The 72089-nt window shown below is 38.7% G+C and overlaps 5 protein-coding genes across 6 annotated transcripts in view; 3 read left to right on the plus strand and 2 right to left on the minus strand.

The window, feature by feature from the left end:
- The first annotated feature begins 14618 nt into the window (after positions 1 to 14618).
- On the plus strand, positions 14619 to 17216 carry LOC141611493 (large ribosomal subunit protein uL5). 2 transcript variants are annotated; one of them, XM_074430042.1, is made up of 5 exons: positions 14619 to 14708; positions 14828 to 14935; positions 15357 to 15399; positions 15913 to 16108; positions 16868 to 17216. In XM_074430042.1, the coding sequence occupies exons 1-5, from the start codon at positions 14706 to 14708 to the stop codon at positions 17064 to 17066; spliced, it is 549 nt and encodes a 182-aa protein (XP_074286143.1). In that variant the 5' UTR covers positions 14619 to 14705; the 3' UTR covers positions 17067 to 17216. The 2 variants fall into 2 exon arrangements, with proteins under 2 accessions (XP_074286143.1, XP_074286142.1); XM_074430041.1 differs by lacking the exon at positions 14619 to 14708 and having other exon boundaries at positions 14822 to 14935.
- An 8383-nt stretch (positions 17217 to 25599) lies between these two features.
- LOC141611495 (putative WRKY transcription factor 65) lies at positions 25600 to 29045 on the plus strand. Its single transcript, XM_074430043.1, has 3 exons — positions 25600 to 25963; positions 26484 to 26630; positions 28242 to 29045. The coding sequence occupies exons 1-3, from the start codon at positions 25671 to 25673 to the stop codon at positions 28807 to 28809; spliced, it is 1008 nt and encodes a 335-aa protein (XP_074286144.1). The 5' UTR covers positions 25600 to 25670; the 3' UTR covers positions 28810 to 29045.
- A 1744-nt stretch (positions 29046 to 30789) lies between these two features.
- On the minus strand, positions 30790 to 35751 carry LOC141611496 (ras-related protein YPT3-like). The gene is made up of 2 exons (XM_074430044.1): positions 35204 to 35751; positions 30790 to 31447 (listed from the first exon to the last, which is right to left on the minus strand). The coding sequence occupies exons 1-2, from the start codon at positions 35422 to 35424 to the stop codon at positions 31015 to 31017; spliced, it is 654 nt and encodes a 217-aa protein (XP_074286145.1). The 5' UTR covers positions 35425 to 35751; the 3' UTR covers positions 30790 to 31014.
- Positions 35752 to 41901: 6150 nt separating this feature from the next.
- Positions 41902 to 42808, plus strand: LOC141614359 (protein PHOSPHATE STARVATION RESPONSE 2-like). Its single transcript, XM_074433110.1, has 3 exons — positions 41902 to 42105; positions 42342 to 42424; positions 42498 to 42808. The coding sequence occupies exons 1-3, from the start codon at positions 41955 to 41957 to the stop codon at positions 42711 to 42713; spliced, it is 450 nt and encodes a 149-aa protein (XP_074289211.1). The 5' UTR covers positions 41902 to 41954; the 3' UTR covers positions 42714 to 42808.
- A 26585-nt stretch (positions 42809 to 69393) lies between these two features.
- The window catches only part of LOC141613202 (uncharacterized), a 3713-nt gene continuing 1017 nt past the window's right edge, over positions 69394 to 72089 (minus strand). The window contains exons 1-2 of the mRNA XM_074431944.1: positions 70395 to 72089; positions 69394 to 69540 (exon numbers count right to left, since the gene is read on the minus strand). The exon at positions 70395 to 72089 is cut by the window's right edge and continues 1017 nt beyond it. Of these exons, the coding sequence (XP_074288045.1) occupies positions 69394 to 69540; positions 70395 to 72089 (1842 nt within the window). The remainder of the gene's footprint in view (positions 69541 to 70394) is intronic.

Genomic DNA, 72089 nt, shown 5'->3' on the forward strand with positions numbered 1-72089 from the left:
TAGTTGAGTTAAATTGTTTGATCGGGTACGACGACCTCTACCCCGCGTATCAAAATGGCGCCGTTGCCGGGGAGATCAACGGATTGATATTTGTTGAGTCTTAGATTTGTTAGTCTACGTTCTTTGTTGTCATTTCAAAATGTTGTTTTATCTTGGTTTTCCTCAATATGAAAATGAAGAATTTTGGGCTTATCTTGATAGACTTGTGCAATTTCTTGACTCACTAGATGAACATGATTTTAGTGAGGAAGAATTGCGTCTTACAATTGAGAAGGGCATGAATAGTCAAGTTAAATTTTTTCTTGATTCCTTATGTGATGGTGATTTATCTTCCAAATCGGATGATGAAGCATATAATCTTTTTGATTGGTTGAACCGGGAAAGCCGAAAGCCTAATTTTTCTTTGCCGAGTATTGAGGAGAATACCATTGTTGATGTTGGTGAGAGTGTTGAGGATGTTGGTGAGAAGATTATGGGTGTTAGTAAGGGTGTTGTGGAGATTGAGCAAAGTGAGGATGTCTTAGAGGAGAGGCTTGAGATTGAGGAGGATAGACCTTTGAAGCAATTTGAGGTTGAGACCCCCTTTTTTGAGGATGAGCCTTATACCCCTTTTGAGGATATAAATATTACCTTCCCCACTACCTTAGCCACACCCACTGATAATGAGGATGCTCTCTTTGAGGATTATGAGAGTAAGAGTGATGAAGAGAGCATCATGTTTGAAGATTTGGAGGTTAAATGGGATGACGAGTTTCTTGAGGAGGAGATTGTGAGCTTTGATGGTGAGAGGGATTGTGAGGTGCATCTTCTTGATGAGCCTATCTATGAGAAATTTGAGGCATCTTTTTGCGGCGAGGATGAGTACCTTATACCAACCGATGACATTGACCTCATTTCTTATGCCCCCTTACTTGAAATCATGTATGATGATGAGGAGTATGATGCTCCTTTACTTGATAAAGCTTGCATGGGTGACTTGCTTGAAACCCCCCTCCCTTATACATGTGATGATTATGATGCTTTTCCCTCCCTTTTGGAAAAATTTGTGTTTGAAATGGATGAATGGAGGGGAGAAGCAAGGGACAATGATACTAATAAAGTCTCATATGTTGTTGATTGTCCCTTACTTGTTGGTTTTGATCATTCTCCTCCAATGAAAGAGGAAATATTTTATGTAATCGAGTTTGAAAATGTCGAGGAGAATGATCACAACCTAGATGATTGGAAGAGGCTTAAAGATGTGAGCTTCATTGACTTGGGCAAGGAGTTAAGTGGCCTTGCTCATAGGTTGTGGGATCCCGGATAGTTTTGGAACCAAGCTTAGGTTTGGCGGTTCCCTTAAAACCGCGCTTCTTGGTAGGCAACCCAAGCTTTTTATGCATTCTTTTTCTTTTTGATATATTTTTCTAAAAATCCAAAAATATGTTCTTTTCTTTGAAAAAAAAATTTTGAAAAAAAAAAAAAAAAAACATGTATTTCATTTCCGAATTTCCTCCACACATTTATTTCCATTGGAAATTACGTAAATAAATAAGTGTGGGGAAGAAATTCTATTATTTAAAAATACAAAAACATGTCTTTTATTTTTCTTATTTCTTCCCTACATTGTGTTCCATCGAGGACGATGTAAATTTTAAGTGTGGGGAGGAAAATATCCACCTTGTGTATATTTGTTTATATTTGTATATATTTACTTGTTAATTTGAGAGAATTTCAAAAAAAATGCCTAAAATTTCAAAAATTTTAAAAATATTGCATTGTTTATATTATATATATTGCATTTGTCCTAACCATTTTGATAGGCAACACATGAATCATCGGAGAAGACGCTTGGTAAAATTCTTCCAATCCTTTCTCCTTTATCCTCCCTTTTCTTTTTGTATATATAAGCATGGAGGAGGACGGGATATGTGATGTGGGTGTTCCCTTTGGGAACCGTTTTGGATATGTGTGTGTTGTTGGTGTGCTGTTAGGACTAGATATTGGTTGCATTTAGAATAGAATTGTATATATGTGTTCACTCTTGCATTCACGTAGCTTGTTCATATGTGTAGTTTGCATCCATACACGTTGCATTTCGTTTGTAAAAATTTGCATAGGGAGTCTAAAAGTGGAGGGCATATGTTGCCAATGATGATAATTTGTTTTGCCCGTGTCATTTCCCTCTTGATAGCTCGTGCCACTTGATGACACACGTTAGGGTTTTTGCTTGCAAAAATCCGGAAGTCTAGCTTATCAACCAAGTTGCGACCACCTTGTGAGACCGTATTAGGCCCGAGACTTGACCTAGGACCGACATAGCTACTAAAATGTGAGGATAGAACCTCCATATGGCCGGTACATCAAACCGGTCCCGTTTAGGTTATGAGAGTAGTTCTCCTTACGTGGTATGTTATGTCAAAACGCATAAGTATGGTGCTTATTCCTTACCGTAGAAGTGTCGGTGTGCATATTGAGACAATTTTGTTCAAATAAGGTAACCTCACATAGCCAAATAAGCCTTTGTTATACCGTTGAGTCAATTGTTTCCTTTTGTTAACCCATTTTGAGCCTAAGCCTTGTCATTTTTATTGCCAACAAAATAACTACATCCCCTAAACAACTCACCTTGGTCGAGTAGTTCGTCATTGTGGTTCTTTTGTGGAGTATATTTGGGTTGAAATTTTGAGTCAACTTGAGGTGTATGATCTTAATGCCACATGAGTGAAATGCAACTTTGGCTACTTTTGCAAGAATAAGAGGTGAACAAGTCATAAAAAAATGCAAGAAAGAAAATCAAATAGAAAAGAAAAAATGAAGAAGAAAAACAAATAGAAAAAGAAAAAAATGAAATGAAAAACAAAAAGAAAAGAATGTTGTATTTGTGCTCAATAAAAGGTGGATGGATTTGCAATTGAGTCATACTTTGAAAAGAATGAATTGAATAATGTTTGGAAGTGGCAATCTTTGCCAAATTTTTGTGGAGGAATTCATTTGCGTTGATACGGTTTAGTGAATTGGTTAGATGTGGCGACTACTCGATCCGATAGCCTCACATGTCATAAAACGGTGCTTGCACCAATCCCTTTTCACCTAACCCAAGCCCCATTACAACCCGATTGTCTCTTGTATGTGCATCATTTGGCATTTCTCTTGCGGAAATTGGATATAGTACCATATTAGATTGCGGGCATGCTTCGCAAGTCGAGTTAGGAGAGTGATTTTGGCTACTTTTTGTCACAAAAATCACCCCGTTCTTTCATTTGAGTGACTAGTGAAACCCGTGAGAGTCGGTCTTTGGTCTCCTTTTGGTCAAAGGTTTGATATGGAGTCGAATCTTGTGTGTGTCATGTCATTCTTGGGAGTATAGCGAAGTACTTCCCCTTTCCCGCCTAGAATTTGTTTCTTAGGCACCCCGTGTTGTCAATTTAGGTTGCTTGAGCTAGAATTAGGGAGCCGACAACTTGGTAAGACTTGGAGACGACATCTTCCACTAATGACTCTCTCTATTTAATTTTTGAAAGCAAAACGACCGCTTAGATGAGGAAAGCGGTTTGACTTTTTGTAGATGCATTCATTGCTTATTTGTGTGCTTAATGTTGGATGTGTCGCAATTTTCCGCAAGCCCCCACTTGCCTTGCAACGGAGCACATACCTCATTGTGTTTCGTTGTGAGTTGAAGGGACGGAGAAGGCCCGTTAATTGCCTTTCATCGGATATTATTAGTTTAGCTAGCCCTTTTATATTATGGGTCGCGTTTTGGTTTTAATGAGCTTACTCGAGGACGAGTAAGAGATAAGTGTGGGGAGATTTGATAACTCGATATTTTACGCACTTTTAACCCACGTTTTATCTCTTATTTAGTCTAATTAATAACCCGAGTTAAGTTAATTCACCCATTTTAGTACTAAATAAAATATTAGTCGTCTAGTTTTATATAATGTAATTTATATTACTTTTTGGAAATTGGTACTGCTTTTGGACGTTTCATTTTTGTAGGTACTAACCCGAGTCGAGTAAAGCAAATAAAACAGAGCAGTCGAGTGATGGGTCAATAATTAAGCTAACGAGTTTGGGCCACGATGCATTGTTTGTGATGCTACTTGCTCACTCTTCACGTGGGCTTTCACAACTAATAGTCCACAACAATTAGTGTAAACAAGTGTGAATCTCAAGTTTGTCTTGTATTCCTCAACAAAAGGAAATGACGGAGCCTTCATTTGGGTGTTGTGGGCTGGCACGTGAGGAAACTAGAAGGGAAGCAGCTCATTCATTTTTTGAGGGGTCTGGAGTGTGTTGGTTGGGGGCAGCCTCCATTTTGTTTTGTTCAGAGGCAGAAGACGCACCGAGAAGAAGAGTAGAGTAGTTAGGGTTTGTTCTACAATAAAATCAAATAAAAATCCCATTTTTCTTCCTTGTTTTTAGTTTAGATTTAGTTTATCATCTCAAATTACAATATTTGTGTGAAGATTTCTCATTTCATTCCATTTAATTGCAAGATGGGTATAATTTCTTCTCTCCCTTTCTCTTATTGTTATTTAATTATTGTTATGTATTTAATTAGTTTAATTACTTTAATTAGTCCAAGATTTAGTCTTTATTAGTCTTACCTTGTTTAATGTTAGTTTACTCATGTTTATTAGTCATTAAATTAGATTAAAGTCTCACTCTTTATTGTTCTATCGTTCTTAGCACCATGTTTAGTATAGTTAAAAATGTAATTAATGTTAGATTAGTAATGAGTAGTAATGAGTAGTGAGTAGTATTTTCACTAGGACTCGGTTTGACTCGACATGAGTAACTTCACTAATTGAATCTCATAAAGGCTAATTATTTGGGGAAATTTGTGAGGGTAGTTTAGAGGAATGATTTGGTTTATGGATTGATTTTGGGTAGTGTCGATTTGTAACCCTTGTCCACCAATGAGAGTTGGTTAGGTTGTAAATTGGGTACCCGGAAGTTGGTCTTATCACTAGCCTAGGTTGAGACCGAAAGGGAGAACCAAGGGAGGGTACCTCTAGGCTAGCGTTTGAAATCGACCTCCGAGAGGAGGAGTGGGATGACCCGGAATACGATGAGTGCTTCGTGACCTTGACCAATTACTTGACCACCTCGGGAAAATGCATGTTTTTGGGGTAGTTGGGTGTTGAGTTAGGGATTCCGACCTTCGAACCCGAGAGGGGGGTTGGTGGGTAGAGCTAGTGTCCTATTATGAGCCCGAGAGGGAGTTAGTAGGCGAATTAGAGCCATCTCCCCCTTGCCTTTCTACCCTTATGATTAGCCTAGGGAATCGTGACGTGGAATTATGAATCGTTGTGGGAGAACCGAGTTCTAGGCCCTTTAATCATTTGATTTACAACTTAATCTTTTCTTGCTTATTTTCACTTCTCTTGTTGAATTGCCATTTCTATTACTTGCTTTCTTACTTTAATTGTTTTAGTAGTTATTAATTTAGTTAATTAGTTTAATATCAACCAATTTCTTGATTCACGTAGCTAACTTATAATCTAAGACAAAACTAGTATTCAAACTTGATCTCCCTGTGGTTCGACCTCGACTACCCTTACTAGTTGAGTTAAATTGTTTGATCGGGTACGGCGACCTCTACCCCGCGTATCAATCGGCCTGGACAGGGTCGGCAGTGTCAGAAGGTGAGCTTTCAGTTGCCTGAAAGCTGTGCTCTGTTGCTCCCCCCAGCTAAAGTCTTTATTCCCTTTCAGCACCATAAAGAACGTAGTGCTCTTGTCGGCCGACCGAGAGATGAAGCGGGCAAGAGCCGCCATTCTCCCGGTCAGCGTCATAACCTCTTTTCGATTCCTCGGCTCCGGCAGGTCTAGTATTGCTTGGACTTTCTCTGGATTGGCATCAATTCTCCTGGCGCTGACAAGCACGCCGAGGAACTTGCCGGCCCGGACACCGAAGTTGCATTTCATTGGGTTAAGCTTCATCTTATATTTCCTTAGTGAACAAAATGTTTCGCTCAAGTCGGCCAAGTGCTCGCTGTCAGACTTGCTTTTTACAATAGCATCATCGACGTAAGCCTCGATGTTTCGCCCTTTTTGATCTTGAGACACTTTGTCCACCAGCCTAGTGTAAGTTGCGCCAACGTTTTTCAAACCGAACGTCATCATTTTATACATGTATGTGCCGTTACCGGTGATGAATGCGCACTTAGGCATGTTTTCTTCGGCCATGAACACTTGATGGTACCCTGAGAAAGCGTCTAGCAGGCTTAGCATAGTGTAGCCTGCCGTTGCATCAATTAAACTATCTATTCGAGGCAAGGGATAACAATATTTAGGGCACGCTTTATTAAGATTGGTAAAATCTACACACATCCTCCATGCCCCTGATGACTTTCTCACCATTACAACATTTGCTAGCCACTCAGGGTAAGTACAAGGCATGATAAAGCCTGCCTCTAATAACTTGTCTACCTCAGCTTTGATGGCCTCATCCTTCTCGGCCGAGGAGTTCCTCATCTTCTGCTTGACAGGGCGAGCGGTGGAGAGTACGTTTAGCTTGTGAACGATCACCTCCCGGCTCACGCCTGGCATCTCGGCGGCTGAGTACGTGAAGACGTCTTTGTTCTTCCTCACGAGGTTTACGAGATCGGTTTTGAATTTTGGCTCCAGGCCGACACCGATAGTTACGGTGCGTCCTGGGTCAATTTCCACTTCCTCGGTCTCGGCTCCCTCGACCATGCCGACGTTGTTGGTGCTCATCGGATCACCATCCTGTTGTAAGGATGGGCTCTTCCCTTTCTCTTATTTTTTCGCCACTTTGAGGGATTGCATGTTGCACCCTCTGGCAGATACTTGGACATTGACGATTTCGTCTCTTTCGTCCTTCGAGACGAGCTTTTGCGCTTCCCCCCGGTCCGAGACATACATCAATGTCAGGGCCTGGATGGACATCACTGCATCGGCCTCGCTCAAAGTGACTCGGTCTATGAGAACATTGTAGGCAGATGAACCATCAAATGATCACGAACTCAGATAAAACGTTCTTGGCCGCATCGGCTTGGCCAAACATCACCGGCAGTCTGATTGACCCCAGGGGTACCAGGCCGGCCCCGGAGAAGCTGTATAGCGGGTGGGTGCAGGGGCTTAGGTCTTCAATCTTCAGGCCGAGATTGAGATAGCACTCCCTGAACATGATGTTTGTGTAGGCGCCTGTGTCAATCAGGCACCTTTTGACCAAGTGGTTGGCTATGTCTAGGTGGACTACAAGCGGGTCGCTGTGCGGAGCGACGACTCCCTCGTAGTCCTTCTTCCCAATGGTTATATCGGGGATTGTGGAAGCGGGGGTCGCTGTTTTGGGCACAAAGTTGATGGCTTGGTATAGCTCATTCAGGTGCCGTTTGTGCCCATTAGCTGACCCACCATTCTCGTTCCCCCCGATGACAACCTGGATCACTCCCATTCGCTGGAATACTGATTTTCTGTTCGCCCCGTCGGAGCTTGTTTCTGGGCCTCCAGCTACATACTTGCTGAGGGCCCCCTTTTGGATCAGCTCCTCAATGGCGTTCTTCAGATGCCGACAGTTGTCGGTCTTATGGCCGGCATGGCCATGGTAGTCGCAAAACTGGCTCATGTCGCCGTCCCCCCTCGCCTTGGGGGGCCTCACCCATTTCTGTCCTTCATTCTTGCTTAGGGCAAAGACCTCGGCCGGTGATTTGACCAGGAGGTGAGACTGTTGTACCGCTTCTGGGTGTATGGTCCCGAACTCCCCCCGGCGCCCGCCGAGTTTTGCTTCCTGTTAAATCTCTCAGGCCGTGACCGATTCATGTCACGGCGACCTTCATCAACATTCTCCCGGCGGCTCCTCCTTTCTGGGTGCCCAGCCTCACTGTGGCCTACCCAGGTCTTGTGGTAATCCTCCACCTTTACGGCTCGGTCGGCCATCTTTCTGGCGGAGTCTAGGTTGAGGTCCTCGCACTTGATCAGCTCATTTTTGAGCTCGCCTTTCGGGAGGCCTTTCATCAGTGCGAAGGCCGCCAATTCGGTGTTCAGCTCACGGATCTGCTGAGCTTTTGCGTCGAATCTCTTCACGTAGCTTCGTAGAGACTCGTCCTCCCCCTGTCGGATAGTGAGGAGATCCGATGTCTCCACGGCCCTTCTCTTGTTGCAGGCGTACTGGGCTATGAAGTTATCCCTTAGGTCGGCGTAGCAGTATACCGAACCATTAGGTAGCCCTTTGTACCAACTCTGGGTCATCCCATGTAGGGTCGTTGGGAAGACTCGGCACCATACCTCATCAGGCTGCTCCCATACCGACATGTATGACTCGAAAGCCTCGGCATGGTCGGTTGGATCGCTATCCCCTTTGTATGATAGGGACGGCAGCTTCAGTTTGCTCGGCACGGAGACTTCGAGGACATAGGCACTGAGGGGCTGTCTGACCACGTGTCAAATAACACGCGGCGATCGGCTCCTCGCAACTTTAGTCCAACTTCTCTCCATCCGGCGGGAAGGGCTTCTTGTTGTCCGACTTTGGAGAGTCGGACTTCTTTCGTCTCTTCGGGGCGGGCCTCGTTGTTGCCGCGGCGACGCTGTCCTCCCGCGAGTGGGGGAAGGACTTAGGTCTGCCACTGGCACCATGGGCTCCGCCGGCGTCCTAGTATGCACGGCTCCTTGTATCGCCCCGGACAAGTTGTTCGAGGTCACTTTATAGGCCCTGGTCTCCTGTGGGTGCGCTGCCGTCACCGTCGTTGCGGCGGGGGTGGTCGGCGTACTACCCATCAGGTCCAGGAATAGCTTCAGTTTGGCTGCATCGACCACATGTCCCATGACAGTGACTTGGCCGGTGGGCAGCGGTGTTTCTGGCTCTCTTGGCATCCCGTAGTTCACCGGCTCAGTGATTCGGCCGGTGGGGGACTGCCCGATCTCAGAATTAGGGAACGTGTCGTCCTTGTAGAATTCAGTTTCTACACTCACAAGCTCTGGCTGTTTTGACATTTTCTTAGCTCTTTGAATGGTTTTTGATTTTTTTTTTGTAAGGTAGGTGACCAGCTTTTAGTATGGTTCCCCACAGACGGTGCCAATTGTTCCGGGTGTAATTCCGGAGCAGGATTTGTGACCACGTAAGCTCGTAGAATGATGTCTTTACTTGTCTCTTCCTTTCGCTCTTTCCTGTTTAAGATGAACAAACTGAGGGCTCGGCTTGGTACCGAGCGTACTCACTCCGATGCTCAAGTCAGTAAACTTAAAGGGATTAAGTTGTGTGTTACTTGGCAAAGTATATTGTAGAGAGATAGGGGAGTTTATACCAGATTAATAGTGAGTTTATGGATGAATTGTGGATCCTTTTCTCAATGAGGATTGAGGAGTATTTATAGACTTTCACCTTTTGTCACGTAGTGGCCAAGTGGCCAAGTGGCGGAGCGGTGGAAAAGATCGTTCTACCCCGGCCGAGGACCCATGGCAGGCCGGCTGGCCTGGTTGACTCCATGCCGAGGGGACTTGGATGTGAGTACGCGGATATGCCTCCCGGCTAGCTAGTTACCCAGTAGAGATACAAGTGACAGCCGACAGTCAAATCGCGTTGCTTAGGGTCATCTAATATGTTGACTTGCTGTGGATATCTTTAACCTTGCTCAATATGTTGACTCGGTCAGCGGGTGCAGAATATGCCCCATCAATAATAATCATTTTCAAAAGCCTTAGGCCTTATTATAAAATTTGTAGATGAGAATGTCAAACTATAGTATCTTATCTATATAAATATAGAAACATTTCCTACAATTCTGTGAAACCACATCACCAAATTCAATTTTTATTTTTATTTTCCAAATAACAATTGTGGTCTCATCCATTACTTTACACCCGAATTAATTTTTTGTAGTTTATGGTGTTTATTTTTTGCTTACCTCAATTTTTATAAACAAAATATTGTACGTAAATAATATGATTATGAAATTATGCAATACAAAATAATATACAGTAAGAAGTTTAATTACAATAATTGGCAAAAGTAAATATAATTACAACAAATTACAACAATTGGTCAAAGTAAATAATATGACAACAATTGATAAAAATCACATTTTTTTAATAAACATTATTAAATATGAAATACAAATACAACTATCAATTTACTAATAAATAAAAGTATTAAAAATAAATAATTCAGTTTAACAAAAATATATCAAAATTGAACGTATCACTAATTATTTAATTCTAAAAATAGGGGCATGCAATTTTTGCACGGGTTTAAAACCACTATCATTATATTATAAAATAAATAAAGTATAAAGTATCCATATGTATTATCAATATTTCTTTTCATATTAAACATTGTATCGATGTTCCTAAAAACATACCCTTGCACGGGTTAAAATTAGTATCTTTTAAAACACAACATCATAAATTTTGTTTAAACACATCCCTTTAAACTAGGGCGTCGTTTAGCATGTTCAAAGTGTTTTAAAAACCGGGGTCCAAAGGTTTTGGAGGCCCAAAACTCTGTTTGGGCGCATAATACGGAGTAATATAATATGACTATACAATTGTGCTAAACTAATACGAGTACTTCGTAGCAAATTGCCTTGGTCTAGTGGTTTGAACTTGCCTTTTTAAGGTAACTAGTTTTATACCCGTGTAAAATATTACACGGGAGTAAATATCAAACAATTTCACTATATCTACAAATAATTAACATTTGGAAAACATGTCAGTTGGTGTTTGAATTATTCGAGTTTGCAAGAATTCGGGCGGTATTTTTTTCTTTTCATAAATGTATAGAACAAATGTTCAATTTATTTATGAAAACTCTTTATTGATTGTTCATGAATTTTTGGATAATATTTTTTTTTGGTTACAAAATTTGAATAATTTATACAACACCCATATGTTAAGTTGCAAAATGATTTTCCTCTAAGTTTAAGTTATATATTATGGAAATAATTTTTGGATGAAATTTGGGAAATTGTACAAATTAGATGGAATTCTAGAGTTCTATGCATTTTCATTTTCACGTACTTCGTATATATGTGTTATATAATCTTATCTTTATTAATTCAGAAGACAATACTGATTCCAGGACGCGCCACATCATTAATACAACTTTTTTTTTAATTTTTTTTTTTGGAAATTCAGGTTATGGTGGGACCCGTTAGTGTGCAAAGTATTTATTTCTTCAGAATCCGTCAATACAAACATGCGACAAATTCCGTCTTAGAACAAATACTATGAAATAATTTTATACATTCTGAATAAATGAAATTAATGACATATAAGCGGAATGAATTACAAATCGGAATAAATGAAAATAATTACAAATTATTGATTTACATAATTTAAAAAAAAATAACAATAAAATTATATAATTACGAGAAGGAATTATATTTAATTACGGGATTGAATTACATATAATGCGAATAAATTACATGCATAATTTTTTTAAACTAGATAGTATGATATATTCTTTAAAAAAATCATGACGGAGTATTTACTTATAGTAAAAAAACTCGGCAACTTAACTACCAGCCGCGCACACCGAAAATGGTAGGTGACAATGATACGCTACCGAGTAAATTTACTGTTCAACAAGCGTTTCAAGCAAAATTTATTTTTTTTTATCTCTAAAAAAACAAATAAATGTTAACATTTGTTGAAATATTTAAATTTACAAATTTTTAAAAATTATCACACAAATGATTAAAAATTGTTTTAATAAATATTTTTCTAAAATATAACACGATAATTAAACAATTGTAAAAATTTAACATATATTTTTTTAAAAAAAATTCGAGGATTTATTTACTTGGAGCAAAAATTATGGCAAATTTACTATCAACACAAGACTAAACCCGTCCACAACTTAAAACCGTGTACGAATCCTATTAAGACATTAGTAAATGTCACTTATCTGGATCTGCTTGCACAATTGTGAAATCCGGAATATCTCTAGCAAAGGGCAATCCTCGCCCATACTCACGAGATTGTTGAATTAGTAAATGAATATGTTTTGTCGCTTATTAAAAAGGATGAGAGAAAATATTTAAGCTCCGATGAGGTGTGTAGTGATGACAGAGGTACAGGTGACGGTGACATTCACTCTACTGAATTCATCAACAGTATAAAATGTGTCAGACTCCCGAATCACCAATTGAGGTTGAAGGTCGGTGCTATGGTGATGCTTCTGCAAACATTGATCAATCACGTGGGTTGTGTAATGGTACGAGACTAATTGTGACTGATCTGGGGGCACACGTGATAAGACGTACTCTCTTAGGTAATAGAGTGCATATTGCTCGACTACGACTACTAATGTAGTCTATCATGAAATTTGTGATTCAGATATGCGTACTTCTACCACGACTACTAATGTAGTCTATCATGAAATTTTCCAATTTTTAGAATAATTTGCATATGTTAAAGTTGATTATTAAATTATATTTCTTTTATCGGGATGTAAAGTTTTTTGTAGGCAAATTTTATTTACAATAGTAGATTACGTTATTTTCTCTTAAACCATTGCATGTGAACACGTATTTGTAACAAGTTTAAACATTAATTATGTAGATCGCTGATTTAGACCAACTAGATAAGTAGAATAGAAATGCAAGAAAAAAAATTCATCCAAAAATATTAATACCGGCCAAATACATATCCGTGCAATTTTGCACGGGTTTAAAACTAGTTAATGTAATGTAATGGTAGAAACGGGAGAAATTGTAGAAATAGAAATTAATTGTTTCTTCAATTGGGTCTTACGCTCCTACCACTATTACATTATCAGACTTTATATATTGAAATTGATTTTTTCCGAATTCCATGCTTTTAATAATGAGGTTAAATAAATATGAGGGAAGTTTCTGGTGGGACCAACTTTAGAAAATAATATATTTTTCCCTTAAAACAGGGAACCAATAAAAAGTCTTTAAAAGACTTGGCTTTTATACTAAGGAGATGTTCCTGCTCTTGGTGCGAGTTTGATTCCTTCCAACAACATAATCCCCATTTTTGGTTCCTTTTTGCTTTGTCTTGTATTTTGTTTAGTTTCTTGTTCGTTTTTTTTCCAAATTAAAATTGGAACTTTCTATTTAAATAACCTAATCAATAACGAATAAAATTTGTAGTCTAAGTTGTGCATTAGTTTATTGCAAATTAGCTTTTGTGCCTTTTTTTTAAAAAAAGTTTTGGTTTATTATGCCAAAAAAAATTGTTTTTCATATTGTTTGGGGGCCCCGATTGATGTTTTGAAGTGGGCCTCTCAAATTCATTTGACGACCCTGCGACTTTAAATACAGTAATACACGTTTCATGTATTGCACTACATGTTGGAAATATATGGTCGGAGGATATGTATGAAATGAAAGACGTTGCCGTGGTATGATGGAGACTGAATGAGGAACAAAATCACTCTCATCACGGTACAAATGGATATCGTCGTCGTTCCCCAACCTCACACAACTATAGATTGTGTACTCAATAGCTAGGAGTTGGAAGTCAACATTATGCTCAGAAAATAATGAGAGGTTGAAGAGGATTTTAGGATGTAAAAATCACATGAATCTATCCTTCAATTACTCTAAACCACTCATTATAAAAGTGAATATGAATTAAGTACCAAAGCTGATTTTATGACGCAGATAAAGACTCAAAATTACGAGATAAATTACCACCATAATCACCCATCTAATGATCGGTGGTGGGATTATTTATGATACAACGAAAGGCCTATATAACAACGTAATGAAACTAGACATCATATATAGCTTTCACATTACTTCCAACACTACCAAGTAACAAATATAAAAGGAGAATAATAAAGCTAAAGAAGAAGCGTACTCCAATATATTATTACTTGTTCCGTAAATATATTTTAATAAATTTTTAAAGTGTTTATCGAGTGATATAGTACATGCTTGAATGGGGTTGAGACTACGAGAAATAAAAAATGAACATGAATTTATATAGATGGATCTAGAGCTCGCAAGTCTAACCTAACCTTGACATGATTTGAAAATGTTGCAAATAGAAAACGACTCGACCTGACCTGATGATGACTCGTAATTCGACAAAACCCAATTAATGCTGAGATGAACTCGAATCCGATTCAACTCGAGATGACCTGAACCCGATACATGTCACCCGACACAACACCGACCCGACCTTGAATTGACACAAGCCAACCTGAAAGCTAACTCGATCCGAAAGATAACCCGACATTACTCGAAATATAACCCCAATATAAAACGAAAAGTCAAGGCGACAAATATCAAAATAAATCGACATTATGAACGAAGTATTTAAATTAACCAACTTTATAATGTCACTAAATAATGACCATGACTCAACATGAACTAGTAAAATAATTGGAAAAAAATCGACCCGATAATGAGTTGATGAGCCAACCAAGCGAAACCGCGACCAAGACCCGACAAATCTATCTAAATAGCTTGAGCCCGACCTGACTACCCCGGATCGTAAGCAACCCAAACATAGTCATGACCGACATGATCCGAACCCGATATAATCCGACCCGATTGCCAACTTTAGATGGATCCATGCTAGAACACAAAGAAACAACAACAGTCTTCGAAGACTATAATTAAACCCAACCCAACCTAAACCAACCCATAAAGAATTAAAGCCCAACAAAACAAAACAATGTGCAGAATATAAACCCTAGAAAAAACCACATTCGACACATAAATTAGGGTTTTTATTACTTCCACACTCTCCTTTCTCCTCGCCGCTGCTTGTAAACTCTCAGAAATGGTGAACTTTCTCTCTCTCCTATTTTCTCATACCTTCAATCAATTATTCCCCATTGTCTAGGGTTTAATTTCAATTGAATTGAATGTTTGATTAATCAGTTAATGTGATTGAAAATGCAGGCGTCGGAAAAGAAGCTCGCTAACCCAATGAGGGAAATCAAGGTTCAGAAACTCGTCCTCAACATTTCAGTTGGTGAAAGTGGAGATCGTCTCACTAGAGCTGCCAAGGTTTAATCTTTTTTTCTATTTACTTTCATGTTTTTTTCAGCATTAATTGAAAGAGGTTCATGACTAAATATTTCGGATTTATAGTTTAATTGCTTGGTGATCTCATTATACTCGCTCCGTCACAATCGTTTATTTACCTTTGATTAAAATACCGCTCAGGGCTCACTTAGAATAGAAAAGGCAAACAAATTATTGGGACGGAGAAAGTTTTAAGATGTTAATTCGTAGTATAGTATCGTGAAGAGTAGGAAAGGCTAACAAATGGTTGAGACGGAGAAAGTTTTAAGTTGTTCTTTCCTACTATAGGAACACTTTAATGAGTAAAGGTAAACAAATGACAGAGATGGAGAGATTATATGTTAGGGGTTTGAAGATAAACGGTAGTTGTTTGTTTTTTTGATGATATGTTTGTGTTTTGTAGGTGCTGGAACAACTCAGTGGACAAACCCCTGTCTTCTCCAAGGGTAAATTTCAATTACCATTCCCTTTTTGTTTTACTTCATCTGTGTAAATGTAAAAGTAGTCTTCATAACGCTTGTAATTTGATTGTAGTTGCTTTTGTAATACTCTGTATTAAAAATGTTCATTTTGTAAGGATCGATTTTGTTGGCTGCAGGTTTTCCTTTTATCACTTGCATAAATGATATGGTTTTAAGATTTTTGAGTTTATGAAGTTGAATTTGCTCAAGCATGTGTACAAGATTTCTATTTAGTGATCTTCTAAGTGTATATATTAGCCGCGGCAGTAGGTATTTAGAGTGATGTGATATATGAAGTATCTGTTTGAGGTTGCTTATGTTCTTGACCATAAAGTTGATCCTCATTTGTCCCTTAATGCTTCGTTGTTTTTGGTCGAATCAGCCCTCATCCTTCATTGTGGTGCTTTGTTTATATCTTGATTTGCCTTTATATGGTGCTTGTTTGTGTAGACTATGAATCTAGTTTGTGCTTATAGTAGTTGTGTTGATGATTAACAGCTAGGTACACTGTGAGGTCTTTCGGTATCAGGCGTAATGAAAAGATTGCATGCTATGTGACTGTTAGAGGTGAAAAGGCTATGCAGCTCCTTGAAAGTGGATTGAAGGTCAAGGAGTATGAGTTGCTAAGGAGGAATTTCAGTGACACTGGCTGCTTTGGATTTGGTATCCAAGAGCACATTGATCTCGGAATCAAGTTAGTAGTCCTACGCTTGATTCTTTTATTATTTCTTTCGTGTTTGCTTTGTTCAGCATCTCTGAATGGCTAGGTTGTTGGCATTATTCTTAATTCTGTATGTGATTATGTTTACATGTCCTGTTGATGCTCTAGTTGCGTGATTTAGTCATCCTTCTCACTGTCTTTTAGGTTTGATAATGTCAACTCTATTTGAGAGTTGTACGTTTCACTGATGCGTCATTCAGCTAGTCATTTTGTGTGCTGATTTTTAATTCCTTGTTAAAATTTTGATTTCTGCCTGTTCCTTGCCTGCCTTTTACTTGGGAATTGGCATGACCTTCTAGTGATTTATTTCAAGATCCCTTATGGTACTATAATGGGATCATAATATTAGGTATTTGTATTGGTCATGGTATATGTTGTATACTTGTATTGGCCTAATCTTGCAATGTACAACAAAATTTCTTCGAAATGTGATTGTGATAGTCTTCAAAAATCCAAACCTTGATAACTCACTATGTTTCTGTATCGTGGCCGATGTTCAAAAATCAAAATCATTATGGGATACACATTCCTGGTATTTATTATTAATCATATTTCCGTCAAGATGTTGTGTATTAACTTTTCTAATAACTAATGTTGGCAATTTTGTGCCTGCGTTGAATTTGACTAGTTGATGACCGAATGGGTTGATTTTTGTAAGAGGAAAGCCCGCTTGATAACCATCCATATCGGTATTTATGAATATCTTATTAATGATTGTATTTCTATGGCTAGGTATGATCCTTCTACTGGTATTTATGGTATGGACTTCTTCGTTGTCCTGGAGAGGCCCGGCTACCGTGTTGGTCGTCGCAGAAGGTGCAAGGCCAGAGTTGGTATCCAACACAGAGTGACAAAGGATGATGCCATGAAATGGTTCCAAGTCAAATATGAGGGTGTCATCTTGAACAAGGCACAGAACGTCGGTGCTTAAGCTTAATGTTTTTCGTGTGATCTCTTTGATTTCAGTATCATAGCGTTTTGTCCTCAGAAGGCTGTTAAACTGCTTATAGCTAAGAACTTGTTTTTTGACGGTTTTGTAGTCTATTTCACTTCATCCTGGATTAATGGTTCTACAACTTAATTCTTGTCTTAGAATGGTGTTCTTGCGCCTTGCTATCCAGTTACGAAGGATATCTTAAAGTCATCAGTTTATTTTACCTCCACATTTAAACCAGTAAGCAGGTAGTACCAGCAGTAGGCACTAGTAATCGTAACGCAATCAAGGTCATTTTGGTCTCTATTCATTTATAACTGTGCTATCATAAAATCCAAACTGATGTCTGCGTTATTATTTAACTGCTCGTTACATTAGTATGCAATTACGATCAACGTCCCAAAAATTTGCTGAATCGGTGCTTAGATTTATCCTCCAATTAAAATTCCTAATGATTCAATCAATTTATATCATCAATGGTGGGTGAAATATCAAATTAATCTTTGTCAATTGGGAATTTGATGTCTGAATCAATCAATTTATAATTGAAAGGTGATATAAAACTTGTCAATTTCCGGCATTATATCCATAGTTAGAGGATTCACCATAGTTAGCATCATTAAGAAAATGTTTCAGCTTGTTATCTAGGAACCTGTTGAAAAATACTGTAATAAAAGGAATATAAGAGGTTGTGGGCACTTGTGGCTAGTATTTGACCCAACAGAATCGTCACCGTTCCTATATAACATATCGCTAAAATACCCATAGAGACGGATAAGGCTAATTGGAACATAAAAAAGGTTTTCAATGGCCTAGAGGGCACTAGCAATAGAGGTTTGTCAAAAGGTTTATAAGATGATGTTTCCATTATTTTAGAGGTTTGTCTACAAACCCTCTATTGTTGGACATGTGTGAGAGGGGTTACAATATAGTATCCAAGTTTGTGGAGAAAGAATGTGAGAGAAGAAATAGTATAATGGGCCATGTTATGAACCTTTAAGAGGTTTATCTATTGTTGGTATGAAGTTTGTAAGTAAATGAGTTTGTATATTATCTTATGTAACATAAGAACAAACCGATTGAAGATTCATCTATTGCTAATGCCCTCACTAAATAAAAAGGTTTCGCGCTTTCAATCTTGTTGGGCTGGGCATGTTTAGATAGCCTGCCTGCTAAAGGTCGTCGACAATTTACTAATTATCGTCGACAATTTTAATGAAATTCCAAAACTACCCCTTCCTCACACTCCCTCTTATATTTTTTCCGTCTCATTTTGTTTTCGTAAAAAAATAATTAATAATTAATAATTACTAATAAACCCCGTTCGGGGATAGTTCGTTTTATTTTAATTTTTTAATTTATTGAAACTTATTTTAATTAGCGATTATCGATCCACGCACCGAAAACTAATTTAAGACAGAAATTAATAATTTTTTTTTTAAAAAAAAAAATTGTTCAAAAAGGGCCTGGATGAAGAAATTTTTCATCCAGGCCAAGGTCCGGACAAAGAAATTTTTCGTCCAGACCATGGTCCAGACAAAAATATTTTTCATCCAGACCCAGGTCCAGACGAAAAATATTTTCGTCCGGAAAAAAAAAAAAAAATTAAATTTTTTTTTTAAAAAAAAAAAAAAAAATCCGGACGAAAATATTTTCCGTCTGGACCTGGGTCTGGACGAAAAATATTTTTGTCTGGACCATGGTCTGGACGAAAGTTTTCTTTGTCCGGACCTTGGTCTGGACGAAAATGTTTTTCGTCCGGATTTTTTTTTTTTTTTTTTTTTGAAAAAAAAAATCATTTTCTGACTTAGATTAATTTTTGGTGCGGTAATCGATAATCGCTAAGTTCTCGTTCATGTTGTTAATTACAAATCCCGCTTTTTTTTTTTTTTTTGAAAAACCGTCTTTTTTTTTTGTTTGAAAGATTTTAGTGAGACGTTAGTGAGACGGAAATTGACTTGTGTTTTAGTGAGACGGAAATTGCATTTTAGTGAGACGGAAATAGAGTTATATTATGGAGGGCAAACTTGGAAATTTACACTAATTGTCGACGATAATTAGTAAATTGTCGACGACGTATAGCAGGACCCTTAGATAGACAATACATGGGCCAAAAACTGCTGAGAGTCGCACTTAAATAACTATAAATCAAATTTAGGAACACATTAAATGTGAATAAAAGAAAAACCATAAAAATAAAATTATGTTAGGTGATAACTCAGAAAATTATTTTATAAGTCCTCATAACTCATACGTCTTGGGGTTGATAACGAACCGAGCCGAGCTCGAGCTTGGCCTTGTGCGGCTTGTGTTCATGAAACAAAACTCGAGCCCGAGCTTGACAAAATAGAGTTCATTGCCCTGCTCGCGAGCTGTAAGCCGAGTTCAAGCTCAATCGGAGCCTAAATATAATTGGTAAGCTATTGTTTTTTTTCTTTCGATAGTTTCAGAAATATGATTCCGAGGTTATAATGGGTAAATTAATGAAATCATATGATAATTGTACAATAAAAAAAAGTAGGATATTTTTTTTATAAAACCCACTTACGAGCTTTTTGAGCCAAGATAACGTTAGGTCGGCTTGACTAGTTAAGTTATGAAGCCGAGACCGAGCTCGAGCTCGAGCTCGAGCTCGAGCTGCTCACGAGCTTTCACGTCTTAAAATCACCCCGACTCATAACAATCATTTGAGACATCTTATGCTTCTATTTTTATATATTAAGATCATTAAAAAAAAAAAACATTTTTCTTACTTTTCCAACGCGTTGTTCATCAAGATTTGCTGCCCAAAAAATTATACGCAGTACAATATATAGACATGTAGTCATTATCGTAACAACATGAGAAATAGTCAATTTCTGTTAATAATTAGCGAGAAAAAGTCTTGGCAAAGAATGAGTTTAATGTCCTATCGATTAATGAAAGAAACAGGTTTATAGAGAAAACATTGATTAAATAACATTACATTATTATTAGTAGAATGTTAGTGTTTGATTTATTCTAATTAGTAGCTATTGTGTGCGATCGTCGTATGCTACGATAGATAAAAAGTGATCACTTTATAATAAATAATTGACCATTTTATGTTAAAAAATAATCACCTTTAGAAAACATTTTATAATAATATCAGCGATCACTCTTTAACATAAAACGATCACTTTTTATCACAAAATAATCGTGATCGCACCATACGATTGTTTTATGAGTAGTTTAATTTGTGTATTCTAATACTATACTGCCAAAATAGCTAAGATGCTTGATCTCTGACGATATACAGTTGTTTTCGTTTTCCCACAAATTACATCATTTGGATAAGCCAATCACCCATGCTTAATATAATTATTTACTCTAATGTCATAATGTGAACTTAATGAAATTCCCAGTGACAACTCATACGAGTATTTACTTACAGCAAGTCTACCTTCAAACGGATATATTCGTCACAAAATTATGACGGGTTAAATATTACCACATGGGTAGATAAGACAGAAAAAAATGCTTTATTTCATAGGCACTTTGCTTTTTGTCTTATCTCCCATGTGGATAGTATTTAACCCGTCACAAGCTTGCGACGGATATGTCCGTTACAAATGAGAATTTGTGATTTACTTATCGGTTACTAATTATCGTCGAATTAGACCAATTACGTATTTACTTTTCATGCTTTGGCATGGAATTTCGTAATTTTAAAAAATGATTCCATGCCAAAGCTTTTGATGCGATTTTGTTCCAAATCTAATCTTTCAAGTAATTTCAGTCCATCATGTTGTTTTAGTTATGTGATCATTGGTATAAATGATTCAACATACACCGTTTTTAAAATAGATGTTTAAAATTTTATAATAAAACTCATAATCATCTTTAAACAAAACTTAAAAACTTTATTATAAAACTGATAAATTGCACAACAAGATGTATAATATTGGATGTATAATCTATGAACTGACATTAAATAATTCCCTCAAGATCTACGATTTTTAGATTCAGACATTTACAATTGAACCTTTTTTCCCTTAATTTTGTTCTTTATATTTTCATTATATAATATTGTTTGATGTTCTCCTTATAAATTAAATTCATCTTCCAAAAAAAGTTGAAACAAGTTTTGGAAACTCATTCATTAGTAATGTAATTTGTAGATGACAAAAGAAAGAGAATGATTTCACTTGATCCGTTCACGACGAACGCAACAACACTTTCTTTGAAAATTCCTTGAAAAAGACAAGATTATTAATACAAAAATCCTCATCATAAAAATAAAATAAAAGCAGGCTGAGAGGTTGTCTAGTTCTCAATATACGTCAGTTGGACTAACATATTATATGTTTGAGAAAGACAAATATATACAGTATATAACAAATCAATACTATATATACTAGTTTTAATCCCGTGCAAAAATTGCACGGGGTTACTTGTTAAACAATTGTTATTATTAAATTATGATTGAGAAAATGTCTAAACCATCCGGTAATCCGAACCACATTGGGCCGACTAATCCGGATTTCGGGGCGTGTCCAAGGATTACGGTATTTAAACCCCTCTCAATCGCAGTTGTGGGGGATCGATCCGCCAGACCTCCCTACCAAGCGCAGCCCCATGTTACCACTGCGCCAACCAACGATTGGTATGATTGAGAAAATGTAGAAATATTGAAATTCAAATATACAAAATTATAAGTAAGAATATCAATCGACAATATTGAATATAGTAAAGACAATAACATTAATACAGTCGTTATTACATGAGACGATTTACACGGTGAGACGGTTTCATTGTAAATAAAACCAACTTACTTATTAGTATTTGATAAATAATTTATTTGTAGAAACGAACCGTCTCACGGGTGATCCGTCTTACTCGTGTCAATCCAAATAGGCTCAATAACAAACTGTTGGCTCAAAATCTAAATATGATTAAAATAGGCTTAAAAAACCTCAACTAACCCATTAAAATCCCAGTACATATCGCCAAAGACCTCATCTTCACCTAATAGTAATGCTGACCTAACATACTTCCAAAAACATACTTCACACGCCTCTTTCTCCCTCGCTCTCTCTCATCAAACACGCCCTCATCAGTCGCCGTCATTATATCACTCTCTGAAACTCACTCTCTCATTTCCGTCTCAACTTTTATCTCTCGTAAATCTCATGGATTCATAGTCCCTATATTTTCTCTTTATAATCCACATTCTTTAAACAATATATCATCTCCTTACTCGATAATGTTTACCCAATTGTCAATCTCTCTCATTATCAACTATGTTTGTTTCATTTTTTGTTCATGTTTTTATTATTTTTCTATTCAATTTCTCATAGATCTGATGGTTATTTTTTTAAAAGTTGATTTTTTATTTTTTATAAAATTATTAATGAATATCATAGATCTAATGACTATTGTTTTTTAAATAAAATTACTCAATATAAGTAAGTACTTGTTTTTAAATAATATTCTTTTTACTATATTTCGTTGCCTCTATTACGTTTAAATTATTTTTTTCAATTATTTAAAACTTAATTTCGTTAATTTTTAAAAAATCCCTTATTTTGAATGTAATCTTCCTTTTTTTTGACAAAACAATAGAATATTTCTAAGAACGAAAATCAAAGCTATTAAATTTAAATGACTTAGATATTTTTTGAAGAATATTTATCAATTAAATTCCTAAATCTTATTTTTATATAAGTTTTTTATGATTTAATGGCATGTTTTTCCTATATTGTGTTAAAGGATTTTTAAAGAGAATTTTTCGAAATAAATTGTAAAATTTAGCTTTCGGATTTTTTGGAAGATTTTAAAACAATTTTTTCAAAAAAATAAGTAATTTTTAGATGTTAAATATTTGTAATCACTTTCTTGAGATCATTTAAAAGAATTAGATATATTAATTCAAATTAGATTAGCTTAGATTATACGGAGTATTAATACATTGATTTTATTATAAAAAAAACGTGCAAAATAAACTCAAAATCGTTTTCTTCGGAGTAATTTTTCAGATTTGAATTGGGCGGGGGAGGAGAGGAGATGAGAGGAGAGAGGGTAATTAAATGGTGTATAGAACGTGGTGGGTCCTATACATTACCAAATTTCTAAAAAATTTCAGCCAATGGGAAGCTTTGAAAAAACCTAACTTTTATACTAGGTAGATATAATCCAAAAATTAAGGGATTTCGATTTAATTAAACAAATCTATGCAAATTAATTATACTATATACATAGTTTTTAATCGATAGCGGTATGTGATAGAACTGACTAAAAGACTTTAATATAAATATTATATAATTTTGGTTGAAGGATAAATTTAGAGAACACCAATATAATAATTTTCTTTAAAATAAATATGTCACTCGATACGGATTAATATAAAGATGTTAATTATTTGACATAAACAAATATAATACAAGTATGTTATATTTTGAAAACTATTAATAAGGTAAATAAAGCAAGCTAGATTTCTAAAAAATATAATATTCCATTATTCCATAATTGATTTAATGCATAGGGTTTTTCTAACCAAGGTCAGTTAGGCATGGGATAAGAAACTAAAATATGAAAGAATTAAATGCTATTTTTATGGAAAATTGCAATATTTCATCACTTTTACTTCTCTTTATAAGAAAGTCATTTAATTCTTCACTATTTTGGTTTCTTATCCTATGCCTAGCGGTCATAGGTTAAAAAATTGTATGCTTAAATAGTAAAAGTAATTCTGTTAGTAGTGAAAAGAATTGTACAAACATTAGATATAATATTATGATAGTTATCAGTCATTTGAATGGTCAAAGTAACAATATTAGCAGCGAACGGGAGTAGTGAAAGTAATATAAGTAACAACGGGAGTAGTGAAATTATCAATATTAATGTTGTAGTAGTGAAAGTAACAATAATTATGGCGGGAGTAGTGAAGGCAACAGTAGTAATAGCGAATGTAATAAAACTATAAAAGTAACAATACTAACAACAAAAGAAAGTATATATGATCAACAATTAGCTAACCATTCGATTTAAGTAAAATATTAATAGCAGGAGTGGTTAATTTGTCTCATAATTTATTTCATCGTAATTTTAAGATATGTCATACAAAATATATTAATGATAAATTTACGAAGTTTATTTTCGCAGTACATATTTTACTCATCTCAGTACATTTTGCACCAAACTTTCCACTTCTCTACCCTTGACTAAAAAATATCAACTTAATTCTCTCTACCTTCTCTCTATTGTTACATCCTTGAATTTTCTCAACCTTCGTCAAATTATTCACTAATCCATTACTAATAATCAAATTGGTACATTGACTCTTAGTTATACTTTTGAATATTTTTAATTAGGGTTTATATTCAAATTAATTATTGTTAATTGGTGTGGAATGCTGGGAATATTGGTGTAGTCGGATGTCGACGGCGATAAAGACTACCGGCGGTCGCCGGATTTTGTTCAACGCAAACATACGTACTACATTTAAAAATAAAAATAAAATCAAAATGGTAAAGAAACAATGCAGTACCTACAGGACCGCAAGCATATAGCGCATTATTGCATATGTAAGTAGTACAGCGTGATACATAATTAAATTAAACAAATTACAAAAATCCGTTCGATTTGGCATAAGTAGTACATATGTATGTCGTATTACTCGTATATAGTAAATTAGTAATGTATACACAGTGCTGCAACGACGGCGATCTAGTCGGTAAGCAAATCCCTTTACCCAACGTCGACAACAACCATTTGAATACTGGGTTTGTAAAATTAGGAAGGAATGAAGGTTTGAAATTAGATGGAGGTTTGAAATTAGAGAGAAAACATTAGAGAGGGAAAATGAAAGGAGAAATGAAAGGGGTATAATTGTCAACGTTGTACTGAGATGAGTAAAATGTGTACTGCGAAAATCAGGACCCTAAATTTATGAGTTATGCAACTTTAAAAGTTTGATTTAATTGAAAATAAATTTTAGTGTTAAATGGGTCAGACACCGATACTATTATTAGAAAAAAGAGTATATCTTATTTCTTAACTAATAATGTCTATAATATAAAGTGACTTTTGTTTATGAAGAGATTATTAACCCGTCTTTTTCGTCCATATCTCGTATAGCAATAGGTGTCAATTAAGATCGTTGTATGAGTCTTCGTTATAAAACATATTACAATCATTCTATTCATTACATATGACAAACGGGTCAATCACGTCAGATGTGGGTTAGGTCTTTCGCATATGTAAGAATTATGTAAAAATTAGGTTGAATGGGGTTATTTTGGGTGTCTTGTTATCAAGATAATTGGAGATACTTCCTTTATCTTGGTAATTTATTTTACTTATTCCATTTTTAGATGTATCAGTCAATTGTTTAACTTTTAAACTTAGGACGGAATGTTTTTAATGCAATTTGATCATCTAAACTAAACATCTACTACTTAAAACGAAAAATGAGTTTTGTATTTTCTGATCTAATCCAACACTTGAAAAAGACATTAACGTACAATATCAACCAACCAAAAAAAAATATATAACCAATTATAAAAATATCATATGATTGTGTAATTGCTTGCACGACCTAAATAAAAAAAAAAACAAGAAAGCTTATGCCAATCTGTTAACATGACCATTACATCTAACTCACTAATTAAAAACCCAAACAAATTAAACCCATTTCCTACCATTTCCTTAATCTCCCTTCTAATCATTTACTTATATATCTTTCTCTTCTCCATTTTCCTTAATCACCCTTCACCTTTTCTAGTAATCATGGTTATGGAGAGTAAATATCGAAGTAGCTCTTATGTGAGCATGAGGGATCAAGAGGATCCTCAAACGTCGTCGGAGAATGGTGCTGATTCGCCGCTCTCTGGTGATGAACGTGCAACGGCTACCGCCCCTTCTCCTAAGAAACGGTTGGTTTTTTACTTATTTAATTAATTTAATTTTCTCTATAAGCATGTTAATAAAAGTCTTAAATCATGGAAAATTTAGTTTTCCAGGGTTTTGTTTTGTATGTTAGCTAGCTAAGCTGGCATTCGTATCCATAGTGTCATGTTTGACGATCTCATATTAATATAATTTGAAATTAATTAAATTTAACTAAAATTTTAGACATATAAATGTTAATTCTATAAATTTGAAATAGAGAAATAATCATCAATATAACATATAATAGGTCGGTTTTATACATGAATTTATCGGCCTCTTAAATGTCACATAGAATATGTATCTATTTTTTTAGCTAGTTTAATTGGTAAAATGTAAATTAAAATTCGAAATATTTGTATATGTATTATGTTATTTATGTCTTTGTCATTTGTTAAGCAAATGACAATTATTAATTACCAAGTTAACTTTTTCATAATAACTTAAATAATGTGTTATTATAATCGGTGAGTAAATAATGTGTTATTATAATCGGTGAGTGTGTAGGAGGAGGAGCATAGAAAAGAGAGTAATACAAGTAGCAATAGGGGATGTAGAAGGATCAAGGAGTAGAGGTGAGGCTTATCCACCGCCGGATTCTTGGGCTTGGAGAAAATACGGTCAAAAACCGATCAAAGGCTCTCCTTACCCCAGGTTTGTTCCATTTTACTTTGCTTTCTATTACAGTCAATTATTACTGATTTAAAACTCAAATAAGATCGCGGTAATTATGGCAATTATATTGTGTGGTTTTACGTAAGATTTAACTCTTTTTTTTTTTTCTGATTAAAAAAATGAAATTTTTTCCATGTCCAAAAAATGGGCAAGGTGGCGTACGGTAGCATAAAAGAAGGATAGATGCTAACATAGGCGGGCCAAATAGAGGAGTAGTTGGGGCACCAATCATAAGAGTATTATAAGACTGGTCACACCTCATTTAATGAACGTCGTTACCACGCTCCGTTTGATGCGGAATTCTTATTTCATTATTCATGCCTACCAATTATTAAATTGATCATATGAGTATTAAAGTTTTGGAAAACAAAGATAAGAATGGATAAAGTTTTGTCTTACAAGATGCAAGATCTAGTTAATATTTTATGTTTTACTACTGCAATGGAATCGTCAAATATAATAAATAATTAAATATGTAAAATATACATTAGTCTTCGTTCTGATAATTAGTACAGTTGTACTTGTACAGTTTATTTTTAATAAAAATACTTTTTGTAAAGAATAAAAACAAGGTAAATAAACACTTAGGGAAAAGGCGGTATTACTTATAAATGAAATTAATATGTTAATCATCATAAATCATAATCAATTCAGCTATTCGATGAGATTTTTGACGGAGATGAGCACCGCTTGCTTCTGAAACTTTTTGAATTTTTTGTGTGAGAAAAATGAAAGCCCTACATTTAAAGGTGGGTTATGCGTAATGAAATGCAAAACTGGTCTTATTAGAAAGCATTATCCAAACTGTTGCATGTTTGATGATTTCCAAATATGTCATAAACATTGTACGAGTACATCGATCTAGTTAATTGCATGGAAATGTGGGAGCGAGATGAACTTTGTCTAAATGCCGACAATTGCCCTAAAAGGCTGGAAAAAACACAAGATGTTACACGCACATTTCTAGAAAAGGCATTCTTATTTTTCTTGTACTACCAATCAACCAACTACGCCTGTTCTTTTCTTACTTCATTTTGTAATCGTGTCATTTTTATCATACTTTGCTCTCACTTTTAATTTTCATCTTAAATTCTTTGTTAATTCCATTGAAATGTATCTTGTTAAACATTATCAAAGTTACACGCTACATTTCATTGACAAATTTAGAATACTTGATATTTGTTGTTTGTTTATTTTGCATTTCAAGGAAAAATGTATTTTATGAAAGTGAGATGTATTTTTAAAATAAATGGAGTACATATTATTTTCATCGCTAATGTTTAAGGAGTATATTGGTATCAACTATCAATTGAAGTTTATTGACTGTAGGGACGAGTTTAATTTTATTACATATGGGTTAAATAATACAGATTAATTATATAAGGCGATTGCACCATAACTTATGATACGAACAAAATAATAAGAAATAGCTTATTTCGTATGGGCTGAATGTGAAGTAGTTATATAAGATGATTACAGCATAACCTATAATGTAAATGTAAGAGTTATAAATATGTAAAATGATTTTACCTTGCTCATACAATTACTCTTTATCATATATTAATGAGGTTATTTGATTTGTGTATTCAGGGGCTATTATCGATGCAGTAGCTCAAAGGGATGCCCTGCCAGAAAACAAGTTGAAAGGAGTCGTGTTGACCCCACCACGCTCCTCATAACCTATGCTAATGAGCACACCCACCCAATACCCACCTCCAAACACCAACACAAGACCGTAGCGGCCGTTACCACCCCTTCAAATGTCAATGTGTCCTCTCCATCCACTCCACCTGTTGCTTCACCCTCGACTCCAAATGCGGTCGATGAATCCACAGAGGAAGGAGTTGAGGAGCCAATGTTGCCAATTCGAGTTAACCCATTTGGTTTCCCGCCTTATCTTGAGTTTGTTGGTGATACGTTGATATTGGGTAATGGAGGGATTGAACATAATTGGATACCTGATTTCACATTCAACACTCCGATTTTTGTGGGTCCTAAGTTTGATGATACTGAGGTTCCCATGTTTTCTATGAGAGAGGAAGATGAGTCCTTGTTTGCTGACCTAGGTGAGTTGCCAGAGTGTTCCATGGTTTTTCGACGATTTCAAGGCAGTACAAAAATGTGTACAAACGTTGCTTCTTTATGTGGTAGTAAATAATACTCGCTCGTTACAAAATAGTTTATATACTTGAAAACTGGTTACAACAACAAAAAAAAAAAAAAAAAGCTTAGGCTTACAGTCATAATAGGTGCATGCGATTTAACTATTTTGGTTCGAAGAGAGAAATAATATTTAAACTTCTTTAGTTTGTTTTGGTGTGAATGAGAAATAGTTATTGGCTATACAATGTATGTTCAAGGAAGAGTGAAATCAAGTTAAAAGTTCATACAATATTTTGACAATTGTTTTATACACAATCATTCAAGCACTCCATATTACAAGTGTTGTAAATTTTCGTAGTAATAATATTAGACAAATATGGTTTATGATATAGATAACGGGAGAACTCGTCCAAAAAGCTAACTTATGGAGCAATAAAACTCATTTTCATATAAATCTCACACAATTCTCTTACATGACCGATATAAAACATTTGCAATGGATCGCATCAGTCCAGTCTTCCACAAGTATTTTGAGAGCCTAAAACTGGATTGATCTAAGGATGTGAGGTTGTGACACAGCAACCACTGCGTGTTATAATTGGGACAGACCAACCACTGCGCTTGTCTCACCCACTACTCAATTTGTTCATTAATCATTGAAACCTTTAGTTTTTTTTCCATTTTCATAATGTTTGCAAGATTCGTAATAACTGTCGCTCATAACGTCCACCAACGCTCATTATACTCCCAAAGTCTCAAGTCCTAATATTTAAGGGCCAATGATAGGACTATTTTGTCCTATTACTATAAGACAACGGAATTCTGAAACAATCAAGAATTCAAGATGATGATGATAATAAGCAAATCATTAGGTCTCTAGTAAAATTTGTTTTTGAGTTGGGTCGAATTAATCTCAAACCCAAGCTCAGCTTGACCCAAAGTTAGCTGAGCTCGTACTAATAGAGGTTTGGTCACAACAGTTCATTGGACATATTATATTTTGTGTGTCTATTTGTAATAATCATATATATCGACTTTTAATGAACTGAATAACAAATGTCAAAGAAACTACCGATTCTACAATTCTCCATTGGAGCTCCGAGCTTCATAATCTAAAAGCTGGTCAATTTCATAGGATTTACCAGCTTCAATTCAGACTCGGGGTAGACCTTAATTTCGAAACTTACATTTATCTAATTAGGAGCTCTGATGGGCTTCTTTAACCACAATGCAAGATAGTAGTTATGTTTGTACTACACTAGTACATGTACAAGTAGAGTACTAGACTTGGCAAAAGTGACCTGATCTGAATGACTCGACTCGTACGAGACGTGACATCCTAACTGAGGACTCAAACTTAACCCAAATTGACTAGACCCTATATGACCCGACCCAACTCGACCGTTTATTGTTGAAAATACATGGATCGTTATTCCAAAGTAACTTTATAATAACCGGCCCAAGAATGATCCAAACCTTAATTGGCACGACGTGGAATTCTATTTAGACTCAAAAATGACCCGACCTAGTTGACCAGTTTGCTAGGTCAAGGAAGGGTAGAGATTTCTACATTTTTTACATTATTCATTTACCAGCCCCTACATCTCAGTATCTAACACGGTATCCAATGCTTATTTTACGGCTAGGAATGTCAAAATGAACCAGGGTGAGTCGGTGAATGTAGACCTCTTGGCATCGGACACTACAAATAGACGTTAACTGACAAAAATCTAAAAATTGGATCCCTAACATGAGAGGAGTTTTTTAGATGGAAAAACACAACTTTCTGTGGACAGTAAGCCTACTATAATTGGGTCACTCGGATTCCGGGTTAATATTATCCTTAGGTTTGAGTCGGCTTCAAGGTGGGTCATCTTTGCCACCTCTAGAACTATAGAAAATCATGGACTCGGGTCATGAAATCAAAGGCTACTCAACATTCTGAGAGAAGAAACAAAAACAGGGATCCAAGTTTGCGCAATAGAAATGAGAAAACGGAATGAGAGGAATTAGGCATCGTCACTTTCAAACAATATGATCAAAATAAAGATGCATTATATCAAAGTTCCATGCAATGAAATTTAATGGTTCAAAGGGAGTAGTAAATAACGTTGTCACCAATTCAAATCTGTAAAGTCCAGAATCCAGATTCCAGAACATGGCATATACAGACGCAATATTTTGATGATCGCGAATATTGAGCATTACTACTACTATTTGAACAACACAGCAAAAAGAGAGTTTTACGAATCAAAGCACCTTAGTTTGAGCAGCAGCCCATTTTCTTCCAAGCCGAGCCCTCATTTTTAATATTAATGGTCTCCCCCTGAGACGGAACAACTGATGCCGAACCGTGGTCAGCCTCAACCGCCTTTTTACTGACAATGTGATGGATCTGAGTAAGAACTTCGGAAAAGGCTTGGTCCACATTAGTTGCTTCGAGAGCTGACGTTTCCATAAAGAAGAGCCCTTCCTGCTCTGCAAAAGCCTTCCCTTCCTCAGTTGAAACAGCCATTAGATGTCGCAAATCAGACTTGTTGCCGATAAGCATGACTACGATGTTGGGGTCGGTGTGCTCCCGGAGCTCTCTCAACCACCTTGCTGTATTCTCAAATGTCACTTTCCGGGTGACATCATAGACTAGTAATGCACCAACGGCTCCTCGATAATAGGCACTGGTTATGGCACGGTATCTGCATTAAGAAACAAGCCAAGACATGTGATTTTAGTAGAGACAACTTTTAATGCTATTTATATTGTCCTCTTTTGACTTTAATAGACAACTTTTACTGTTATTTTCTCAGAATATATACTAGGAACTTTACTAAAAAAAACAATACGAAAATAACTGTTTTGCTAAACTGAACATGTCAAAACTTGACATTATGTCTTCACGTATATTTTTCTGGAGTGATAGATGCTTAAAGTTGACGATCAAAGTCAAAAGTAAAATATATTGGTAGGAAGGAGGTATGACAGCATAACTCGCATTATGCGGAAAAGTCATTAGGGGTGGGATTCATGCTATGGTTTGAAATATGTAAGCATCAAAATTGGCCCTGCTGCTTCATTTAAAAACACAAAATATTACGGAGTAGTAAACAAACAAACAAATTCATGCAACAAAGTTGCATCCTTCTACATTTCTCTCTTTCTTGTCAATAGTAACAATTCTCTTGTCTAATTGCTCATGATATCTAAGCAAAATGTATACAAGAAACGTAAGCGCAAAAATAGAGAAAAAGCCGCCAAAAATAAGAAGGTGAACACAAAACGGACAAATCACCAAACATCGACGTCACCATTACCCTAATGCCTTGAACCCTAATGCCTCTAAAAGGATCCTGCTACAAGTGGAATAAGGAAAGATCGACATACGCAACCTTTTCAATTTAGTTACTCATATACCTCATATAAAAAACAGCGAGTTACTAAGATGGCCTCTCAAAAAATAAGAAAAAGTGGGACTTGCTATCACTTTAAGAAAATGAAGCACAAAGGTCTTCGAAGGTCTTTTAATTTATTAACTTACATACCTTATCACACAGAATAATTAATCTTTGGTCCAATACACAAGAAAAAAATCATGCGTGGTGACTTGATCCAATACAGAGAGCTCAAACACCGCTCGGAAACCAAATAGAATGACAAACATCTTACATTACCATTGATGGCCATGTGGTACGATTGATATTCACACCCCAAAAAACTAAATAACTATTATACGGAATGATTATTACAACAATTACCAGCTACTCGTTCCATTTTGTTTAGAATAAGCGAACAGCTCAACTTGGGGAATAAGAAATATAATAGCCACACATGATGTCAAAGTAACAATAGGTTAATAACTGCTCTCGTGAAGTTATAATTATAGCGCTGAAAAGCTACATCGAGGGTCAATTCGTAAAGAAGTAAATGATAAGAATAATGTGCCAAAGAAAAGAGCATAATAAAAGAACTAGAAAAGTGGTGTGTCTCACTAGTTGCACCTTGTCTATAAGGCACGCTGAGGCGTTTTGGCTAGTGTGTCACTTGGCCTTACGGTTAAGCAGGCCCAATTTGCCGCTGCCATAGACGCCATTGATCTTTGAAGGAAGGTGGAAAAAGAAGGACCGTGTGCACAGGGAACCTACTTGCTGTCTTTTAAAGAAGAAGTGAAGGGAGGTGGCAGAAGCCAGACGGTATATATGTTTAAAGAGATTTAGCATCAATAAAGTGGGTTCATAAGGTGAGGAAGTTTCATCCTAGAACTGTTCCCATTTGAACATGTAAACAAAGAAACACAAGCATCTGCTAATAGAACACATGTACTAATGCTATGCTTTCCAGCATTCACGTGAATCGAGCAAAAGACTCACGTAGGATGACGGAAACATAATTAAAAAATGACAGAAATAGGAAGGACCAAAAAAATTGGGAGTTTTCTACTATGATTGCCCATATCTAATGACGAATCCAAGCCCAAAAAAAAAAAAAGTGAACTACAGTTTTCTGAAGCACATGAAGCTACGAAGTTAGTTCCAGGAAAACAGGGTGTATTTTATTGGCATTTTGTCAGAGCAATTATAAACATCAAGCTGATGAAATTGCATGTTCTTTCTTCTGATCCAGGATTCTGTATATTTTTTTGGTACCGCCTTGGATTCTTTCAACAAATGCCAACATTTTGTCCACCCTTAACTCCTTAAGTGTAAACTAGAAGCTTTTCATAATATCTAGTTGACTGGTGAAGCCCCGGTTCTCCGCTTAAACATCCCCACTCACAAGTCACAACACTTGCCACAAGGGAAGGTAAGGGTCTCAAATGTCGAGACCTAAAATTAAAAATCACATAATTAGAATTCAGATCCAACATTCCTAGACTACCTCCATCTATAGTTCTCTCTTCCAATAAAGAAAAGCTCATAAACTGAGGTTTATTATTTGCACCAAGTTTTACTTTTATATTTGAGATTGATATGTATAGCACGAACTATTTATTATTTTATTTCCCACCCCATTTTGTTATAGGGTTTTGTCCCATTCCGCCTCCGGTCGTTACATATATTTGTTAGCTAGAAATGACCAAAAAAGTTATTAACGAGATGGGAGTTGCAGTAACTAGAGCAAGCACATAAAAGGCAGCAAGCAAATGTCTAACGCTCATTGACTGATGAACAATAATATAGGTCAGGTGTTGCACTAGGAGTAAAGATAACGTATAATAAAACTTATACGTTTGTCATCAAGCAACAAGAAACAACAAGAAGCTCTATGTGAGGAGGAAAACATGAGGACAGCAGACAATAAATAAAAGCGGCAAGCTTCATGTCGTAAAATTGGTTTCATAATTTCATCAATTAAAAAGTGGAACGCAAAAGAAGGTGGGATCATGTTTGGAAAATTGCAAGTCAGTAGTTCAGTACTATTGGCAGAGTTTGTACAAGTTCTACAAGATTTTTATCAAAAAAAAAAAAAAAATCACTTGAACTACAAATAGATCATTAAGCAGAATGACAACTTTGCAGGAAGGTAGTAACAAGTGATCCCAAACAACTACTCCGTACTACATCTATCCCAAATCTATTATTTGATTTTGGTAGTCAAACCAGGTCAACATAAAGTCATCAACCATTAATTTCTTACATCAGATGGAAACAACATTATTGGTAAATAGCATGGTCATGTAAGGTCCAAATCTACCCCAGCCTCACATCCTTACCCCTAACCACTATATGAACTATCCCCCGCTCACATCAAATCAAAATATGATCCCAAACATGTAATTCGAGCAGAAGCCGATTGAAATCCAAATAACCAGGTTTGGCCATTTACATGATTCAATTACAACAACTGAACCAAAAGATAGTTTTCAAACTTTTATACACACACCATTGATGGCAACAAAGGCCAAAGCTAGTAATATCCTTGCTGCTTATCTTTATACATCTCACAACCTCAAGATATTGAAATCTAAAGCAGCTAATGCAGCGGAATCATAAATTCTTCACCTCAATTTGCAAAAACATTAAACACACCAACAGAAGATACATCCCCACAACTTTCTACAGACACAAATATGAGAATTGCATCAAAGCCGGAAATAGCCGAAATCTAGGCAGCCTTACCCCAAAACCACTCTTCACTACACAGACAGGGAAATCTAAAAGCAACCAATGCAATAGTGTATCAATTTCTAATCAAAGATATAACACTCAAACCCCAAAATCGATACACAGATTTAAACATATAAATTACAGATTCATAGCCGTTCTAATCAAAAGCCATCAACTTTCAACCAAACAAAGAATAACCCATGTCATAAAAAAACCTTGAAACCCCAAAAAACTGAAGAATCCCATCAAAGGTACAGCAGCAATAATCAAACCCACAAACAAAAACCAATAAACATACTCCCTCCGTCGAATAAAAAATAAACAAATGATTGAGACGATAAAAAGTTATACCTTTCTTGGCCAGCAGTATCCCAAATCTGAGCTTTAATAACCTTAGAATCAACAGTCAAACTTCTGGTAGCAAATTCAACACCAATAGTAGATTTAGACTCAAGATTAAACTCATTTTTAGTAAATCTTGAGAGTAAATTAGACTTGCCTACACCTGAATCCCCAATTAATACCAACTTAAACAAGTAATCATATTCATCATCTGCTTTATATCCTGACATTTTTCAGCAAATTCAACAGTTTTAAAATGATGGGTTTTGCTCAGGGTTGGATTTGAGTATATGATGATGATGATGATGATGGTGGTGGTGGAACAGTGTGAAATGGGAGTGATAGTGTTGACAATGGTCACAACAGTTCAGAAGAGTAAAGTAAAATGTTTGGGATTTTGTTTTAGAGGACTATTGAGGAATTCCGAGATCCGAGGTCTAATCCCACATTCCTAGGGGTCGTTTGGTTCGCCGGAGGAATTAAAGTTCCAAGGGAGTTACAATTTACATGATTTTGCAATTCATGTGAAATGGAAAAAAAGTGTTTGGTTGGAATGTGGGAAGTGAATTCCATAGGAATTAAAACTTACTGGGGGCTGGGTAAAGAACTTCTTAATCACGGAGGAATTAGAGTTCCATGGAACTTGATTAAATGTGATTTGGAAAAAAAACAAACAACCCACCAATTTTACAAATCACATGAATTGCAATTCATGTGTTTTATGTTGGGTAACCAAACAACCCCCTAATCCTACTAGGATGACAATGGGTCCAAGATTCTTATGAAAATCCTCTTTTATTAATTTAATGGGAGATATAATAGAAAAAAAAAGAAATTTAATGAGTCTCTCACTATATTATATGAGAGGTCTCTCAATAACACTATTGAGAGACCGTCTTTCTAGAATTTTTGTGTTAGATCTTTCCCTAATGAATTGGATACGGTTTTTATTTTATTTTAGACCCTTATGAATATAGGTCGGATATGGGTCTATACATACAAAAATCGGGTACATGTATGGGTCGGAGATTAGATCCATGCTCATACCCTTGCCCTCAAGATCATCTTTGTCATCAGTTCAATTGACATTGGCATTTGTAATCGACATCTGAGTGGTAGTTTTCAAATTACGTGTATGGTGTTTTGATACATTGTGAATGTAAACATGAAAGATTTTGTTACTTATCTTTGTTGTTAGTTATTACACTTTCAATAAATTTCATGATATTTTAAAGTTAGATCGTACATTTTAAGTTAAAAATCCAGGGCTTTCTACCTTGAAATGTTTGTCTGTGTGCTCAGGAATCTCCTCATGAGCTTTGTTGCTTTCATCTGACTCTGACCAATCTTCCTCCTCCTGAAAAGGTTGGCTTGGCCTCTCCCTGCTCCCACATGGCCACGACTTCTTCCTCTACCTCTTGGTGGTGGTCTTCCTCTGGGTAGGTTTGGAATGTTCTCAATGACAGCATTCAAAGCATTCACCATCATATTGAAAGTTCCTGCTAACTCCTCCATTCTTTGTTCAATTCTAGCAAGCCTCTCTTCACTCATGGTTATTTTTTGTATTTTTAAAGTAGTTAGGGATGATGAACTCACAATACTCTCAACCCAAGACTAACACAAAGGTGGAATTGTGTTATAACCCGGCTCTTGGTACCAATTTGCAGTGTAAAACCCTGAATAAGTCAGGAATTTTAAACTGAATGCAACAGATTTCAAGAGTTGATGAAGAGTTAAGGACGATAAACACCTAATAGGGGGAGGGGGTGAATTAGGTGTACCTCTTAAAAAAAATCTCTTTTATTTGGTTAGAGGCTAACACAAGTAAGATCTATTAAGTACTAGTTTGAGAAACTTAATGGATTGTAAGTTCACAAACGGTACATTAGGTCTATGCAATAGTATGAATGACTGTTGTACAACACTGTCAGCGAGATTGATAAATAAAAGTAGAATGATAAGAGAACATAAAAGTAAATAAACAAACAAGACGATGTTTAAAAAATTGGTTCAGCTCCTACTCCGTAGCGTACGTCCAACCGTTATTTTATTGCTTGTTTAGAAATTTACTCAAACTTAACTAAACCATTATAATGAAAATAACTCACCAACCTATTCCGTTTGCAATTGCTTAAAGCTACTCCGCTTCATGACTTTAAGTTCTATCTCAAATATTTACAAAGTCAGAATCTCAGTGGTTCACTTAGGAACATGGAGATTATAATTAAGACCTAAACACGAGAATCATTGAACATATTATTTTATGCAACAGTGAAAGGAACTGATACTTGGAGATTTTATAGCTTTGAAAAACAGTCGAAGACTTTTGAAAACAGAAAACGGTTTTGCAAATGATTGAAGAACAAAGCTTAAATGCTGAAATGATTTGCAAAATGTTATACAATGAATGCTCTTTAAAAGTTTAGCAATAATACATGATAAATGAGATGACTATTTATAGAGGAAAGAAGTGTGTAAGAGAAGGATCTTAATACTTTTTCACTCTAATGTCCATAGGTTTGTAAGGTGTATTCTCATTTAAAAATATAGAAGAACAATCAGATTTGTGAGGCTCAAGGTAGCTGCCTTTATCCAAGGCAAAGAGTGTTTCATATAAATTATGGGAACTCACATTTTCACCAAAAATGGAAAAAGCAAAAGACCCATTTTTAGCATGAAAAATCACTTACATTAATAAGATTGACATTTTAATTTAACTTGCAAACATATTCTTTTTGTTTTTCAGATTTGAAAAGTGATATTCCTTTGGAACACAATAAAGCTTTTAAAAGGTTTTGAACACTTGTGAATTTTCTGAAAAATTCTTCATACGTTAGTACCAGAAACCGTGGTGCAACAGTCACATGAACTATTGCATGGTTTTGCAATCACTTATGCTTAAAAAGGATATGTTTAACTACCTCGTTTACAATATTCATTCTAGGCAATGAGCATGCTTGACTTGTCTTTCATCTTGATAATCTTTGGGCTTCTTTGAACAATCATTGGATGCTTCAATTTGCTAAACAAGGTAACTAAGAAGCAAACAATTAAATGACAATGAAACTTGGCATCATCAACCAAGTGTGTTCTAACAGTTGAAATAAAATATCAAATGAACTCTAAAATTTATGAAATTTGGTGATAATTATCTTTGAAATATAAATGAGCCCGGAGCAAAGTTTCAGGATTTTTAAATCAATCTAACTATTTTTAATAAATTCAACAAACTAGCATGACAAATGAATTGTCTGACAGTTTGCCTGAACTGAATTGTTCTTGAGTTTAGGTGACACAAAGGATATAATTATGTTCAAAAATCCTCACGGAATATTCACAGGGAACTTAAGAAAATAATTTGGCAAGTTTAAGCAAAGAAATCCACAGATTAACACTTGAATTCTAAGCCTAAGCCTAGACTTGAACAACACAACCAAACTAATCCACAGTTAAGCACATGATTAATCTTATTAATGCCAAACAGACTATTATCATTTAACCACATAAGATTCACAGGTTAATTATTAGGCCTGGACTCAAACTACAACAATGCACAAGTTTGAAAAAAAAATGTTGAGAGAAGTCTCGAGTTTAACTTCATTCAAAATAATGACGATAATTTATTTACCAATTTTTTCTTTGTTAGATTATTTACCATTATTAGTGTATGGTAAGTCGACGATTTTGAGCCTACAGAACAACATATATCAAATCAATTACAACACTACAAAAACATAAAGCGAGCACGGTACTAAAATATATTATCAGCAAATAGCAAATAATGATTTTGCTATTTGTTGATGACCTGCTCTTATTTTCAAAGGGGATGAAATCTCTATTATGTGGTCACTTAGGGCCTTCTCTACTTTCTCAGTTGCCTCTGGCTTGTGCCTTAATAAGGAAAAATCAGATATATACTTTATTGGGATGTCTCAGGCTTCTATCAATAGTATCTTACAAGTTTATGGTTTCAAGAGAGGCTCCCTGCCTTTCAGGTATTTAGGTGTCCTAATTTCCTCCAAGAAACTCACAAAAAATGAAGGCATGAAACTCATTGATAAGATAACTACCAGGATCAGATCTTGGGGGGCTAGACATCTAACTTACTCTGGGAGGCTTGTTCTGGTGAATGATGTCCTATCAAGCTTACACTCTTATTGGTCCTCTGTCTTCCTTATTCCTAATGGCATCCTGAACAGCATTGACACCATTTGCAGAAATTATCTTTGGGGTGACAAAGATACTTATATGAAAGCACCTAACATTAAGTGGGATACCTGTTGCACACCCAAAGATGAAGGTGGGCATGGAAATGAAGGTGAGCTTGGAATTAAAGCTTCTAAACTGTGGAATAAAGGCCTCTTGGGTAAGTATGTATGGTGGATTGCTGCTAAAAAGGATCATTTGTGAGTGAAATGGGTGAACCAAGTGTATATAAAGGGGAGAGATTGGACCAGCTATGAGTCACCTAGTGATTGTAGTTGGTCTTCGAAAAAGATTGCTTCTTTTTTTAAGCTTTTTGCACCTGCTTATGTTTCTGGTACCTGGCTTGGGGAGGATCAAGAATATGAAGTTAGTAGAGGCTATAACTGGCTTAGAGTAATCAAACCTAAAGTGGACCGGATATATGTTTGTTGGAATCATCTGAACATACCCAAAACTTCCTTTATTTATTGGGCAACTGTTCAAGGGAGGCTCTTGACCAAAGATCGACTGGTTAGAATGGGGGTTGGAGTGGATACTGTCTGCTTCCTGTGTGTCAATGGAGATGAGACTCATCATCACTTGTTCTATACTTGTTATTATAGTACTCAATGCTTTAATCTTGTACAGCAGGCCGTGAATACTAAGGCTCCTGCTGAAGCTTTACATGTATGGTTCAACAAAAGTCAAGGAGGGACTAAACTACAGAAAAGAATTGTGTGCGCCATTTATGTTGTTGTTATCTATGAAATTTGGAGGGCTCAGAACAAAGCAAGGACTTCAGATGCTGTGGTTCATCCTACATACCTGGTTAGAACTATTTTGAAGGATGTAATGAGACGTTTTTGGGCAAGAAATAGAGGCAAGTTGACAATGAAAGAGGAAACTTGGTTAGCAAGTATTGTTATCTGATGTATTTTTTTTCTTTTTGCTTCTATTTTTGATGTATATATGGGACTGGACTATACTCCGATGATGTAAATTGGTGATGATTTTTTGATATATATACTTACCCTTTACCAAAAAAAAAATATATTATCGTAATTTATTTTCGCAGTAAACATTTTACTCATTTTAGTACATTTTGTGTCATACTTTTCATTTGCCTACCCCTCACAAAAGAAAACATCAAAACATAATTTCTCTATTGTTACCTCTTTCTCTTCTAAAAATTAAAACAATCCAATTTTTCCAATTATGAACGAAAATCTAATTGTAAAATAGGTATTTAACTCCCTAATCGTATTATTATTGATCAAATTATGAGATTCTTACTATATTGATGCCTTTTTTAATTAATTTAGTCTTTATGCTTAATTTAGGGTTTCTAATTGATAAAAGAGGGATGGTGGTAGTTGGTGGCTGCCAGCGGCAAGAACGATTGGACTCGCCGGAAAAAGGGACAAGATAGGGGCTTGGTGGCTGGCGAGGGTGCAGACGCAAGGGTAGGGGTGGGTTAAAGAGGGAAGGAGAGGAAAAAGCGGTAGTAAGGGCAACGGCTGGGTGGCCGGTAAGGGTGACTGGCTGCCGGCAGTGAGCCTAGGTTCCCGGCGCCGATGGCTGACGATGGAGAAGAAATATGAGGTTGTGAGTTGTTAATGGTGGTTGTGGACGATGGTAAAGGTTTTAGACGTTTCTTTTTTCCTTATTTAATCATGTAGTACATTTGATTGGAAAATAATTTACCAACACAGTAAACATCTATGAGTATTTTTGTAAAATAATTTATTTATGCATTATGCTTATAATTTATCGGCACAGTACAAGGTGGTTGACGGCGGGTTGGATGAGAAATTAGAAGAGATGAGAACTAAGGGGAGTTAGAGAGAAATAAAAGAGAGATATGAGAGGGGTATAATCGTTAACATTGTACTATAATGAGTAAAATATGTACTGCGAAAATCAGCACTCTAAAATTGTTCATTTAGTTTGTATGAGTCCCCTCAAGCAGAAGGTGTATAAAAGTTACATTAGATATTATTGCACTGTACTAAAATATATATTATTGCACCGTACTAAAATATACTCCGGGCGATCCAGACAGATGGTAACACTTACCTAAAATGGACGAACCACACAAATGGTAACATACCATATTTGGCATGAAAAATAACTAAATTACTCTTACATCCACTACATATTTACAACTTTACCATCCACTCACCCACTCACCAACTACTTATTTAATCCACCTAAACTCATGTTGTCCCAAGCAATATTTCCTACTTTACCCCTCACTTTTCCACCTTTTATTAAATAACCACTTTTTGCTTATATTTACATCTGTCTGGATTGCAGGGAGTATATCATTACCCTTCTAAATTTTATATGAAAATTTGATAACAAAGACGCAAAATATCTTAGCCCAAATCGGCCCAAAAACCTGCTTTAAGCCCAACCGTGTCAATAAAATAGGCCTGCAATTGTGACCCGACCCAACCCGAACACGGGATTTGTTTGATGCTTAGTATAAAACCCTACCTAAAGAAGCAGAAGTTGTTTATTTGATCGACTCCTCAAATCCGTAACCTTTTGGACACAGAAGAAGTGTTTACCAATGGATCCATCGGTTGGTAATGAACCGGCTCCTGTTGTTGTTGGTGATGAAGATTCCATATATCAATGTCGGCGTCGCAATTGTTTTAGATGGACACCGGAGTTGCGTAATAGGTTTGATGAAGCTGTCAATGCCTTGGGGGGTACTGAACGTATGTTGTTATCAGTTATCTCAATGTTCTATGTCTGTCTATGCCTTTTTCTTCTTTAAATTCTTTAATATTCCCTAATCGATTAGATTTGGGTTCGGTTTTGACCAAAGTTACCATCATCTATAAACTTGTACACTTATACGTGATGCCAATTATCCATGATAGCCGCCAAGAAGGAAGGGAGTACATATATAAATACTACACATTACTAACTGTGACATCTGTCTTAATTACAGTAGCGTCTGTCGGGAAAATACTAGAATTGATGAACAATGTTGACAACATAATAACTAAACAAATGGTGGGCTGCCAACTCCAGGTATACTCCCTTATTTGTTCTTTGTGACGAGTATTTTAATTTAAACAAATTGTGTGTCAACTTTGTGTTCCAGAAATATAGGATACGTGCGGAAGGACAGAGCCGTTTCCGCAACCGACAAGAGAACTCAACTTACACGGCTGGGGCCTTGCTTGTAAACCCTCTCAATCGTCTCCACAATAACTCAAATGATGCCACTTCTTATACATCAATGGGAAATTACAATATCAACGGTAACCGTGGTGCTGCCAATCAAGTTGATCTAACTTTTGTGTTTTATCTGGATTAGTAAATACTTCTGGTGTGTTGCTGTTTAAGTGTTATAAGGATCCAAAATATTTTGTAACAACTCAAGTATCTATAATTATGTTTGTGTTTCTCAAATTCGTTTATCTCCAAATTTCGGTCTCATTTTCGTATTTCTACTTTAGATTTTGGTTTATCACAAGTTATGGCGATGATTTGTTGCTCTTTCCTTCTGCATCTGATCAACAACTTCGAGATTTCGTCCTTGTTTTAGAGGTTCTGTTGACTGTTTTCTTCAATTCTACTCTTGAATTTTTTACTGATTCATTTACTTGTTTCCTTTTTTTTGGATAGAGATGGACATTTGATTGTTCTCTGAGTTGAATTTAATTCCTTTTCGCCATAATTTTTTCCTTTGTGTCGGCCATCCCTGAAATGCACACTTCCCCCTCTAATATGCTGAAGTTACCGAAATGGTTTATTTGGTCCGAGGCTTATATTGTGCTGAAGTTTAAGTTTGAGTTTTTTTGATGAATCGATAATTTGTTGGTCAGAATTCGTCATGGTGAAGGTGCTGTGTGTTTTTCTCGATTTTCGTGTACGGCAGAAAGAAGAGAAAAAAATTGTAGTATTAGAAATAACCTAGCTCTGATGATACCATAATAAACGGTTTTATTGAATACTGTTTTCGTGACTATTACATAAACATGCTATGCTATTAATAAGCTAGAGGAATTACATATTTACGGAAAAAAATAAAGTAATAGGCTCCTCACAATATTTACAACGACTACGCAATCTGCTAATATAGGCAATGGCCAATGGGGACGGGTTGCCTTGCTTGTGTAATAGAGCCATTGGCTCTTATTCGTTATACCATTCACAAATTCTCTTTTAATACAGTATTATCTGTCTTAAACTTAAAACTGGGTCAAATATCATATCATCTATCTATCTATCTATCTATATCTATATACAAGTATAATAGAAGATTCATTAAATTGTACATGTGTCAAGCATACAATGCTTCTTTTCCCGCCCAAGTTCAGCGTAGTAAGTAGTAACATTGAGCTAAACCCTAAATTAACCTACCCATTAACCTAATTTCTTCCACCGTCAATTATACTTTAGAAGACAAATCTTACTCCTCCTTCAATGTCTATTATGCTCTTGCTCAATAATTTTTTTTTTTTAGAAAACAAAAATAAAATAAAGAACTGCGTATGTTCTAGGCTAAATGGTGATGGCTATATTCTCTTTGTTTCTGCAATTTTTGATGATTCGATAACATGCAATTGTCGTTCTCTGGCAATCTATTCATCCCTCCATTGATTAACTTGAAGAAGACGATTCTTGGCCTTTCGATTGAATCGATCGTTCCACCACATGACATTTGAGAAATTTCCGGCATTTTGTGCAATTGTTTAGCAATTAGCGCTTTTCAACTCGCATGAGGTTTGATTCTTTATTTTTCATGTTTAAAATACGGAGTAATAAAACAATCATATTGTATATGACCTATTTTTATTTGTATTTATTAAACACAAATATCAATTTATGTTTGTGGTGTTTGTAAGTGGGTGATTTTGTTTATCAAATACCAATTGACACCTAAAATTTTTGATTGCATTAACTGATTTTATATATCATATGAATGCGGGTTGATGATGTCTTTATTTTGTGAATCTCGCCCTATATGAGGTTAGCCTTTTTAGTTTATCATGTATAAAATTTTATACACAAGTTATAGATTATCCATTTAATGAATAATGAGCTGTCGTTTTACATGAAAGATTATAGATTCAATAATTATTAATCACTCAATATATTCGATCATTATGGAGAAACTGTCTATCGGACTTAACCTCGAGAAATGAGGTTTGTTGGAATTATGGTCGATACTTTATCGGAATGATAGGCGTCAACCAACATCAGAGATGGATCATGTTACAGGCTAACAATCGCTTGGCAAAAGGCTTCTAAGATTTTTGAGTTTGTATTACCCTGTAAATAACTTATTATCAGAAATCGTCATGTATAACAATTAAAAGTGCTAAGTATCCTGGTGCATGCCAATCACTCTATAACAGTTAACAACAATTGCACAATATCCGAGTACAAAATACACTACTCCGTATGTGATAATTTTTGAAAAGAGCTGGTGTCAGTCATTTCTAATACTTGGAAATTGGAATGATGAGACTACAAAGATCCTAAAAATGATTCAGCATGAATAGGAAGCAAGATGGAGGTGAGAAATAATGAGAAGGTATTCCTTTCACATGAGTTAAAAGTATCTCCGTATAAAACAAGCAGCTACACACGAAAAAACTGTTTAATGTTAACAATAATGATGACGAAGTTTGCCAAGTGTTTGATTCAGCTGATTTGACAAGTTCCCGTCGGATTTTGACTTACTGCCATTGTTTTGGCTAATCGTCTTTAGGAATTCCGCAAATAGCAGGATTATTGAATCGCTAAACATAAACAAGTAGATATTTCTATGTCAGGTCCTTTCGTTTTGGTGCTATAAGATTGATCGGACCCGAATTTGGTTGGTAGAGGATTATGCTTTTATGCTGCCGAATAATAATATGTCGGACAATAGAGCTAGGAAGTATAAAAGATTACTGGTAATATTTAGGAGTAATTTAGATATATACGAAGTATATTTGGTGCAAGAACCTCAATTAAGTTGTACACGACATGCAATTGAGTAATTTAGCTAGCAGTAGTTGTTGTGTGAGTCGGTTTTATATTATGAGATGACCCATTGTAGGCACGGAAAATTTATTAAGTGCCGAATAAATAAAATAAATTAATTATTTTGAGTTAATACCAAATTTTAACTTAATTTAATTAATTTGTCCCGATTAAATGAAATGTGGGTCGATTCGGATTACAAAAGGAGTTATTCGGATCACTAAACCCAGAAAGAATCAAACTTGGGCCAAGGTTGCTTATAAACCCACAAATGGGCCTGCGACCATCAAAGTCCAACAAGGGGATTTGAAACTCTATAAATAGAGCTCTCTTCATTCATTCAAAGGGTTGGAAATTCATAATTGCAAAGGAGCTGGAGAGAACAAGGTACAAATTCCTACAAATCCTCTATGTCAAAATCATTGCAAGCAGTCAACAAGCACATCAAATCGTGCCACCTGCGTTGAAGATTCAATCACAAGTTCAAACCTTCAAGAGAGATTCAAGTCATCGCGACCCTCTCAAGAAATCAAATTTACATCGTGCGTAGAGCAATTAAATTTGTCTACACGCGCACCCCCCTCACGTGTACCCCGTACACGTACCCCTTTGACATATTAGAATCAGAGGATACATTAGAGATTGTACACGTACTTTTGATATTTATTAATAAAATTTAATTGTTTCCTTGTTTTGTATTTCAGTTATCGCAATACAAAATTTGCTGTTACAAATTTTGGTGAACCCGACGTGAAAATCTCTACCCCTCATCTCTACTGCTGTTTTATTCAAGTCTACCAAAACAAGAAGATGTCTATTAAGCAAAGCATCTCCTCCAGTCCATCCAAGAAGATCTACGCAGATATCCTGCAGGGTACCCCCATTGCTGCTACCTCCCCTGCTACGCAGTCAGTTGGCATTTCCACAAGAGCAATGGCGAAGAAGGCTGCTGTCAATGCTGCTGCTGCCAGTCTACGCTCTGCACAAGTCCCAACTAGGCCGCACAAGTTCTCTGTCGCCTCCATAGCTGCTGCTGCTACAGCGCTCCTGGCCGCCTCTTCTCCTTCACGCAAAGAGACTAGAAGTGTTAAGGTTGACAAGAAGGTTTCTCCTTGCAAACCCAAAGCATCGCCAAAGAAGAAAGAAACCTCAACTCCTAACGTTGCTTCAGTCATGGTGATAAGTGGCGATACTCTTGAGGATCGAATGCAGAAAATGAATGATCTCCTTGAAAAGATGATGAAGGAGAGTGAAGTAAAGAACAAGAAAATTGATGAGCTCCAAAAAGAGGTGGTGGCACTCCGTGACAGGAAGGCCGAGAGCGAGCATGGTGACACCGATAGGGATGTTGATAGCGATAAAGAAGTTGGCGAGGATAGGGAAAAGCCAAAGAATGAGATCAACAACTTCACTGAAGAGAAGCTGCAGGAGTTAATAGCCAAGACGATCAAGTGTCAGTTGGATGATAGCTCGACAAGTAGTGGACGCTATATCAAGCCTTACACTAAGAGGATTGACAGTCTGCGCATGCCATCTGGCTATCAGCCTCCAAAATTTCAACAGTTCGACGGGAAGGGGAACCCAAAGCAACACATCGCCCACTTCGTCGAGACATGCAACAATGCTGGAATAGAAGGTGATCGTTTGGTGAAGCGATTCGTTCGTTCGCTCAAAGGGATCGCGTTCGACCGGTACACGATCCGGACTCGAGTCAATTGACAGTTGGGGTCACATGGAAGATGAATTCCTCAACAGATTCTACAAAGACACCAGGACGTGTCGTCAGCATGAGCGAATTGACAAAGACATCTCAATGGCAAGATGAGCCTGTCGTCGATTACATCAACAGGTGGCGTGCGCTGAGTCTGGAATGTAAGGATCGCTTAAGTGAAGCGTCAGCAGTTGAAATGTGCGTCAACGGGATGAAATGGGACATTCTTTACATCCTGAAAGGGATCATGCCAAAGAGCTTCCAAGACCTGGCTACCCGCGCCCATGACATGGAGATCACAATCAAAGAACATGGTAGTGCTCGACCAAGTTCATCTAAGGTGCCAAGTGAAAAGAAGGAGTTCAAGAAAACTGATAAGAACTCCAAATCGTCGACAAAGGAAACAATGGTCGTCGAAACCAGCAGTGCACCTGTCAAAATCTCGTCAAAGCCTAAGTATGAAAAGAAGAAAGAGTCATTCTCTTACAACTACCAACGAGACAAGCCTACATTGAAAGAGTTGCAGGCTAAGAAATATCCATTCCCGTATTCGACTTGTCCGGAATGCTTGATGACCTCTTGGAAAAGAAGGTTATACAATTGCCGAGTCCAAGCGCCCGAGCAAGCAAACAAGACAAACGATCCTAATTATCACGTCGTTATCATAGGCTGGTGAGTCATCCTATTGAAAAGTGTATAACACTCAAGGAGAAGATCATGCAGCTCTCCAAGGAAGGGAAGATCATTCTTGACTTGGAGGACACAAGAACCACAAATCAAACTACGTAGTCCCGGAGCAACTTGACGAGCCAATTATACGGCAAGGACAATGTGTGTATATGTTGCAGTTCGGAAGTTTTGAGCCTGTGGCATTACAGATCCAAGGGTCATTGCCGTCGCTACCTCCAATGTCATTGGAAGAAAAACTACCTCCTCAGAATAAGAATGAGGAAAAGAAGCATGAAGATGACGAGGAAGGCTGGACTTTGGTTACGCGCAAGAAGTCAAAGAAACAAACAAGACAGATAGCGCAACCTGTTCACCGTCGAAGAAAACAATCAAAGAAGACTAAACCTCGCAAGACGAAAATAGCAGGATTATTGAATCGCTAAACATAAACAAGTAGATATTTCTATGTCAGGTCCTTTCGTTTTGGTGCTATAAGATTGATCGGACCCGAATTTGGTTGGTAGAGGATTATGCTTTTATGCTGCCGAATAATAATATGTCGGACAATAGAGCTAGGAAGTATAAAAGATTACTGGTAATATTTAGGAGTAATTTTGATATATACGAAGTATATTTGGTGCAAGAACCTCAATTAAGTTGTACACGACATGCAATTGAGTAATTTAGCTAGCAGTAGTTGTTGTGTGAGTCGGTTTTATATTATGAGATGACCCATATAAAAAAAATACATTTATTGGCAGGAAGTTGTTTTTTATAGAAAAAACAGTTTAATAGTGGAGCAACCGTCTTATTCTTTAATATGTGTTATCTAATCATCTAATGAACTTTGTTATGAGCCGAGGGAGGAAGAGACTGTGCAATATTTGTAAGGCTGCCGAGAGATCTTACGGATATGGTTATAAACCATATACTACAAATGAATTATTCCCATGGCATTAACAATGTTTAGTTTTTAACCAATAACAATTCTAATGTAACCGTGTAAGATAATCTTTGATACAAAGTTTTTTTTATTTAAAATCAAACTTTTTTATAGTACAAACATTTACAAAAGACTCAGATCATTCTATCTTCTTCTTTTTGTTACTCCTTTAATTGATTGTTTGTTGATGTTTTGTCTCACAATATTTTGTTGTTAGACGGTTTGGGGGAGATCTACTCATGGAGTCATTGGATGGGTGGAGGGTCTTTTTTTTTTTTTTTCTAGTTTATTTTTATTAAAAGGCTTTTTTTAACATGTGCCCTAATGGCTAACGCCTTGGATACTTGAAAATAATGTTGTCTATTATTATTAAAATTTCAATTAAGCTTAAGTCCCATATATATTTTTTATTGCGTTTCTTTTAACATTATTTTCTACTAGGTGTATCTAACTATAAAATTATACATACCCGTGCAATTTGCACGGGTATTAAACTAGTTTATGTATATAAGACAAATATATTGCTTTTCCTTATGCACTCTTATATACATAAATGATATGTACTTGACACGTTTTAAGCTTAAAACGGATAATATCGTCTTAAGGGGACTTACTAATTACTACTCCAATAATTTTGAGATTTTTCATTTAGGTTTTTGTTTATTGTTGTCAAATAAGCTAATTTATTCTCTTCAAAATTATGTTTAATTTACCGAAAGTACAATATGTAAAATAATCTTATAATTAATTATATTTTTTAAAGAGTAAATTCAAATGGTAAATCCGAGTATGGTACTATAATTCATATTCCATTTTTTGTCATTACAATAATGTCGACCAATTTTTTTCGGTGAACTGAGGAACGCCATGTCATATTTGCTTCAAGGGAACATCATTCTTTTTTAACCCTTTAAATTTAAGTTGATCGGGAACGCCTTCCTTTTCGGACCCGTCAATTTGAGTCAAGCGGGGATGAGGGCATTTCTTCTCGAACCCGCTAATTTTCCACTTATGTGAGATCTGTTCTTGTTCAACCTCTCGTATTACAATATATCAACCATTCTCATGCTTGAGTAATTTCATACACACCACATTATCACCGATCCCGAAGATCATAAATGTGGATTACAATACCATCTTAGTATAATCTTGAGTTGTGATCAATACGACCAATCAGTGGTGTTTCTAGGATTAGTGGAATGAGGGTTCAATTTTACCCACAATTTTTTTTGGGTGTTGATTTACGTAGTACGCATTTTACTCATCGTAGTACACTTTTGACTATTCTACCCCTCTCATTTCACAAGTGTACTGCGTACTACATTGAAAAAGAAAAAAAAAAACTCAAAATTAAACACACAACACCATTCACCGCCGTAATTGACCACCCTCCACCGCCACAGTCGACCACCCCCCAACGCCCCTCCTTCCTGCGACCACCTTTCTCCTTTCCACCGTCAGCGATCACTGGCCCGCTAACAGCGATTTCCCATTAACCTGATACATACTCTCCGACTCTCCCTTCCCCACCCGTACTCCGTCGTCGGCATCACCGCTGCCCCTCGTCGCCGGCAACACCTCCCTCCCCTTCGCCGCCGACAACATCTCCACCCTCACCAGTGACATTCGTCCCCATCCTCCGTCAACCTGCTTCATCCTTTTCTCTCACCCTTCTCCCCTAATCTACGACTCCCTGCCATCATCCTCTACACCACCCTCCGTCCGCGTGTACCGCCCCTCTCCCACCGTCCTCCACTCACGCCACCACCATTACAAACCAATGAACAATGGTTTGTAATTAACACAAACCCTAAATTAAAAAAAATCCAAAAAAAATGAAAGAAACAAATTAATTTGATTCATAATTATGTTATTAACAAATTAAAAATCTGTTTGACATTCATATTGTCGTCTATAATTCAAGAAATTGTTTTAATTTGAGAGATTGTAAGGTTAGCAATTGAGAGAATCAAGTTGGATGGTTTTTTAGTGAAGGGTAGCAAATGGAAAATAATTGGTAAAATGTACTGAGATGAGTAAAAATCGTACTACGAAAATAAATTACGTTTTTTTTTGTAAACTAACACCGTAATTTACTTATTTATGTAGCTATAAATATTGATTATTCTAAATCTTTAGGGTAAGTTTTGGAAAAAAAAAATTACCATATGTATTGATAAATTTGGCTGACATTTATCAAAAATTGATTATAATACTGATACAATAGATGAAACTAACAACGAAAAATATTATTAAAGTCAATACGTATACAATACGAAAAACTCGTGATTTGAAGGAAAAAAGAACGATACAATTATATAACCTGAAAATACAAAAATATTAACGAGAAACTGAGAATATAGTTGATGGCATAAATTTTATTAGCAATTTGATACTAATACATACGCTAATGTATAATTTCACGAAAAAGAATAAAAGAGGGTTAATATGTATTTGAATATCGGTAATGGTTTTATAATATTGGAAAGGTAACTAAAATAGTTTAAAAATGTAAATGAGTGGAAATTTTAACATCATAATATAATTAGATTAATTTTCTTTAGTGGTCTATAAGAAGGGGATTTTTTTTTATGTGAGACCTAAGGGTGTTACCGAAATTGCATATAATTATACGTTCCCACGACCTAAGGCTTGTGTCATTCGCTTTGTTTAAGTTAGTCCTGCCTCGAGTTAAGGTACACTCATCAAAGTCACATTTTCAATCGAGTTTGTTTAATGGGTAATGATAAATACAACCCAGTGGGTTATATTTAAGAAACCAAAAAAGGAATAAATTATAATTATATGCATTAATTGTATTGGTTAATGTGTAATTTAGTTCTTAATTCATAAATTAATACCCAAATTAGAAGGTATTTAATGCTTAAATACAACCCACTGAGTTGTATTTAACATTACTCTTAAGAAGGTAATAATTATACAACTGATATTAACTCAGTTTGAAATTTAATTGTAAAATTTATTATTATTAATGTTCTGTATTAATCGGTGGAAAAAGAAAAAGTCAGCATAATCCAGTTGTAGATACAAGTATAATATAATGAAAACTCAATTACATAGATGATATAATAAAAGTTCAATTATAGCCAAATTCATTTCGGAGGAAAAATTTGGAGATCTCTTATTCTTTTAGCATAAGGGATTTATGGTAATCAACTTGGCCACTCCAAGTCACCAGAGTCCAAGGAAATCCAATTCCAACGTTTTTCACATTTCAAAAAAAAAAAAACGTTTTTCAATACAAAAGTGATGTTGTACTAAGGAGTAATTGCCAGTGTACGACTAGATGTACCAACACACATATTGATCCACGTTTTTCATACCACATGTATAGTACAAATGTACTTCGTACAAATGTACAATAGTATCCCGCGGTTTCAGTTAGACCTGACAAAATCAACTCGATATGAATGAATAGGTCTATAACTGATCCATACCCTAATTTGACTTGCAGCCAGAATCGTCACCACAATATCTGACTCCACCCAATTACCAAATGTATTATTATTGCATACTAACCCTTTACCCCAAATATATTGATAACACTCTAAAAATGACCTAAACAATAAATAATCACCCCAACTCGAAATCTTGTAAATCCTCCAACAAATTTTACTTGAAAATCGAGCTGATTGACATGAAGGGGTATCTATTTGTACATCCGATGTCCCACAAGTTTGTAAAAAGTATCAATTTAAAACAATTGATGGGGCATATTCTGCACCCGTTGACCAAGTCAACATATTGACCAAGGTCAAAGTTAAAAGACAACAAGTCAAAAGAAAAACGGCCTAACCGACAAAGCCTGTCGGCCTGTCACTTGGGTCTCGGTTCGGCAACTAGCCGGCTGAGAGGCATATCCGTATACTCGCATCCAGTCCCCTCGGCATGGAGTCAACCAGGCCTGCCGGCCTGTCATGGGTCCCTCGGCCGAGGGTAAGACAGTCTTTCCACCTGCTACGCCACTTGGCCACTACGTGACAAAAGGTGAAAGTCTATAAATACTCCACATCTCTCATTGAGAAATCAACTGGAAAATCTGGTATAAAACTCCCTTATCTCTCTACAATATACTTTGCCAAGTTAAACATATAACTTATCTCTCTAAGTTTACTGACTTGAGCGTCGGAGTGAGTACGCTCGGCCCCAAGCCGAGCCCTCAGTTTGTTCATCCTTACAGAAAAGAGTGAAAGGAAGAGACGAGCAACGACATCATTCTACAAGCTCAAGTGGTCACAATCCTGCTCCGGAATTACACCCGGAACAATTGACGCCGTCTGTGGGAAGTCGTACTAAAAGCTAGTCACCTACATTACCAAAAAAAAAAAAAAAAAAAAAAACCCATTCAGCGAGCTAAGAAGATGTCAAAACAACAAGAAACTGTGAGTGAAGGAACCGCATTCTTCCAGGATGACACGTTCTGCACTCGAGATCGGGCGATCCCCCACCGCCGAGTCACCGACACGGCGCCGGGATGCCGAAAGAGCCGAACACCGCCGCCTACCGACCAAGTCACTGTCATGGGACATGTGGTCGATGCGGCCAAATTAAAGCTATTCCTGGACCTGATGGGTAGTACGCCGGTTACCCCTGTCACGACGACGGGGACGGCAGCGCATCCACAGGTGACCAGGGCCCATAGAGTGACCCCGAACAACTTGTCCGGAGCGATACAAGGAGCTGGGCGTGCTAGAACGCCAGCAGAGCCCGTGGTGCCAGTGGCAGACCTGAGTCCTTCCCCCACTCGCGGGAGGACAGCGTCGCCGCGGCAACAACAAGACCAGCCCCGAAGGAATGAAAGAAGTCCGACTCACCAAAGTCGGACAAGAAGCCCTTCCCGCCAGAGGGAGATAAGCCGGACTAAGGTTGCGAGGAGCCGATCGCCGCGTGTCATTCGACACGTGGTCGGGCACCCCTCGCACCTATGTCCTAGAGATCCCCGTGCCGACTAAGTCGAAGCCGCCGCCCTTATCATACAAAGGGGATAGCGACCCGACCGACCATGCCGAGGCTTTCGATTCGTACATGTCGGTATGGGAGCAGCCTGATGAGGTGTGGTGCCGAGTCTTCCCAACGACCCTGCATGGGATGGCTCAGAGTTGGTACAAGGGGCTACCTAATGGCTCGTTATACTGTTATGCCGACCTGAGAGACAATTTCATAGCCCAGTATGCTTGCAACAAGAGAAGGGCCGTGGAAACAACAAATCTCCTAACTATCCGACAGGGGGAGGACGAGTCCCTCCGAAGCTACGTAAAAAGATTCGACGCTAAGGTTCAGCAGATCCGTGAGCTGAACACCGAACTGGCGGCCTTCGCACTGATGAAAGGCCTCCCGAAAGGCGAGTTCAAAAACGAGCTGATCAAGTGCGAAGACCTCAACTTAGACTCCGCCAGAAAGATGGCCGACCGAGCCGTAAAGGTGGAAGACTATCACAAAACCTGGGTAGGCCACAGTGAAGTCAGCACACAGAGGAAGAGCCACCGAGACAACATAGATGAAGGTCGCCGTGACGGGAATAGGTCACGGCACCGAGAGATCTAATAGGAAATTGACACTCGGCGGGCGCCGGGGAGTTCGGGACCATACTACCGAAAGCGGTACAGTAGTCTCACCTCCTTGGTCGCCCCTCCAACCGAGGTCTTTACCCTAAGCAAGAATGATGGACAGAAGTGGGCAAGGCCCCCCAAGGCGAGGGGGGACAGTGACACAAGCCAGTTCTGCGAGTACCACGGCCACACCGGCCATAAAACTGACAACTGTCGACATCTAAGGAACGCCATCGAAGAGCTAATCCGAAAGGGGGCCTCGGCAAGTATGTAGCCGGAGGCCCGGGAACAAGCACCGACGGGCGAATAGAAAATCAGTTTTCCAACGGATGGGAGTAATCCAGGTTGTCATCGGGGAAACGAGAACGGTGGGTCAGCCAATGGGCACAAACGACACCTAAATGAGTTATACCAAGCCATCAACTTTGTGCCTAAAACAGCGATCCCCGCTTCCACCATCCCCGATATAACCATTGGAAAGAAGGACTACGAGGGAGCCGTCGCCCCGCACAGAGACCCGCTTGTAGTCCACCTGGATATAGCCAACCACTTGGTCAAAAGGTGCCTGATTGACACGGGCGCCTACACGAACATCATATTCGAGTAGTGCTTTCTTAATCTCGGTGCGAAGATTGGAGACCGAGCCCCTACATTAACCCGCTATACTGACTTCTCTGGGGCCACTGGTACCCACAGGGTCAATCGATCGCTGGTGATGTTCGGCCAAGGGGATGCGGCTAAAAATGTTTTATCTGAGTTCGTGGTTATCGATGGTTCGTCTGCCTACAATGTTCTCATAGGCCGGGTCACTTTGAGAAAGGCCGATGCAGTGATGTCCATCCGGGCCCTGACATTGATGTACGTCTCGGACCGGGGGGAAGCACAAAATCTCGTCTCAAAGGACGAGAAAGATGAAATAGTCAATATCCAAGTGTCTGACAGGGGGTGCAACATGCAATCCCTCAAAGTGGCGAAGAAATCGGAGAAAGGGAAGAGCCCATCCTTGCAGGCTGCAGCAGGAGGGCGAACCGATGAATACTAATGTCGGCATGGTCGAAGGAGCCGAGACCGAGGAAGTGGAAATTGACCCAGGGCGCACCGTAACTGTCGGTGTCAACCTGGAGCCAAAATTCGGGGCGATCTCTCTAGACCTGCGAGGAAGAACAAAGATGTCTTCGCATACTCAGCCGCCGAGATGCCGGGCGTGAGTCGGGAGGTGATCGTTCACAAGCCGAACGTACTCTCCACCGCTCGGCCGGTCAAGCGAGAAGATGAGGAACTCCTCGGCCGAGAAGGATGAGGCCATCAAAGCTGAAATAGACAAATTATTAGCGGCGGGCTTTATCATGCCTTGTACTTACCCTGAGTGGCTAGCAAATGTTGTAATGGTGAGGAAATCGTCAGGGGCGTGGAGGATGTGTGTTGATTTTACCAATCTTAATAAAGCGTGCCCTAAAGATTGTTATCCCTTGCCTCGAATAGATGGTTTAATTGACGCCACGGCAGGCTACACTATGCTAAGCCTGCTAGACGCCTTCTCAGGGTATCATCAGGTATTTATGGCCGAGGAAGATATGCCTAAATGCGCATTCATCACCGATCCACGGCACATTCATGTATAAAATGATGCCGTTCGGTTTGAAGAACGCTGGCGCAACTTACACTAGGTTGGTGGACAAAGTGTTCCAAAATAAAAAAGGGCGAAACATCGAGGCTTACGTCGACGATGCTATTGTAAAAAGCAAGTATGACAAATGAGCACATACATAGCCGATTTAGGCGAGACATTTTGTTCACTAAGGAAATATAAAATGAAGCTTAACCCAAAGAAATGTAACCGGTGTCCGGTCGGCAAGTTCCTCGGCGTGCTTGTCAGCGCCGGGGGAATTGATGCCAATCCGGAGAAAGTCAAAGCAATACTAGACCTACCGGAGCCGAGAAATCGAAAAGAGGTTATGACGCTGACCGGAAGGATGGCGGCTCTCGCCCGCTTCATCTCTCGGTCGGCCGACAAGAGCACTCCGTTCTTTAAAGTGCTGAAGGGGAATAAAAACTTTAGCTGGGGGGAGGAACAGAGCACGGCTTTCGTGCAACGAAAACCCACCTTCGACACTGCGCGACCCTGTCCGTGCCGACGCCGGGGAGACGCTATATCTATACTTAGCGATTACCTCGGCCACGGTCGGTCTGTAATCGTCGGGGAAGAAAATAAGCAAAGAATACCCAATTTACTTTATCAGCCATACACTGCTGGCCGCCGAAAGAAATTACCCACTAATCGAAAAGGCAGCCCTCGCCGTCATCGTTGCCGCAAGGAATCTGAAACCCTACTTCGACGCACATCCCGTGACGGTGTTAACCGACCAGCCATTGGAGAAAGCATTAAAAAAATTCGAAAAATCCGGCAGACTTATCAAATGGGCAGTGGAGCTCTCCGGCTTTGGCATTCAGTACAAGCCGAGACCTTCGATAAAGGGGCAAGCGCTTGCAGACTTCCTGGCCGAGTGCACGTATCAAGAAGAATCACATCCCGGCGTGTGGGAAGTGTATACCGACGGGTCCTCCACGGCGAACAGCTCAGGAGCCGGCATCCTTATCATCAGCCCTAACGGAAATGAGTTTGAGTACGCCTTGAAGTTTACCTTCTCGGCCTCAAATAACGAATCCGAATATGAGGCGGTGATAACTGGAGTCGAGTTAGCTAGAGCTGCCGGGGCGGAGCATATTGTGTTGAAAACAGACTCGCTCTTAGTGACTAATCAAATCCGAGGAGAGTATGAGACTCGAGACGATGGGATGGTAAGGTACCTGGAGAGGGTAAAAGCTGACACCTCAAAATTGAAATCTTTCCAAATACAGTGCATCCCCAGGTCTGAGAACAACCGAGCCGACGCTCTCTCAAAACTTGCCAGTTCAAGCATAAAAAATGTCAGTCGAACCGTGAAGTGGATATCAGAAATGCTAAAAGCATCACTGAGACCGTCGGCATGGTGGGCGACATCGAAGCCGAGACGACGTGGATGACTCCGATAATGAAATACAAGCTGACAAAAAAGTTGCCGGAGGACCGTAGTCTGTCTCAGAAGATAAGAAGGATCGCTGCAAGGTACTTAGTGTTCGAAGGAGAATTGTACAGAAGGTCCGTAATAAGACCACTCTTGAGATGTGTCGGCCCGGCCGACGCGGGCTTATCTTGACGAGAGATTCACGAAGGCATCTGCGGACATCACATGGGGGCGAGAACGCTAGCCCACAAAGCTCTCCGAGCCGGCTACTTCGGCCTACCATGCTTTGAAAGATTCCGGGCAAAAACCAAGAAGTGCAAGAATTGTCGGATGCATGCTCCGGTAATACATGCACCTTCCCGAGACCCGCAACCAGTACTTAATACCCTACCATTTGCACAGTGGGGGATGGATTTATTAGGACCATTTCCGACGGCCTCCGGAGGAAGGAAGTACCTGATTGTCGCCGTTGACTACTTCACCAAATGGGTCGAGGCTCTCGCGGTACCTGCCAAGACCACGGCGGCCGTAAGAAAGGTGATTTGGGAGAACATCATAACTCGTTTTGGGTTACCCCAAGTCATTGTATTTGATCACGGCCGAGAGTTTTGGAGCGACATGGTGATGAATTGGTTGGAAGAGCTCGGTATCAAATTTGCATACTCGTCCATCTGCCACCCTCAGAGCAACGGGCAGGCGGAGGCAGCTAATAAAACAATACTGAACGGGTTGAAGAAGAAGGTTGAAGATCTAAAGGGAAGATGGGCTGATGAACTACCCGGCGTCCTGTGGTCCCTTCGAACCACGGAGAAAGAAGCAACAGGGTATAGTCCATTCCACCTAGTCTATGGGTCTAAGGCCGTCCTGCCAATTGAAGCAGCGGTGCCGACATTCAGAACGCAAACCTTTAACCCAGTCGAAAACGAAGAAGGCTTGAGAGCCTCCCTAGACCTGGTCGAAGAAAGTCGAGATACGGCACGACTCAACTTGGCAGTATATCAAAACCGAATGAGAAGAGCCTACAACCGTAGGGTCCACAAAAGGGACTTGAGAGTAGGAGATCTAGTCCTGAGAAAGTCGGCCGCAACCAACAAAGGAAACATCCATGGTAAGATGACGGCCAACTGGGAGGGACCCTACATGGTGGTTGAAGAAATGGGGCCGGGGACATACCGGCTGACAGACATGGAGGGTGTGCCTCTTGGAGCATATATTTTGCAACATATGACTAATTGAGTGGATTAATATCAAGAGAAATATAAGCTATGAAAGTCTGTAACTTTCAACAATAAACAGTGACAATAAAGGAAGAAATAGTTGTTTTTGGTGACGATTTTCTGGTTGTATATGAACAAAATAAAATGCGATAAATGTAAAGATAGTAAGGAGTATAAGCATCCACAGAGGTAAGCTTAACTCGTCTTCTTAATCACGCCACAAAGGTCTAGATTAAGGTTCTCCACGAAGGAAGATTAACACCCACGAAGGAATGAAGTTTTTGCACAAGCAATGCTTTTTTCATTCAACATAATCTGCTTTTTACAATGGGAATAAGGCTCATTATATAGAGCTCTACAACTAATCTCTACCCTAAAACTAAAGCAACATCTAAGGGATCAAAAGCCTTGCAAAAAGAAGTTAAAACTTTCAGAAAGTCTTCTAATAAGAACAAGTAAAACTGATGCAAAAACAGGCTGCTGAAAATTTCAGAAAAGCAACATTAAAGTAGTCTTGTCCCTTTCCTGAAATGGCAAAACAACTTTGGTATCTTCAGGCTTGTGTTGGACTTCTTTGCTGTTTGCTTTCTTGGACTTTCTTGTAGCTTAGGATATTAGGATTGATGGAAAAATAATATGGAGACATAATTTGAGCAATTACCTTAAGAACTCAGGTCCTTTTCTTGATGGTTCAGAAACATAACATTTCAGGATTCAACCTTGTCTTCAAAAATTCGTATCTCTTGATCCAGGTTGAAATAAATGGCTTGTGATGACTTGAATGAAAGCTAAGGATGTTAGATTCCATTCCCAGAAGGAATTAGCCCTTGAAGTGGCCTAGAACTTGAGATATGATTTTCTTACTAAGAGCAGGTCAGAAACCAACATTCAGCATTCCTCTTGAACAACTGCAGTGACTTAGAAAAATCATAGCTCATAGCTTAGGAAGGTTAAAAATGCCCAACATACATCAAACGAAAGCTAATGATGTTAGCGTTCCCTGCCAAAAAGAATTACCCAGAAATACCCAGTATATTTTGAATTATACAAGTCTGAACACAGACATGTCGGTTTCAGAAACAGCATTGCATTCAATCGTGACAGTCTTTGAAGGCTTATTGTGAAAAATCCACACATTGAATCTTGTTGATTACAACTCCATAGGAAAGTATACTTGTTCAAGATTTTATCCATGTAAGGAACAAAAATTTTCACCGTCTAAATCCTGAGATATGGCCATTTGAATTCAGGACACGATATTCAAAAACATTGGAGTATTTCAGATCTGTCTGATTCATTTGAAAAATGCATTTCTCTCAAGATAAAATAGCTTTTGGTCCTATTCCAAAACTCATAGCTAGTTAACACCTTAAACTTTCCAATGACACAAGAATCAAAGGTTTTGCATGAGTAGAACTTTAGATATTGAGCTTCAAAGTCAGTTCTGTTAGATTTGATGTTTAGAGTGCAATGTAGAAACTTGTTTTTCTTCCTCTGAATTGCTTTCAAATGTGGCATTCCCTTGGGCAGTACCATGGACTGTTCCTTTGGCATGGAAATGAAGGACCCCTCACCCTAGCTCCTGCTTCAACCTCCCCAGGTTGAAAAGGATTTGACCTCAAATCCGGAATGTCAAAGTGTGGCTGTGACTTACTTCCTCCTGGATCAAATACCATAATAGGGCCTTGCCTCTTTAAAATTAGACCAGCCTCAAGTTCAAGTGTAGATATTCCTAAACCAGAATGCCTTGGAACACACATAATGCTCATGAAGATCAATTTCAGTCTAGCACCCTTAGCCTTAACCTCACCTTGTACAAATGGAGATTTTGTTGCAATTTCACCAGGGTTAAAGCCAATGCAAAGGTCCTTCTCATTTTTTGTTTCTTGCATCAAATAATGGATAACCAAGTTGATTTCATAAATCTTTCTATGAATTCCTTTTCCTGGGTCAAACAACCAGGTGGTTTTGTTATTTCTTGGTTCCCATCCTACCATATGCTCAATGGTTTCTTCGAAGGTATCATTCCCAAATGAAATTTCAGACTTCATGACATTAAGAATAATTTCTGCATAAGAGCTGCTCCAAGTTTCCACAGCCGTATTTCTTTTCCTAGTGCACTCAATGATGTAATGAGATGGCTTGTGCAGAAAATGATCAGTAAAATACAAGCTCAAATGAGAGTTGTCATCACTAGAAGACCTTACTAGTGTAACTGAAGGCCTGCTGCTATTTCGGTGTATCAACTTCAAGATAAACATCATTAGATGTCCTAAAAATCCTCCAACACAATGTAAAGAGTTCGCCCTTGATATCCTAACTAATTCTAACAAGCTTTCACAATAATTTTGAACAATCTTCACCTTGAAATACAGCAATTTCAGAACTTCACAGTAGGGTGTAAATCCATCCCTTTTGATATTAACAAACAATTTCCAATTTGATAAAGCAAGCATGAACATTTCAGAAATGGAGTCCTCACATAGCAGTTTAATCAACACCCAAGAAAGATATTTTAGACCTCTAAGCTTCTCAAAATAATTCACAGTGTCAACCCATGACGAATTGTAAATGCTATAGTTCACATCACCATTTTCCATTCTAAGTATGTATGAAATTGCACTTGAATGAACTAGGCTGATTTGTAGTCTCATTAACATATAAAAATGAAAGTGTGGAGTTAAAAGAACACATAATATACCTCCCAAGCAGCTGGTTGTGAAACCCGGACAGTAGTTGGTGCATAAGTTCAGATCTTGAACTTTTGAGCATGAAACAAAACAAGAACCTCTTCTTGCTTCACTCTTGCTTGATCCCCAATGAACTTTACCATCTAATTCAGCCAATACTTGTCCCAACTTCAGGCTCAAAGGGTTATATAGCCTTTGATTCACATACAACTCTATAGGACTTAAGTAGGTGCTCAAAAATAGACTTTTGACAGCAACACTTTCTTCCTCTTTTGAGGATGAAGAAACATGTCTTACATCTCCTTGCTTATAAGAATGATCTTCCATGAACTTAGGCTCAAGAGAGTCCAAGTACTCTTCCAATTTTCCTTGTATTTATGACTTTGACATCTCTTTTTTCTCCTTAGACATTCTTTTACCTCCCTCCTTGGTTCTTTTAGGATAATCATCAAATGAAGATTTCAATTTGTGAATGGGAAAGGTGGTGTCTTGGGCAATCTGTTGCACTATGACAGCCCCTACAACAGCCTCATTGTGACCAAGGGTCACTCTATATGTAAGTGGACCCTCACAATCAAACCCTCTACTATAACTCATGAGAACGACATGCTTAACATCAGCCTTGGCCAAGGACTCCATGTAAACCTCATGCTCATGTATCAAAATTTCAGAAATTTGAGCAAGCTCACACAACAACTCAAATGAACTAATGTGCTCAACATTAATCCAACTACGAATTTCTGAGTTTAATCCATTATAAAACAAGTTTTTCTTCTCAGAACTGTCATTAGGACTCCCACAAATGAAATATAGTTCATTAAATCTCATGGCATAATCCTTAACACATAATGAGTCCATTTTCAGATTTTTGAACTCATTTAGCAATTCATTCATGACAGCCTTATTAAGATACATTACCTTCAAGCAACTCTTTAACTTATGCCAATATTTGTATTTGAACATTCCATTCCTCGCCTTGCCATAAGTAACACCATGATACCATTTTAATGCATCATTTCTCAAACATGAAACGCCATATTACATTTCTCATGTTCAGAAAATTCATTGATCCCAAAATAGTATTCAATAGCATATAACCATGAAACAAACTCCCTATTGTCAAGACCATTAAACAAAAGAAGAGAACAAGTGTTACCATTGCCTCTAAGGGCAAGAGAAGCCGTAGGATTAAGCTCCATATAGCCAGTGACACTAGAGAGGACAGTAGGTGTAAAGATCTTCATTTGAACTTCATTTGACTGTTCTTGAGGGCCAACACCACCAGCAGGTTCCTTGCAACTCTTTTGGCACTGAAAACCTTTCAAAGTAGCCATCTTTGGCTTGGTAAGTAAACCAATATCAGAGGTCTTCAATATAGAGCATGGAATGTAAGAGTTACCACCATTTAGGACACTCTTCATCATGAAAAATTTCAGAATGAAAACAGAATGGTTTAGAGAGGATTATCCCAAGACTAACACAAGCATGAAACTTATGTTATAACCTTGCTCTGATTACCAATTTGGAGCATATATTTTGCAACATATGACTAATTGAGTGGATTAATATCAAGAGAAATATAAGCTATGAAAGTCTGTAACTTTCAACAATAAACAGTGACAATAAAGGAAGAAATAGTTGTTTTTGGTGATGATTTTCTGGTTGTATATGAACAAAATAAAATGCGATAAATGTAAAGATAGTAAGAAGTATAAGCATCCACAGAGGTAAGCTTAACTCGTCTTCTTAATCACGCCACAAAGGTCTAGATTAAGGTTCTCCACGAAGGAAGATTAACACCCACGAAGGAATGAAGTTTTTGCACAAGCAATGCTTTTTTCATTCAACATAATCTGCTTTTTACAATGGGAATAAGGCTCATTATATAGAGCTCTACAACTAATCTCTACCCTAAAAATAAAGCAACATCTAAGGGCTCAAAAGCCTTGCAAAAAGAAGTTAAAACTTTCAGAAAGTCTTCTAATAAGAACAAGTAAAACTGATGCAAAAACAGGCTGCTGAAAACTTCAGAAAAGCAACATTAAAGTAGTCTTGTCCCTTTCCTGAAAAGGCAAAACAACATTGGTATCTTCAGGCTTGTGTTGGACTTATTTGCTATTTGCTTTCTTGGACTTTCTTGTAACTTAGGATATTAGGATTGACGGAAAAATAATATGGAGACATAATTTGAGCAATTGCCTTAAGAACTCAGGTCCTTTTCTTGATGGTTCAGAAACATAATATTTCAGGATTCAACCTTGTCTTCAAAACTTGATCCAGGTTGAAATAAATGGCTTGTGATGGCTTGAATGAAAGCTAAGGATGTTAGATTCCATTCCCAGAAGGAATTAGCCCTTGAAGTGGCCTAGAACTTGAGATATGATTTTCTTACTAAGAGCAGGTCAGAAACCAACATTCAGCATTCCTCTTGAACAGCTGCAGTGAATTAGAAAAATCATAGCTCATAGCTTAGGAAGGTTAAAAATGCCCAACATACATCAAACGAAAGCTAATGATGTTAGCGTTCCCTGCCAAAAAGAATTACCCAGAAATACCCAGTAGATTTTGAATTATACAAGTCTGAACACAGACATGTCAGTTTCAGAAACAACATTGCATTCAATCGTGACAGTCTTTGAAGGCTTATTGTGAAAAATCCACACATTGAATCTTGTTGATTCTAACTCCATAGGAAAGTATACTTCTTCAAAAGTTTATCCATGTAAGGAACAAAAATTTTCACCGTCTAAATCCTGAGATATGGCCATTTGAACTCAGACCTGATATTCTGAAACTGCTGGAGTATTTCAGATCTGTCTGATTCATTTGAAAAATGCATTTCTCTCAAGATAAAATAGCTTTTGGTCCTATTCCAAAGCTCATAGCTAGTTAACACCTTAAACTTTCCAATGACACAAGAATCAAAGGTTTTGCATGAGTAGAACTTTAGATATTGAGCTTCAAAGTCAGGTCTGTTAGATTTGATGCTTAGAGTGCAATGTAGAAACTTGTTTTTCTTCCTCTGAATTGCTTTCAAATGTGGCATTCCCTTGGGCAGTACCATGGACTGTTCCTTTGGCATGGAAATGAAGGACCCTTCACCCTAGCTCTTGCTTCACCTCTAATGAGCCATTGGAACACAGACAACCTTAGGAAATATTTCGTATAGCGGCGGAGGTGTCCGAGACTGTTGTGGGCACCCCAACGCATGATTATATCTTATGAAGAGTGATCCAAGTTTTCCATCGAAATGTTTGTCCCCTCCGTAGTCGTACCAAAGTAGACGCCACGGTCAAAGCCGGGCAGTCACTACAAATGCAGTTGATACTCGCGAAAGCGACCAACATGCTTAAGAACGTATAAGTACAGTTGAGAAATGCAAATGATCGCCTCGGCCAATCCGGGAGTGGCGGAGGAAGCGATCAATATGTCTATAGATACGAATGCGGTCGAGCCGTAACCTCGATTGCCTCGGCCAAAGCCGGGAGTGACGGGGAAACGACCGATATGCTAACATGTTTACAACAGCAGTTGGGAAGCGCAAATCTGACCGCCTCGGCCAGACCGAGAGCGGAGGAGGAAGCGACCGACATGCCAACATGTTGCTGAGCAAATTGGGAAACGTGAATCTTGCTTCCTCGGCTTGTTCAGGTGCAGCAGAGGGCACGACCAATATGCTAAAAACGTAAGAAGACAACTGAATGGAGGATGAGATCAAAGCCTCGGCCAAGCCGAAGGCAAATAAACAAACTTCATTGAAAATGTTTACAAGTGAGACAAAATAAAGTCGACGGCCGTCCCCATAGGGATAGCCTAAGCTCAACCTAACAAAGTTTAATAAAAAAGAAGGAACAACAAAAATTACAACATTAAGACATGAAGCGCCAAAAGGATGGCAGGGAGGAAAGGCTCAAAAGTTGGCCCCGAGCAGTGAAGGCTGTCCGAAGGGCCAGGTGAGTCTGGTGACGACCGCCCGTCTCCCTATGCTTGTTGCCGCTCGCCACCGGCAGCAGTAGCAGCATCACCGTCGGTGGACGGCCCAGAGGACGACTTGTCAGCTTCACGTGCCTTTGCCTTCTTAGCCTCCTCTCTAGCCTCCTTCACCTTAGCATCATGGGCCGCCTTGGCCGCAGCTTTCTGAGCAGCCTTCGCCTCGGCCGTGGCCTTGGCCTCCTCAGCAGCCGCCTTCTCATCCAGAAGTTTGTCAAAATCTTGCCACGGAAAAGTGCCTTCAGGAAGGAGCTCCTTAATCGCATCCCTTGTAGCATCTTGACTTGGTCCCGTGCGGCACACATTTCAGGGATGATGACGGTTTTCAGCAGCTCAATATCCTTCTCCCTCTGAGCAAGGATAGCCTTTTTGCCCTTATGTTCCTTCGCCTCGGCCAAATGCAGAGTCTTCCATCTTTCCCTCTGCTCAACCATGGCCTTATAACCGCCCTTAAGTTTGTTTCTCTCCTCCCGCAACTTAGCGGCATCAGCCAACGCGGACTCAACCTTAGCTCTTTCGGCCAAGACCTTAGCTCTCTCGGCCAGGACCACCTTCTCAGCGTCTTCCTTAAGCTTTCGCTCAGCGAGTAAGTCCTGCTTCGCCTTCTCGGCCTCCTCCCTAGTTTGAGCCGCGAGCTTTTCTTGCTCGATAAGATGAGTGTCGGCAACGTCAGCCCACTTCACCAGCCTTTTGGCCAACCTCATGCCGTCCTCCCTGAGCTGAACGAAGGAAGCCTTCTTGGACGAGGTGTCGGCGGCGACATTTTTGTCGCCCATCTGCACAGGCTGCTTCTCCAATTGCCGTTCGGTGAAAGCAACAGCTGGCGACGGCTGATCGAGAAAAAACCCCGACAAAGCGTCCATGTCAACATTCATCGACATATCAGAAAGCCTGTCATCAGGAATGCATAAGAAACCTGCTAAATCCGAGCCATGGGTTAGATCCGTACCAGTCCTAGCCTTCTTGGATAGAGGGCCGGCTGACCCCTTCTCTTTCCCTGCCTCGGTAACAGCAGCAGCATGCGTTGTTTCTTTCCTCTTATGTGAAGGAGGAGGACCCTCCAGAACGGTGAGGTCCTCGTCAACATTGACGACCTCCTTATCTTTTTGGACTATGGGGATTGGAGATCGAGTTGGAGTTGACGTCGTAGCCGCCGAAGACGTTGCTTTTGGTCTCCAGCGCGGCACGTTACCGCCAATTTCTGCTTGAGTCGCCCCCACGTCCATTGCTTTCAACGCCTGCTCCATAAGTTCGTGCGGGGCCTGCTTGCGATCACGCGACGCGGCCTTAGGGTGCAGTTCAACAACTCTCCTGTCCTGGTCAAGTCCCAACTTGCTTAGGATTGAGACAGAGAGATCCCGGCCAAATCCATCTGCAAGAAACAAAGCAGGAGTTAAGCAAAAGAAGTAAACCAAGGCTCAAATATCGAAGCATAAAAGCAAAGGGGGGCCTCATACCGACCCCCACTCACCCTGGCTGAGGGCTGGTATGAGGCCGACATGACAAAGCGGCTCGTCTTGAAGGACGATCTGCGTCGGAGGCATCCATCCCTTCGGCGTGCCATCCTTCTCAGCCTCGAACATGCTCATTGCCCGCACTTCGTCGTCATTAAGATAAACCTTCTTGGCGTCCATCTTAATCTTATTACGGGAGACATATCTTTCATGCTCCCCCTGACTCTCACAGCGCAAATTGACGCGGCGCGGAAGGACCGGGCGATGGATAGTCCTCCGGAACCTCGACATATACCCACCACCCTTTCCAGTCTTTGCAGGATGTCAGCTTGGAGACGGTCACGTAACCCGGCTCGGTCTGCACGCTGTACCACCCCATGACGCCTTGGGTAGACAGCCGAAGATGGTGGAGCCGGTGGAAAAAGTTCACCGTTGGGGCCACCCCCTTAAAGAGACAAAACCATACGAAGCCAATAATCGTCCTAATGGCCAACGGGTGCAGTTGTGTCACGGCGACATTCATGGCTTTGATTATGGCCGAGACGTGTTCATTAAGAGGAAAACGGAGCCCATACTCCAGATGTCTAATATACACGCCTATACAACCTTCGGGAGGGCAACAGACTGCCTGATCACCCACAAGGACAATAATTCTATACCCCCTGCCGAAGTTGTAGTGGTCTTCGAAAAGTTCAGGCCCGGAGGCACAAGCAAACTTGTTCGTCCAAACAGAATCAAGTTTAATCGAGCAGGCTTCGCCGTGCCACAAGTAATGCGGCCTCTCTGAATCAGATTGGGTCTCTTCCTCCTCATCATCATCAAAATCCTCGAGATATTTCTCGTCGATTTCAGGAGAAGACGACTTACGACCCCCGAACCCCCCCGGGAAGACAACCAGTGGCTCCTGTTCAGCAGGACGCGGCGGTTCATCCCCCGGGGCTGAGGTACTAGGCGGAGCGTCAACAGCAGACATGGTGGCAACGAATACTTAACAAATAAAAGTTGGGGAAGAATTTATTTTTACCTTGAAAGAAAGTGTTACGCCGAGTAACGCTTCGAAAATTAGAGAGAGAATACTCTTCGAAAACTAGAGAGAGGAAATTTTTCTTGAAAAAGAAGTTTGCGCAGCAAAATGAGGGGCATACTGCTCTATTTATAGAGCAAAGCCCATTCAGTGGACCAATCAGAGCAAAGCCCATGAAGCGTCCACCAATCAACACCAGGCCACGTGTCAAGCATGCAGCCGCAGAATGTCAATCGACATACAGTGACCCATCTTCTTCGACACGCTCCTTGGTATCTACTTGCCAACGGCCAGCTGATCAACCAAGCTTGGCAGCACCGGCCGGGGGCAATCAAAAGCACACGGCACTCCCAACCTTGGTCTCGGCCAGCGCCATTTCCTTTTTAACATTCGATGTCCATTACACAACAATGTGGAGGGGGGATATGGTACGACCTGAACAGGACCAAGCCGAGGAAGAAGTTCGACATGCGCAGAATACGCTCAACACGCATCGAAGGTCCATACCACGGCATAGACTACGCTGGGGGAAAATTGATGGGGCATATGATGCGTATATGTAGCGGAAGACTTAATTGTTTTGTTTTTGGGTTTTTGTTGTGCGAAAGATAAAGGATATTTGTTTCGATTCCTTGAGAAGAGATCGAAAAAAATGGGATATTTGGTATCACTAGACCTATAGTGATAACAATGGGGAATTACTCGAAACGCGTCAAGCAATTCAACTCAAACTGCGGAGCACGTCCTTAGTTTAAGGCAAGACTCGAAATCATCGACTCTTTGAAAAAGATTGAAACCAACAAGTTTCTCTCTCTAAAATGTTTTTACTTCAACTTTGGATGATTACAAATGAGGGAGGCTAGGTCCTTATATAGGACAAAAGCCTTGGCCTCCAAGTAAAACATTAAATGCTAGTTTGTAAGTTCTAGGATGATTAGATGCATAGAACTTACAACTTAGACTCTTTTGTCAAATCTTATTCAAACTATGTTGAAAAATGCAAAAAAATAAAATAGGATTCTTCTCCCTTGGTGCCGCCACATTCGGCCCTCTCCCCTTGTTCCCATTTGATTTTTCTTTTGTTCCCACACGGCATCAAGGGGTGTACGGGTCTCGAGCTTCAACCGCACATAATACCTCTCTTTTACGCAAACCCATCCAATTTTCATGCATAAGAAATGTATTATTTGGGCCTGGTTTTGATTGGTGCTCTATGTCGAGCACAACTTCTTCCATGGGGTCCATATCCGCGTCATCTCCTCCTTCTTGAAAAGGAATTGCCCTCAATTCCTTGATTCCATCGTCGTCAATGTAAGGAGATAGATCCCCGACGTTGAAAGTGGCGTGTACCCCATATTCTCCGGGCAACTCGATCTTGTATGCGTTGTCGCCTACCTTTGATATTACCTTGTAAGGACCTTCTGCCCGCGGCATGAGTTTATTTTTGCGTTTGTTCGGGAAACGCTCCTTCCTTAGGTGTAACCACACGAGGTCTCCTTCGCGGAAAGACCTTGGCCGGCGGGTTTTGTTTGCTTTGCGCTTGTATACTTCATTAATTTTCTCAATTCTTGCCCTGACTTGATCATGCAGCTTGATCATTGATTTCAATTTGGACTCCGCATCCTTGTGCATGATTTCATCCTTGGGTAGGGGAATGAGGTCTAGTGGTAAATACGGGTTTATACCATATACGACCTCAAATGGGGAGTGCTTTGTCGCATAAGTTGGGGAGCGGTTGTATGCGAATTCAGCGTGTGCGAGTTTCAAATCCTAATCTTTCTGAGTTTTGCTCACCAGACTTCGCAGCATTGTTCCCAGAGTGCGATTTGTGACCTCCGTTTGTCCGCCCGTCTGGGGATGATGAGAAGTGCTGAACAAAAGCTTGGTTCCCACCCTTCTCCATAACGTTTTCCAGAAGTAGCTTAGGAACTTGGAATCTCGATCGGAGACGATTGTTCTTGGGATCCCGTGGAGTCGTAAGACTTCCCGAAAATACAAGTCCGCCACATTGCTGGCGTCGTCGGTCTTGTGACATGCGATAAAATGGGCAATCTTTGAGAATCGGTCGACTACTACCATGATCGCATCCTTGCCTCTTTGGGTCCGCGGTAACGCTACAATGAAATCCATGGATATGTCTTCCCAAGGTCGGCACGGGGTAGGCAAAGGTACATACTCTCCAGGTTGGAATTTGCTTTTGGCCATGTGACATGTGATGCATTTTCGTACTATCGCTTGTACGTCTCCTTGTAATTGTGGCCAATAGAAATGTTCCTTGAGGATATCCACAGTTTTGTTTACTCCAAAATGTCCCCCAAGTCCACCTCCGTGGGCTTCTCGAATTAGGAGTTCTCGGATCGGGAGTTTTGGGACACAAAGTCTGTTACCTTTGAAAAGGAAACCATCTTGAGTAATGAATTCATCATGAGCCCCGTTCTTGCAAATCTTGAAGATTTCCCCAAAGTCGGGATCGTTCTCGTAGGATTCCTTCGATGCCTCGAAGCCCGATGAATCGGATATCGAGTACCGTCAATAATGAGTATCGGCGTGAGAGAGCATCGGCCACCACGTTATTTTGCCAGTTTTGTATTTGGAGGAGAAATGGAAGGATTGTAAAAATTCCACCCACTTGGCATGCCTTGAGTTCAACTTTTGTTGCCCATTGATATGTTTCAACGATTCGTGGTCCGAGTGCAGGATGAAATGACTTGGTCGGAGATAGTGACTCCAATGTTGTAGGGCCCTTACGATCGCATAGAATTCCTTGTCGTAAGTCGAATAATTGAGCCTGGCCCCGTTCAGTTTTTCAGAGAAGTAAGCGATGGGTCGCTTTCCTTGCACTAGCACGGCTCCAATTCCAACACCGCTTGCGTCACATTCGACTTCGAACGGGCGGGTGAAATCCGGGAGTGCCAACAATGGTGCCTCACAAAGTTTTTGGATAATCGTCTTGAATGCCCGTTGAGCAGCTGGAGTCCATACGAAAGTTCCTTTCTTTGTACGTTCAGTGATAGGGCTAGCGATGGTGCTGAAATCCCGAATGAACCTCCGATAGAATGAAGGAAGTCCGTGAAAGGATCGGACTTCTGTGACAGTTTTCGGAATAGGCCACGATTTGATTGCCTCAATCTTGGATTGATCGACGGAGACCCCTTCCTTAGAAACCCTGTATCCAAGAAAGATAACGCTCTCGACTAAGAACGAGCACTTCTCCTTCTTACCATAGAGTTGGCACTCCCGAAGTGTGTTGAACACCTTACGAAGATGTTGGAAGTGATCATCCTTGCTCCGACTGTAGATCAAAATGTCGTCCAAGTAAACGACTACAAATCTGCCTAGGAAAGGCTTGAGTATTTCGTTCATGAGTCGCATAAAGGTGCTTGGAGCGTTTGTCAAGCCGAATGGCATAACCGTCCACTCGTATAAGTCATGCTTAGTTTTAAACGCAGTTTTCCACTCGTCCCCTTCTCTCATCCGAATTTGGTGATAACCACTCCTCAAATCAACTTTAGAGAAGATCTCGGCTCCATGTAACTCTTCGAGCATATCATCAAGCCTCGGAATTGGAAACCGATACTTGATAGTGATGTTGTTCACGGCTCGACTATCGATGCACATTCGCCACGTCCCATCCTTCTTTGGAACAAGTAGTGTAGGGACGGCACATGGGCTCATGCTTTCGCGTACATAGCCTCGTTCCATTAGCTCTTCGATTTGCCGCTGTAAATCCTTGGTCTCTATCGGATTGCACCGATAGGCAACTTTGTTTGGTAAAGGAGCTCCGGGCAGGAGGTCGATTTGGTGTTCGATCCCACGAATAGGTGGTAACCCAGCGGGTAATTCTTCGGGGAAAACATCCTTGAATTCTTCCAAGAGCGAGGTTAATCGTCCATCCTTACTTTCGTTGCTAGGAGTCTCGTTGCCCACCATTAGGTAAACCTGGTTGCCATTGACAATGGCCTCGTCCACCTCTTTCTCACTAGCAAGCATGGTCATGCTAGTGGTCGTTCCACGCTTGGCACTCATAGAACGTACTTCACCTGGCGCCATTGGTTTTAAGACAATTTTTTTTCCCTTACTTACCAACTCGTACTCGTTGCTTCGACCGCGATGCACCACATCCCGGTCATACTGCCAAGGTCGTCCTAATAGGACATGACATGCATCCATTGGTACAACATCGCATAGGATGTCTTCGTTGTAAGATCCCATGGTCAGTGCCACCCTCACTTGCTTAGTGATCTTCACCTTATTCTCGTCATCCAGCCAATGCATGGCGTATGGTTTTGGGTGAGGGATCGTGGGTAGTTTTAATTTCTCCACCATTTCTGTTGAGGCTACGTTGGTGAAACTGCCTCCGTCAATGATTAGGCTACACCATTTGTCCTTCACTTGGCACTTGGTGTGGAATATTTGACTTCGCTGCTCCGTTTCAATGGGCGA

The sequence above is a fragment of the Silene latifolia genome, chromosome 11, assembly GCF_048544455.1.
Source record: "Silene latifolia isolate original U9 population chromosome 11, ASM4854445v1, whole genome shotgun sequence".
NCBI classification, from domain to species: Eukaryota; Viridiplantae; Streptophyta; class Magnoliopsida; order Caryophyllales; family Caryophyllaceae; genus Silene; species Silene latifolia.

Bases quoted from the DNA above. Each gene is read 5' to 3' on its own strand.
- LOC141611496 (XM_074430044.1), bottom strand. From the start codon at position 35,424: ATGTCAGGATATAAAGCAGATGATGAATATGATTACTTGTTTAAGTTG. The intron at 31,448-35,203 runs GTATAACTTTTT...TTCTTAATGCAG, and splicing joins GATACTGCTGGCCAAGAAAG to ATACCGTGCCATAACCAGTG.
- LOC141611493 (XM_074430041.1), top strand. From the start codon at position 14,822: ATGCAGGCGTCGGAAAAGAAGCTCGCTAACCCAATGAGGGAAATCAAG. The intron at 15,400-15,912 runs GTAAATTTCAAT...GATGATTAACAG, and splicing joins AACCCCTGTCTTCTCCAAGG to CTAGGTACACTGTGAGGTCT. The intron at 16,109-16,867 runs GTTAGTAGTCCT...TTCTATGGCTAG, and splicing joins CACATTGATCTCGGAATCAA to GTATGATCCTTCTACTGGTA.
- LOC141614359 (XM_074433110.1), top strand. From the start codon at position 41,955: ATGGATCCATCGGTTGGTAATGAACCGGCTCCTGTTGTTGTTGGTGAT. The intron at 42,106-42,341 runs GTATGTTGTTAT...TCTTAATTACAG, and splicing joins TGCCTTGGGGGGTACTGAAC to TAGCGTCTGTCGGGAAAATA. The intron at 42,425-42,497 runs GTATACTCCCTT...TTTGTGTTCCAG, and splicing joins TGGTGGGCTGCCAACTCCAG to AAATATAGGATACGTGCGGA.
- LOC141611495 (XM_074430043.1), top strand. From the start codon at position 25,671: ATGACCATTACATCTAACTCACTAATTAAAAACCCAAACAAATTAAAC. The intron at 25,964-26,483 runs GTTGGTTTTTTA...GTGAGTGTGTAG, and splicing joins GCCCCTTCTCCTAAGAAACG to GAGGAGGAGCATAGAAAAGA. The intron at 26,631-28,241 runs GTTTGTTCCATT...TTGTGTATTCAG, and splicing joins AAAGGCTCTCCTTACCCCAG to GGGCTATTATCGATGCAGTA.